A 72,089-nucleotide genomic window follows, 5' to 3' on the forward strand; every position below is an offset into this window, starting at 1 on the left:
GTTCGTCCTAGCCAATGATGTGGCACAGGTTATCTATGTGAAGGACATGTCTACCAAACCGAGAAAAAGAAAAAAATAAGGAAGCGAATACATCATACGATGAGCCAAAGAGCCACATAGTTCTTTCAGGAAAAAGGGACATCGTGGGAGTAGAGGGCAAGACAGACATGTCCGAAGATTATGAGAAGTTTCATGAAATTCCTCCCTTCAAAGTCAAGGCTGAACCAAGCATCCTGATAAATGATGAAGATTATCCATGGTTACGGCGCAATAAGGAAAGGACACAAGCGAAGAAAAAGTGAAGACTTTCTCCACAACTATTATGATGATACCATGCCAACTTTCAATCTTTTTGTAGTTCATTTGAAATGCATGTTGTAACAGACAAGTTTTCGTATGAAATCCTGATACTTCGAAAGAGATTGTCCGTTTTGTACACGAAGTGCATCCAGTTTTTGCCGTAACCCTCTCAACTTTCTTGCATATGCTATGTGAATCAACTAAAAAACTCTTTTACCGGTTCATGCCACGAACCGGTACTAAAAGGTGCTCGTGGGGCCCCAGCCTTAAAACCTGTACCAAATAAAATGCCTTTGTAACAGCCTTAGAACTGGTACTAAAGGAATCAACTAAAAAGCTTTTATAAACCTCTAGTATTATTGAAACTAAAATTATATAGAATTTTGTTACAAACTTTAATAGCAAAAATAATTATCATAAAAGAAAATAAATAAGTAATTAGAATTTTGTTCAAAACATTAAAAGCAAAAAAGAATTATCATAAAAAAATAAGTAATTAGAATTTTGTTACAAACTTTAATAACAAAAAGAATTATCGTAAAAGAAAATAAATAAGTAATCAGAAACAAAAAAGAAAGCAAAAAACAGGAAAAAAATTTAAAAAAAGTGCCACCTACACGGCCACCACGGCCTGCATACGACTAGAAACCCATTACTAGGGCCAGGATGCAGGCTCGCAGTAGGCCCAATAGGCCCACAAGCACAGAGAGTGATTTTAGGCCCGTAAGCCTGCAGTAGAGAGGAACTCGAAATGGTTGGTTCGGCAGGGCTTATAAACCACTCCCAACCCCTCTCGGCTAGCGAGGTGGGACTAAACATAGCACCGCACCGCGCCAGCACACGCCCTTTGGTCCCGGTTGGTGGCACCAACCGGGACTAAAGGGGTGCATTGGTACCGGTTGGTGGCACCAACCGGGACCAAAGGTCTCTGTTTCCCGCCCTTTGGGCTGCTGAAAAGAGGCCTTTGGTCCCGGTTGGTGCCATGAACCGGGACCAATGCTCTGCCTATATAAGCAGCACTCGCGAAAATTTGGTTCAGTTCGTTCTTCCCCGCCGCCCAACGCCGCCAGGCTGCCCGTCCGTCTCCGCCTCGGCGTCGCCGTCGTCGCCCCGCGCTGTCCCGCGCCGCCCCGACGCTGTCGCCGCCCCCCGCCCCGCGCCCCATGCCCCGCGACGCCGCCGGACCCTACCCATCGCCGCCCTTCCCCGGCCCGCGCCGCACCTCACCGTCGACCGTCGCCGCGCCGCCCCGCCCCACGCCGCACCTCGCCATCGCCGTCACCGTCGTCGTCCCCGACACCGTCGCCGTGAGCAAAGATTTTTTCCTGTTAAAAGATTTTTTTGGTGATATTATTGTTGAATATGCATGTTTGTATGTTCATATATATGCAAAGATCGAATATGTCAAATTATTATGATTTTTTTATGTTCATAGAATTTTTATGATTTTTTTCTGTTGTAATTTTGTTCATAGAATTTTAGTGTTTTTTTGTTCATAGTATTTTCTTTGTCAATTTATGTATATGTTCATATTGTGTATATATAGGAAAATTGTGCAACTATAGACTGTACATTCCTTTAGATAAAGCAAAGCCTGCGTCTATGAGCACAACTTCTAAATGCATGTTTACGGTCCAGTTTTTAGAAGCTTCACCAATACCTATACTTTATTGTTTCTATAACCAAGATCATTGTCTTATCCTTGACTTGCAAAGAGCATGAAAAATCCATGGCCTATAGGACCATGGTCCAATTTTTAGAAGCTTCACCAATAACTATACTTTATTGTTTCTATAACCAAGATCATTGTCTTATCCTTGACTTGCAGAGAGCATGAAAAATCCATGGCCTATAGGACCATAATTGTCTCATATAGTCAACACGCACTCTTTCTAAATACTGTGATGTGGTGATGTGGTAATTTGTTATTTATTTTTAGAAGCACACTGATATAAGAAGTAGTTTATTTTTAGCAAGAAAAATAATAGAACTAGTTTATTTTTTTAGTTCATTTTATTATGCCTATCCCGCATCCTCATCGTCGACTCGGCGGAGGACGACGCCTGCTTGATCAGAGGGGCCCTGTCCGGGACTGGGCTCCGCCGGACTGGTATTGGGAAGTGCTACCTTCTGGGGGCGTAGGTTGGTGAGGAGCCAGCCCGTTGTTGACTCGATCCTTGTTTGGTGGTGGTCGCGTGGGCGAGTGACGGTGTCGAGGCTTCCAGACACCGCGGAGGTGGTACGTCACCGTGTCAGAGAGGAGGACGAGCACGTCCGTCGCTACATGGTTGCGTTGGAGGGCAGGTTCAACAATACCTGGCAGGTTCTTCAGGGATCTCACTGGAGCTATGATCCTGTGATGGTTCCTTCTCTTTGGGTGTCCACCGCCCGCGACGATACCCGTCGGGCACTACGGTTCTAGCTGTATTAGTGATGATATATGTATGACAAGAGATGATGTAGTTTTTCTTATAATTGAATGCATGCTAATTTGAATACTACTTTATTTTACGAGTTGGTTTTGCTTATTGAATGCTCAAATTGGAAAAGTACTCCTACTTTGAATGCTAAAATTGGAGAGCACTATGCAGAAAAGTCCTACCTAATACTGATGATCATGTTGCTGTAAATGTTGTATGACAATGTTGTAAAGGGTAGTAATTGGTCTCTTCAGCTGCTTTTCAGAGATGGAGTTCTTCACGATTATACTTGAGAAATCCTCCAGCAGGCAGGTGCTGCCGGACAATTTTGTGAAGATGTTGGACGGCCATCGGCCACAGAACATGAAGCTGAGGCAGGCCGGCAACGGGCTTCGCAAGATGTGGGACGTGGAGGTGGTGTTCGACACCGATGGAAGCATGTACCTAGATCGTGGCTGGAAGCAGTTCGTCCGTGCCTACGACCTGCGGCACGGGTACTTCCTTGTCTTCAGGTACGACAACAACGCCACGTTCGCCGTGAAGGTGTTCGACACGACTATGTGTCGGAGGCGCTACCAGGATGACGACGATGCCAGTATGCTCTGACTCTTCTTCCTCTCCATTAGGCTATGTCTCAGACCCATTTTTAAAAAAACTTTTTTGCATTTGGCAAGGCAATGGGAGCAGGAGCAGCGAGTACTGACAATGTTGTAAAGGGCAGTAATTGGTCTCTTCTGCTGCTTTTCAGAGATGGAGTTCTTCACGATTATACTTGAGAAATCCTCCAGCAGGCAGGTGCTACCGGACAATTTTGTCAAGATGTTGGACGGTCATCGGCCACAGAACATGAAGCTAAGGCAGGCCGGCAACGGGCTTCGCAAGCTGTGGGACGTGGAGGTGGTGTTCGACACCGATGGAAGCATGTACCTAGATCGTGGCTGGAAGCAGTTCGTCCGTGCCTACGACCTGCGGCACGGGTACTTCCTTGTCTTCAGGTACGACGACAACGCCACGTTCGCCGTGAAGGTGTTCGACACGACTATGTGTCGGAGGCGCTACCAGGACGACGACGATGCCAGTACACTCTGTCTATTCTTCCTATCCATTAGGCTATGTCTCACACCCATTTAAAAAAAACTTTTTTGCATTTGGCAAGGCAATGGGAGCAGGAGCAGCGAGTACTGCGACAGGTGCTATGTCTACGGCAGCAGCGACTCTGACTATAGCAAAAGTAGCAGCGACTCTGGCTACAACAAAAGTAGCAGCGACGATGACCTCGCGATGGTGATCCCACAGCTGGGCGACAGGGCCATGCCAATTCTGGTAGAGGAGTACATCCCACAGCCTGGCCTGGGGTTTCGCGCTCTAAGCGCATGAGGATGATGAAGGAGAAGGTGAAGAAGCAGGAGTGAAGGTCTTAAGAACCTGATGAAGCTTTAATCTTTATAGCGTAAACCTTTTAAGTACGATAGTGTTGAACTGCTACTGCACTTTTAAGTATGATGGTGGTGTGCGTGATGAAAAATTGTGCATGCTCATGGATGCTCATTGATGAAAGATAAAATTATTTCTTTTTGTGCTTGCTCATGGATGCTCCTTGGTTGGTGTATATAACAACCTAAATTAACCCCTAAACCAGCCCTTTTCAAAAAAACTCAGCTTCAGCCAGGTGCTGACGCGTGGATGACTTTTGGTCCCGGTTGGTGTCACCAACCGGGACTAAAGGCCCCCCCTGCCTGGCCTGGCCGCAGCGGCCACGTGGAGGCCCATCTGTCCCGGTTGATGTAAGAACCGGGACTAAAGACCGAGGGCATTAGTAACGATCTTTTAGTCGGTTTCAAAACCGGGACAGAAGGCCCTTACGAATCGGGACAAAAAGCCCTTTTTCTACTAGTGCCGGTTGTCACTGTAATACGTCATATTTGTCTTTTTCTACCTTTTTCTAAATTGATATTTTTTTGAATCATTATCTGTCCTCCAAAACTCCTTCATTAATATGTAATTATACATTCCTATAGAGATATAAAATTCTTTAAGCTTCACTATTTTTTGTTTTGTTTTGAATCGTCTTTTATACTCCATGGTTCTTCTTAATATGTACTCCCACTGTACCATAATACTTGTTGTTGGAGAGAACTAGTCTAGTTCTCCCCACCAACCAAGTATTTAGGAACAGAGGGAGTATTCATGTAGAGATATCGAAGTCCTCAAGGTGACAGGCTTGTGCCCATTCATTCGTGGCAGCTCAGCTATAGGTTAATATATCGCTAAAGCATTGCAGCTCCCGGGCTCCAATGAGCTCTTTTTTTTACCAAAATACTATTTCCATACACTGAAAAAAAGTATATACACATATACGTATTAGTAATACACGCGTACAAATTTTCACTAGCATTTACGTAGTGTATACAAAAAAGACAAATACATAAATTAAAATGGGCCTTAACTTTGTCATTGTTTGGGACAGATATTTATCTTTTTTGTGTAGCACACAAACAGCCGTATTATTTCATGAAACTTTTTACACACTTGACTGCCATGTAGTATATGTATTTGTATAAAAGAATTGGTACTTTTTGAAGCTTTTAAGTATATATTATTTATTTATTTATTTGCTATACCGGGCTCACTGGAGCCCGGTCTCTGCAACGCCGTTCTCGTTAATATATTCCTTATATGGAGGTTTTTGTTCCTTAACCAAAAGTGGGGTTCATATTCCATACAGGTGAAAGTTCATAATTGCTAAGTCAATGTGAATGTTATGTTTTCCAAACTGCATATCTTGTTTACAATGTACAAAGGTCTACTATGATCCTCGGATGTTTTACACACTTTACATATGGAAATGTCTCGTGCCGATGTTGCGCCTAACATTGACATTCATAAGGATAACTGCCAATCGGCCAGGTTTCTAATCCTGGCGCACGTGCTAAGTACCGAGCGTTGGAGCTTTCCTAATTGGATGATCAAGGAGCACAACAAAGATGTAGCGGCATAGTTCATTAGATCTGCTGGTCTGATGGAGAAGGAAAAAAATCATATGTATCTTAAAGAGGTAAAAAAACACATGTATCTTAAAGAGGTGAGTCTGTAGAAAGAAACGTCTTGAAAACGGAAAAGGAAGAAGGCAAAAGTTCCCTCTAGATAGAAAACGGGAGAGTGGTGCTGGTGTTCTCTATATAGCAATAGTAAAACAATCGTTTAATCTCTGTGGTAATACAATTTTTCTGTTATCCAGTGGCAACATATGTACATTCAACTGATTTGATAAGGAAAATGTATGCACATCTTTTCTTAAAAATTAGGAGATTTTTTTATTCACATCGCCACCCGTAGCAACGCACGGGCGTTCTACTAGTTCTAGCATGTTTGGCAGTTACTTTGGAGGTTACAGAATGTACTGGAGTTCTTTGTGTTTTAAGATCAAACATGGTTCAAATCCTTCTCCCGGTGAACCTGCGAAAATCATAAGGACGATATCTGTAACTGAACTTCAATGATATATTTCTATAGATGAACACCGAAGATGGCGGAAACTAATTCAAGTACAGATTATGTGGCCAGTTGGAAGTAATCTGCCCCATAAGATTAACAGATTATGTGCAGCATTTCAAATAAACAAGATACTAGGGGGGAGTCATTAAGAACCTGCAGTCTTTGCAGATATTCAGACCATGTATTCAGTGTCACAATCACACCGACCAAAGGAAAAAGTTAACCACGAGTTCTAGCAAAACTAAAGAAGATGTGCACAGAAGGAAGAAACTCCAACTAACTGCTAGTGAACCTCCTGGTGGTGCTTGGCACAAAGAATTAACCACGGGACCGAAACACAATAATAAACTGAGAAACTAAAGCTACCCACAATAAACACATAATTTATGGCCATGGCGCAGAGCATGAAAATCCACAAACACATAATACAAAATTAATGTTTCTGTGTGTCAATAAAGTTACTAGTAGCAAGTGCTTCTCCATTGTATCAATAACATCATTTTTGCTTCGGTACAACCCCCTCCCCCATAAAACGTATAAAGGAGAATGTATATCCACCTCGTATGATACACTATAGGCCGCCGTACGTATATCCACCTCATATAGTATACGTATGACGGCCTATAGTGTACAATACGAGGTGGGTATACATTCTCCTTTATACGTTTTGTGGGGGAGGGGGGTTGTACCGAAGCACACCTCCAATAACATTAGTAGCATAAAAATGAACAGAGACACCTAAGTTTACTTGCCTAAACTAAAACGATGCCAAGTTGCCAAGCCTCCTCCAAGTGAGAATTCAATGTTTAGTTATGTCATCTCTCTTTACCAGATAATCTGTAAATATGTGAGCCCCCCACAATTCATCCTGCAGCCCAGTAGGTATTTCCAATATGACCAATGGCTCCAAATGGTTACCTCTGACCAACAAGAGGAGAACTCACTTACAGAGCCTTTCCATACTTGAATGAATACATATCTATTTTGTTAGTTGAAGAAAAGAGGGATCGATATGAATCTGCATATGAGCAAACCAAAATGACTTGTATTTTAAACCATAACTGAAAAAAGATTAAGGTAAAGCCAGGTGAATTGACCGTACCAAGAAGACCATTTACCTAAATTTGGGGCATGCATCAGATTGATCCTCCAATTATCCACTATGAATTGCAAATCAGTAGTACAACATCAGGAATGTTTACCCACATGAAGGAGACCTTACTGTGGCTCATTGTTTTAATGCAGCAGCAACTAACTTGAAAACTGAAATTCTAATGCATTGAAGAATGGCCTGATCTCAAACTTACTTAGTTGGTTCCAGTAAGTGTGTCTAAAACCTGAATGAGGGCGAAGAAGTTCATAACCAATCCATGGTTTCTTCTCTGCCGAGGTGATAGCATTACATACCAGTATTCAGGGATCAAATTATCAATTCCATCACACATTAGCAACGATCAACCCAGCATCTAACAGTCATACAACAGCGGACAACCAGCAGACAATGACATCATAGTCCGTTCTTGGCTCATGTGAATCTGAAGTTAGTCGGCAGTTCCCCTTTACAAGCAGCATCATAGTCTTGTTCGAGGTGTGGTGCAGCTTCCTTATGAGGGCATATGAACTTCTCCCTGAATTCCTTTTCTGTCTCACTAAAAACAGTGCTGTAGCTCGGGTTGCGCTTGAGCAATCCATTTTCCTTGAGAAACTCTACAGCATAGTACCGGGGCCTGAGCCGGCCCTCTAGGCTGTAACAGACAATTGCCGGCAGTTGAGCAATGTAAACCGGTTGCAAGCCCACCTCAGATATGAGGAACTCGGACCTGTGCTGCAGCGATTCCTCGGACCTCGTCAGCAGCTTCGGAGCCTTAGAAAGAGCAATGCCTACCTCGGCATCCGTCCACGTGAATGTTTTCTTCAAGAGCTCTACTTTGGCGGTGATTTTGTCCTCGCTGAGGAATGCAACAGCATGTAGGGCATGTCTGAACATCGGAGATCCACGGGGTACACCAAGAATACCTTCGACGCAGGCCACTGCTGTCCGGATGCGTTCCGTGCTGATGTTGAGTGGCGATGGTGAAAGCACGTAGAGCTTGGCAATATCGCAAGCACCTAGCACGCACTCCCGCAGGAAGGCGACATTGGGCTTGACCACCCGCTCGAGGTTGGAGGAGAGAACGGAGCCTCTCTCGAGGGCTCTAAAGAGACCCTCGGAGGAGCCGAAGAGGGGCAAGCAGTAGTGCAGCCCGGAGATGATGGATCTATTGCGGAATTTGGCACCGGCAACCGAGACGAGGCGCGCGATATCAGAAGGCGAGAGACCGAGGCCAGTGAGCTCCGCGACATTGGGGGCCAGGGTTTTCTCCACTTTCGCGCAGAGGAGCTGCGAGTCCTTGGCGACGACGGCGGCGACTTCGGCGGCGGAGAGGCCCAGGCCGGCAAGGAAGGCGAGGACGGCGTCGGGATTGGTGGGGGATTTGAGGTGGGAGAGCTTGGCGTAGGCCTTGAGAGCCTGAGCTCCGGTGAGGCCGCAGGTGGCGACGAGGTTGTTGGAAACGAGTGTTTTGACAATGCTTCACAATGTATTGATCCGTGCATAAACCATATATTCAACATCCCCCTCCTTACGGCAGTCGAAGCGTCGTCGGAAACGCAAAGATTGGACCTAAACTCCTCGAAAACAGAAGTAGGCTGTTCTTTTATCATATGACATCAGCAAATTGTTGCGTCGTCGGGACGTGAAGAACCCGAATGCGCCCAAGAGCCACCTGCTCGCGAACAAAGTGTATGTCGAGCTCAATATGCTTCGTTCGACGATGGTGGACCGGGTTGGCGGAGAGGTACACAACAGAGACGTTGTCGTAGTAGACGAGCGTCGCCTTGTGGACATCACAAAGCAACTCCTGAAGCAGCTGACGAAGCCAGGAGCATTTAGCAACGGCGTTAGCCACTGCCCGATACTCTGCCTCGGCACTCGAGCGGGAGACGGCGGGCTGTCGCTTGGAAGACCAAGAGATCAGAGACGGTCCAAGGTAGACACAGTACCCTGAAGTGGAGCGACGTGTGTCCTGGCATCCAGCCCAGTCCGCATCAGAGTAGGCGACGAGGTCGGTGGAGGCGGAGGCTGTCAGCGTCAGTCCCATGGACTGGATGCCGCGTAGGTAACAAAGGATACGCTTCATCAGGGTCCAGTGAGAGTCGCGCGTAGCATGCATGTGAAGACAAACCTGTTGAACAGCATACTGCAAGTCAGGGTGCATCAGGGTCAGGTACTGCAAAGCACCCACAATGGAGTGATAGAAAGCCGCATCGCATGCGGGAGAACCCTCCATAGCGGAAACCTTGGCCTTGGTGTCGACGGACTTGGGAGCAGTCTTGCCGTTAAGCATGCCGGCTCGATCGAGAAGCTCATGGGCGTAACACTGCTGGTGCAGGAAGAACCCATCTAGACGTCGAACCACCTCAATGCCAAGGAAGTAGTGCAGGGGCCCCAAGTCCTTCAGAGCAAACTCAGCGTGAAGACGAGCAGTGAGCCGCTGGAGGAGCGCGACAGTGGATGTCGTCTGGATGATGTCATCGACGTACAGTAGCAGGTAGGCTGTGTCAACTCCGTGATGGTACACGAAGAGGGACGCATCGGAGCGAGTCGATGTAAATCCGAGCAACTGCAGGAATGCAACGATGCGCTGGTACCAGGCCCGAGGCACCTGCTTCAACCCGTAAAGGGAACGGGAGAGAAAGCACACATGGTCTGGATGCGTGGCGTCGACGAAGCCGGTGGGCTGCTCACAGAACACCTGCTCAGCGAGGTGACCATGCAAGAAGGCGTTAGAAACATCCAACTGATGCACATGGCAAGCTCAGGAGACGGCAAGCTGAAGCACGGTGCGGATCGTGCCCGGTTTCACAACGGGGGCAAAGGTGTCGGTGAAGTCCACGCCCGCACGTTGCCGAAAGCCTCGAACCACCCAACGAGCTTTATAGCGCTTGAGAGTGCCATCCGGACAAGTCTTGTGCCGAAAGACCCACTTGCCCGTGATGATGTTAGCACGAGGCGGCCGAGGTACAAGCTGCCAGGTGCGGTTTCGCTGGAGTGCGTCGAACTCGTCTTGCATCACAGCGAGCCAGTGAGGTTCCCGAAGGGCGGCTCGAGCTGACGATGGGAGAGGGAAGCACCGAGAAGGTACTCGTCGCTGGTGTACCGCGTGCTCGGACGGAAGGTGCCAGCCCGAGCGAGTCATCGGGCGGGGCAGCGAGTCCGGGGTGATAGCGGGTGATGAAGAAGAAGAGCCCATGTGAGACACCGGGTGGGGTGCCACGGCCTCCGGGGAGGCCGACGACGGCATGGCCGCCGGAGGGGCCGACGGCATGGTCGGGGCCGGGGACGCCAAGGGCGTCGCGGGCGTCGGTGGAGGTGCAGCCCCGAAGGCAGTCAGTCGGGAAGAAACTCGACCCGTGGCACGGGGGGCACCCTCAAAGTCGGGAGGCGGCCAAAGAGAGGCACGTAGGCGGCCGTCACCGGGAGCGGGCAAAGCCGCAACATCCGAAGGTACCTGCTGAAAAGCAAAAACCATCTCATCAAAGTAAACGTGTCGGGAAGTGATAACCTGATGTGAGAGAGGATCATAGCAGCGGTAGCCTTTGGTGTTGGGGGATAGCCTAGAAAGATGCAGGTCACGGACCGCGGTGCGAGCTTATGAGGAGTAGTGGAAGCGGTGCTAGGGTAGCACAGGCAACCAAAAATGGGAGCTCAGCGTAGGAAGGTGGCGTGCCGAACAAAAGGTGATGAGGTGCAAAGTTGCCGCGAGGACGACGGGGACGAATGTTGATGAGAAGTGATGCGGTGGCATGCGCGTCAGGACAAAAACATGGTGGCACGTTGGCGTGAAAGAGAAGGGTGCGGACGCAGTCATTAAGAGTGTGAAGCACGCGCTCAGCGCGACCATTTTTTGCAAAGTGTACGGGCAAGTGAGACGAAAAATTGTGCCGTGGGTGGCGAGAAGGTTGCGGATCGCAAGGTTATCAAACTCCTTTCCGTTATCTGTTTGCAACGCATGGATGGGACGTCCAAACTGCGTGGAGACATAGGAGTAGAATGCGATGAGACTGGTAACAGCATCCGACTTTCGCCGCAACTGGAAGGTCCACACATAGTGCGAAAAATCGTCAAGGATGACAAGATAATAAAGATAGCACGTGTTACTTGCAACAGGAGAGGTCCAGACATCACTATGAGTTAACTCAAACGGGTATGAGGCAATGATGACCCACAAGTATAGGGGATCAATCGTAGTCCTTTTGATAAGTAAGAGTGTCGAACCCAACGAGGAGCAGAAGGATCTGACAAGTGGTTTTTAGCAAGGAAATATGTGCAAGCACTGAAATTATCGGTAACAAGTGATTGTGTGGTGAGATGATTCGTAGCAAGCAACAAGTAAAAAAAAGTAGCAACGGTGAACCAAAGTGGACCAATCCCTTTTGTAGCAAGGGACAAGCCTGGACAAAGTCTTATAGGAGGAAAAACGCTCCCGAGGACACACGGGAATTTCTGTCATGCTAGTTTCATCATGTTCATATGATTCGCGTTCGTTACTTTGATAGTTTGATATGTGGGTGGACCGGCGCTTGGGTACTGCCCTTACTTGGAAAAGAATCACACTTATGATTAACCCCTCTCGCAAGCATCCGCAACTACGAAAGAAGAATTAAGACAAAGTCTAACCATAGCATTAAACTAGTGGATCCAAATCAGCCCCTTACGAAGTAACGCATAAACTAGGGTTTAAGCTTTTGTCACTCTAGCAACCCATCATCTACTTACTAGTTCCCAATGCCTTCCTCTAGGCCCAAATAATAGTGAAGTGTTATGTAGGCGACGTTCACATAACACCACTAGAGGAAAAACAACATACAACATATCAAAATACCGAACGAATACCAAATTCACATGACTACTATTAGCATGACTTATCCCATGTCCTCAGGAACAAAAGTAACTACTCACAAAGCATAATCATATTAATGATCAGGGAGGTAATGAGTAGCATCAAGGATCTGAACATAAACTCTTCCACCAAATAATCCAACTAGCATCAACCACAAAGAGTAATCAAAAGTACTAGCAACCTTACAAGTACCAATCGGAGTCGCGAGACGGAGATTGGTTACAAGTGATGAACTAGGATTTGGAGATGAGATGGTGCTGATGAAGATGTTGATGGTGAAGAGTCCCCTCCGATGAGAGGAGTGTTGGTGATGACGATGGCGACGATTCCCCCCTCCGGAAGAGAAGTTTCCCCGGCACGATCGTCCTGCCGGAGCTCTACATTGGTTCTGCTCAAGTTCCGCCTCGTGGCGGCGGCGAAACCACGAAAAGCTCCTCCTTGATTTTTTTTTTCCTGGATGAAACCCTCCATATAGCAAAAGAGGGGGGCCAGTGGGCTACCCACAAGCCCCCATGGCGCGGCCTGGGGGGTGTCCGCGCCGTGCAAGCTTGTGGGCACCCCCTGGTGCCCCTCTGGCACTTCTTCGGTCCAGTATTTTTTATAAATTGGGAAAAAAAATCCCCGTTGATTTTCACGGCGTTTGGAGTTGCGCAGAATAGGTATCTCAACTTTGCTCCACTTTCAGGCCAGAATTCCAGTTGCCGGTATTCTCCCTCTTCATGTAAACCTTGCAAAATAAGAGAGAAAAGGCATAAGAATTGTACCGTGAAGTGAAATAACAACCAAAGAAGCGATAAATATCAACATGAAAACATGATGCAAAATGGACGTATCAACTCCCCCAAGCTTAGACCTCGCTTGTCCTCAAGCGAAAGCCGAGCTCAATAAATATGTCCACATGTTTAGGGAGAGAGGTGTCGACAAAACAAGATACGAACATGCGTGCATCATGATCAAGACAAGAACAGCAATACCAACATATAATCTCTCATGCTAAAGTGATAGTTCCCTCACAAAGTAAAGCATGGATCAAGAACCTTACCGAGAAGTAACAACCGATAGCCTTTAGTCATTGAAGCAATTGCAATTTATCACAACATCAGAAAGAGTCAAATAAGATCTTGTAAAGCAAATCCACATACTCAATCATTCTTTCGTTCTCTACAATTGCTACAACTCACGTGGTACTCATGAGATCGAAGTTTCAGCTGGACACTGAGAAAGGTAGGGGCTTATAGTTTTGCCTCCCAACTGCTTACTGATGTCAGCTGTGCTTCCCCTTGCAACGGCACCAGAAGAATGCTACTAGCACTCTCCGGCAATCGAAGCTAGAAGAATGTTGTTGACGGCCCACCAGCGCGTGGGATCGTAGCAGTTTTCGAGGGTAGAGTATTCAACCCAAATTTGTTGGTTCGCACGACGGGAGGTGAGAGAATACTCTCAAGTATTAGCAGCTGAATATGTCAGATTCAACCACACCTGAAAGATTAGTATCTGCAAGCAAAGTAGTAGTAGCAAAGTAGCAAGTAACGGCAGTGGCAAGGAACAGCAGTAGTGACAGCAGTAGCAAGTAGCAACAGTAGCAAGTGACAGTAGTAGCAACAGTAGCAGCAGAGCAAGGCAAGTAACAACAGTAGCAACAGTAGTAACAGCAGCAGAGCAAGACAAGTAACAACAGTAGCAACAGTAGTAACAACAGCAGAGCAAGACAAGTAACAACAGTAGCAACAGTAGTAACAGCAGCAGTAGGACAAACTCTTAGGCAATGGGTCGGTGGTTTGTTTGGATGATATTCATCATGCAACAGTTATAACACGGAGAGATATGCGGCTAGCTCCCGTTCGTCAATGTGATGTAGGCATGCATTCCGTGCGTCATCATACGTGCTTAGGGAAAAGAACTTGCATGACATCTATTGTCCATCCCTCCCGTGGCAGCGGGGTCCAAAAGGAAACTACAGGATATTAAGGTTCTCCTTTTAATAAAGAACCGGATCAACGCATTAGCACTTGGTGAACACATGAACTCCTCAAACTATGGTCATCACCAGGAGTGGTTCCGGTTATTGTCACTCCGGGGTTGCCGGATCATAACACATAGTAGGTAACTACAACTTGCAAGATCGGATCTAAAACACACATATATTGGTGACAACATAATAATTTCAGATCTGAAATCATGGCACTCGGGCCCTAGTGACAAGCATTAAGCATGGCAACGTAGTAGCAACATCAATCTCAGAACATAGTGGATACTAGGGATCAACCCCATCAAAACTAACTCGATTACATGATAGATCTCATCCTACTCATCACCGCCCAGCGAGCCTACGAATAGATTACTCACGAACGACGAAGAGCTTCATGGAATTGGAGAGGGAAGAAGGTTGATGATGACGATGGCGACGATTTCCCCTCTCCGGAGCCCAAGACGGACTCCAGATCTGCCCTCTAGATGAAGAACAGGTGGTGGCAGCGCCTCCGTATCGCAAACGCGACGAAAACTTCTCTTTTTATTTTTTCTGGGACGAAAGGGAACTGATAGACCTGAGATTGGGGGCGGCAGAGCCGTGTGGGCCCCACAAGCCTGCCCACCGCCACCAGGGGGGTGGCGGAGCCAGGGCTTGTGGCCCACTAGCCCACCTCCTCAGGTGGAACTTGGCGCAGATATTTTTCGTATTTTCCAAAAATGCTCCCCGTAAACTTTCAGGACGTTTGGAGAACTTTGATTTCCGCACAAAAATAACACCAAGGCAATTCTGCTAAAAACAACGTCAGTCCAGGTTAGTTCCATTCAAATCATGCAAATTCGAGTCCAAAACAAGGGCAAAAGAGTTTGGAAAAGTAGATACGATGGAGACGTATCAACTCCCGAAGCTTAAAACCTTGCTTGTCCTCAAGCAACTCGGTTGACAAACTGAGAGAGAAAGAAAAACTTTGACAAACTCTATTTGATCTTGTTGTTGCAACTATGTCTAACTCATAACCAGAATTTCAGCAAGATCACAAGTTAACCACATAAGCAAATGACACAAAGGTCTCACGGTAAACTAATATCAATGGCATAATCAGCTAACGAGCAAATAATAATGAGTTTCAAATACCAACACTTCAATCAAAACAAGCATGAAGCAATATGAATAGGTGCCATCTCGCTAGCTCTTTCTGAGACCGCAAAACATAAATGCAGAGCACTTTCAAAGATCAAGGGCTGACTAAACATTGTAATTCATAGCAACGAAGATCCAATCATAGTCATACTCAATATCAATCAAAAGCAAAGCATAAAAATGACAGAGGTGCTCTCTAATTGGTGCTTATAAAACAGGAGGATGACTCAACAGGACAATAAATAGACAGGCCCTTCGCAGAGGGAAGCATTGATTTGCAGAGGTGCCATAGCTCAAGCTTTGAAAACAGAGATAATAATTTTGGGTGGCATGCTTTCATTGTCAATGCAATGACCAAGAGTTCTCAATATCTTCCATGCTACTCATGCTATAGGCGGTTCCCAAACAGAAAAGTAAAGTTTTAACTCCCCCACCACCAATCAATCACACTCCACGGCTAGCCGAATCCTCGGGTACCGTCCATACTAATATCAATTGGGGGGGGAGTCTTGTTTTACAGTTATGTTTTCGATTTAAGCGTGGAACTGGGCATTCCAATTACCGGCCCCTTTCTCGTGAATGACAGTGAATAAACACATGTCGAGGATAACACTCCTAGCATGGAAGATACCAATAGCCCTCTGTCACCACATGAGCGGTTCGGGCATGCAACACAGATTATTTCTTGAAGGTTTAGAGAATGGCACATGCAAATTTACTTGGAACGGTAGGTAGATACCGTAAATAGGTAGGTATGGTGGACTCTCATGGAAAAACTTTTGGGTTTATGGGAGTGGATGCACAAGCAGTATTCCGCTTAGTACAAGTGAAGGCTAGCAAAAGACTGGGAAGCGACCAACTAGAGAGCAACAACAGTCATCAAGATGCAATGAGTTTGACTAACATTGAATGCAAGCATGAACATGATATAAATCACCATGAACACGAACATCATAGAGGCTATGTTGATTTTGTTTCAACTACATGCATGAACATGCGCCAAGTCAAGCCACTTGAAACATTCAAAGGAGAATACCATCCTATCATACTACATCATAGTCATCTCAAAATCTATGTTGGCATTCAAGACAAACCATTATAAGCTCTCAGCTAGATAAGCATGGCATCAGAAACTATGATCTCTAAGTTGTCATTGCAAAGATGGTTCTCTCACAACAAAGCTCAATCTAGGTCGACAAGCTAGTCATATTTAGAAAAACAAAATAGATAGAGTTCATACCAGCTTTTCAGTCTCAGTCACTTCATCATATATCATCATTATTGCCTTTCACTTGCACGATCGAACAATGTGAACAATAATAAGAGCGCTCGTGCATTGGACTAAGCTGAATCTGCAGGCAAACACAAAGGAGAAGACAAAGTAATATGGCTCCTTGAAAGCTAAACAGGTAAGCATGCAAGAACCACTAAACATTGAAACCAATATATTCTACCTTGACCCAAAGCTCCCAACAAGCAAAAGAAGAAAGAAAAATCTTTTTGGGTTTTCTCAAAAGGACACAAAACAAGAAAACAAGAAAACGAAAATAAACTAGCATGGATAATACAGTGGCAAAGTGTAAACACCGGCTAACAAAGGGAAAGCATAAGCATGAATGTAAAGTCGGTGAGAACACGTACTCCCCCAAGCTTAGGATTTTGGCCTAGCTTGGTCTACTCCCAAGGTGGGAAATAACCAGCTCCTCGATAATCCGGAGCAGACTGTGGATGCCACTGCTGTGTGAGCTCCTCTGGCTCCCACTGATAAACTCGTGTCTGGTACTCGACTGGCGGCTCGGGCACGGGCGCCTGTGGTTGGGCCAAGCCCCAATATGCGTAGATGTCCGAGGGCATAATAGTGTACCTGCGTGCATGAAGATCGAACAAAGAAGGAGCAGGCAAAGTAATAGTCTCTCGAGTACCCTGACTAAATACCAGGTTATAAATCATCCGTCTACTAGCATCTCTATCCAGAAAATCATGGCGAACCATGCTGTCATAATCCAGATATTTCTCAGGGAGAAGCATCTCTCCTTCCTCTCCGAGTCTAATGGGTATCTCAAAGTGTCTGGCAAGAGGGGAAGCATAGATACCTCCATAGACGATACCCTTGGAACGGTTGATATTCAACCGCTGGGCCACTATAGCACCTAGGCTGTAAGTCTTATCGCTATAAAGGCCCTCACGCAAAACCGCAAGGTCTGGAGAACTAAGTGATCCAGCCTCCCCACGGCCAATCAAACATTTTTCCACAAATAGTGAGAAGTACCGAAGCACAGGAAAATGTATGCTAGCAATTCTAGCGCGAGACACTCCTCTCTCCTCTCCAACAGCAATAGAACCAATGAAATCCTCCAAGTCCCATGGACGAGGGTCACGGATATCCCCAACATAAGGTAATTTGCATACATTGCAAAAATCCTGCAGCGTCATGCACTGGGGGACATCGTATATCATGAACTCAACCATGGGAGGATTCTTCCTCGGATAAAAGTTGAAGCTTTGAACAAAAATATTGGTGAGGAGGAGGTATTGTGAGCACTTATCTTCAATGAACGTAGTAAGACCTGCGTTCTCCACCAAGTAATAAAAGTCTTCATAAAGTCCGACGGCGCGCAAAAATTCATCACTTGGCCACTCGCACGGTCGAACTTCTGTGACTCGAGGAACTACGTACTTGGGGTGGTTCTTCTCATCCTCCTTGTGGTTACGGCTTGAAGAGACTCTCAAGAACCTCTTCATCTTTTCCTTTTTCTAGCTTTGAAAAATTCTGAAATTTTTAGAGACTTCGAGAGAAAAGTGAACAAAGATTAACCCAACTTGTAGCAACTACTCCTACTAGTGCCTAGAGACCGTATCACGCGCTAAAACTACTTGGGACCAGCTAAAATCAACATTTCTAGCTCAAGAACAGGGTCACCAAGGTAGCAAGAATACGCGAAGGATAAAGCACTAGAGCAAAAACTAATTGGACCAATGGAGGAGTCACTTACCAAGGAGTAATTTCCCCAAAACGGTTCGGAGAATGGTGCTTTGAGCAAGGAGATCGAAAATCACAGCCAAATGAGCAAGAACACGGGTTTGAGCTGCGGAACATTTTTTTCTAGAGGTGGAAGAAGAGGTTGGGAGCTGGAATGAGTGGAGGGGTTCCCTGTGGGCCCCACAAGCTTGCACTCCGCCACCAGAGGGTGGCGGTGGCAGGGCTTGTGGCCCACTGGTCTGGCCCCCAGGCCAGCTCTCAGGCCCAGTAATTTTCAAAAATTCCAAAAAAAATCATACTAGATTTTCAGGACCATCGGAGAACTTTTATTTTTGAGGTATTTTCTCTGGGACGCTAAAACAGAAAACAGGAAAAGCTAAACTAATTCTACCATTTTTCTTCTAAGGAAAAGAAAATGAAAGCTTAAAACAGAGGTATGTGACTCTTTGATTCATCTGTTTCATGGTCATCGAAAGAAATCCGTCAATGGGGTTGATCAAGTCCTCATGACAAACCTTCTCGAATCGCAAGAGAGAACGGAGAATTTTCGAATAGCCACTAAGTCACCTCAATGGGGATATGTATCTCCCCAACAAGCAAATCATACTTCATCTTGACACGAGGAATAGGGCATTCAAAGCTCCCAATGAGAATCGATGAAGTCTTTTCGATAGCATTGATGCAATGTACTTGATATTGTTTCTTCGGAAAGTGCACTGTGTGCTCGTTACCATTGACATGGAAAGTGACATTGCCTTTGTTGCAATCTATAACAGCCCCTGCAGTGTTTAAAAAGGGTCTTCCGAGGATAACAGCCATGGCATCATCCTCGGGAATATCCAAGATAACGAAGTCTGTTAAGATAGTGGTGTTAGCAACCACAACAGGCACATCCTCGCAAATACCGATAGGGAAAGCAGTTGATTTGTCGGCCATTTGCAGAGAAATTTCAGTGGGTGTCAACTTATCCAATTCAAGTCTACGATAAAGAGAGAGCGGCGTAACACTAACACCGGCTGCAAGGTCACATAAGGCAGTTCTTACGTAGTTTCCTTTAATGGAGCAAGGTATAGTGGGCACTCCGGGATCACCAAGTTTCTTAGGAGTTCCACCTTTGAAAGTGTAATTGGCAAGCATGGTGGAGATCTCAAGATCTTGTATCTTCCGTTTATTAGTCACGATATCTTTCATGTACTTGGCATACAGAGACATCTTGAGCATATCAGATAACCGCATGTGCAGAAAGATGGGTCTTATCATCTTAACGGAACACTCAAAATCCTCATCATCCTTTTTCTTGGATGGCTTAGGAGGGAAGGGCATAGATCTCTGAACCCATGGCTCCCTTTCTTTACCATGCTTCCTAGCAGCGAAGTCATTCTTATCATATTTCTTAGGTGGTGGGTTATCAGGATTAACCGTAGGTTCAATCTCCACATCCTCATCATTGCTAGGTTGAGCATTATTATGAACATCACTATCCATATTGTCACCAAGTTCATGTTCATCACCAGATTGTGTTTCTGCATCAGACGTATAAATATCATTAGGTTCTTCAGGTGTGACAGTATTTGGTGAACTGGCGTGTAGGTTTCTATCATCCTTCTTCTTCTCCTTAGGATGACTAGGTGTATCAGCATTGATTCCTTGAGAATCTTGATCAATTCTCTTAGGATGACCTTCAGGATACAAAGGTTCCTGAGTCATTTTTCCTCCTCTAGTAATGACTCTGACAGAGTTGTCATTTAATTCATTGAGCAAGTCATTCTGAGCTTTAAGTACTTGTTCTACCTGAGTAGTAATCATAGAGGCATGTTTACTCAGAAGCTTCAGATCATTGACATTTCTGTCTACACAAGCACTTAAATGGCTAAGCATACGGGTACTTTGTTCCAAGTGTGTGCTAACATAATCGTTGAAACTCTGTTGTTTGGCAACAAAGTTGTCAAATTCATCAAAGTATAGGCTAGCAGGTTTATCAAAAGGAATATCACTCTCATCAAACCTACGCAGAGAATTCACTTCTACTACCTGTATCGGGTTATCGAGACCATGGATCTCTTCGATAGGTGGTAGATTTTTGACATCTTCAGATCTAATGCCTTTCTCTTGCATAGATTTCTTGGCTTCTTGCATATCTTCGGGACTGAGGAATAGAATACCTCTTTTCTTCGGAGTTGGCTTAGGAGGTGGTTCGGGAATAGTCCAAGCATAATCGTTGATCAAGATGTTATTCAGTAGGGTCTCAACTTGTTCTACAGTTCGTTCCCTAAAAACACAACCGACACAACTATCTAGGTGGTCTCTAGAGGCATCGGTAAGTCCGTTGTAGAGGATATCAAGTATCTCGTTCTTCTTAAGAGGGTGATCAGGCAAAGCATTCTGTAGCTGGACGAGCCTCGCTCAAGCTTGTGGAAGACTCTCTTCTTGGAGTTGAGCAAAGTTGTATATTTCCTGCAAGGCAGCTTGCTTCTTATGGGCAGGGAAATATTTCTCACAGAAGTAATAGACCATATCCTGGGGACTACTCACACATCCAGGAGCAAGAGAGGTGAACCAGACTTTAGCATCATCCTTTAGAGAGAAAGGAAATAGCTTAAGGATATAATAGAGACTGATCTTCTCCTCATTAGTGAAAAGGGTGGCTATATCATGTAGTTTGGCAAGATGGGCTACGACCGTCTCAGACTCATAACCGTGAAAAGGATCAGATTCGACTAGAGAGATTATCTCAGGATCGACAGAGAATTCATAATCCTTATCGGTGATAAAGATAGGTGAAGTGGCAAACTTCGGGTCGTATTTCATCTTAGCTTTCAGAGATTTTTCCTTCCACTTGACAAGTAATTTCTCAGCGTCATAGGCATCCTTACACGCAAGAAAATCCTCAGCTATCTCTCCCTCCATAACGTAACCCTCAGGTATATCAGGCAATTCATATCTAGGAGAGCTAGATCTAGCAGGAGCAAAAGGAGGTTCTATCTCAATAGTATCGGCAGTATCAGAAGCATCACGAGCATTGGAAGTAATTCTAGCAATATGAGCATCAAGGAACACCCCTAGTGGAACATCAGGCAAACTAGTATCTCTAGCAGTATCAAGCATAGCATCATCAGGCATAGCATCTCTAGCAGTATCAAGCATAGCATCTCTAGCAATATCATGCAAAGCAGTATCAGGCATAATATCTCTAGTAGTATCAGGCAAAGCAGTATCAGGCATAGTATCAAGCATAGCATCTCTAGCAGTAGCATCATAAGCATCATCAAGCACATGCGACATATCAAGATTTCTAGCAGGAGGTGATGTCGCAAACTTACTCATAACTGAAGGTGAATCAAGTGCAGAGCTAGATGGCAATTCCTTACCTCCCCTCGTAGTTGAGGGAAAGACTTTGGTTTTCAGATCCTTCAGATTCTTCATAATGATCAGCAGATATAAATCCCAAGTGACTCAGAGAATATAGCAATACCTCCCCGGCAACGGCGCCAGAAAAATGCTTGATGTCAGTTGTGCTTCCCCTTACAACGGCACCAGAAGAATGCTGCTAGCACTCTCCGGCAATCGAAGCTAGAAGAATGTTGTTGACGGCCCACCAGCGCATGGGATCGTAGCAGTTTTCGAGGGTAGAGTATTCAACCCAAATTTGTTGGTTCGCACGGCGGGAGGTGAGAGAATACTCTCAAGTATTAGCAGCTGAATATGTCAGATTCAACCACACCTGAAAGATTAGTATCTGCAAGCAAAGTAGTAGTAGCAAAGTAGCGAGTAACGGCAGTGGCAAGGAACAACAGTAGTGACAGCAGTAGCAAGTAGCAACAGTAGCAAGCGACAGTAGTAGCAACAGTAGCAGCAGAGCAAGGCAAGTAACAGCAGTAGCAACAGTAGTAACAGCAGCAGAGCAAGACAAGTAACAGCAGTAGCAACAGTAGTAACAGCAGCAGAGCAAGACAAGTAAATATAGTAGCAACAGTAGTAACAGCAGCAGTAGGACAAACTCGTAGGCAATGGGTCGGTGATTTGTTTGGATAATATTCATCATGCAACAATTATAACACGGAGAGATATGTGGCTAGCTCCCGTTCGTCAATGTGATGTAGGCATGCATTCCATGTGTCGTTATACGTGCTTAGGGAAAAGAACTTGCATGACATCTATTGTCCATCCCTCCCGTGGCATCGGGGTCCAAAAGTAAACTACGGGATATTAAGGTTCTCCTTTTAATAAAGAACCGGACCAACGCATTAGCACTTGGTGAACACATGAACTCCTCAAACTATGGTCATCACCGGGAGTGGTTCCGGTTATTGTCACTCCGGGGTTGCCGGATCATAACACATAGTAGGTAACTACAACTTGCAAGATCGGATCTAAAACACAAATATATTGGTGACAACATAATAATTTCAGATCTGAAATCATGGCACTCGGGTCCTAGTGACAAGCATTAAGCATGGAAAAGTAATAGCAACATCAATCTCAGAACATAGTGGATACTAGGGATCAATCCCCATCAAAACTAACTCGATTACATGATAGATCTCATCCTACTCATCACCGCCCAGCGAGCCTACGAATAGATTACTCACGAACTACGAAGAGCTTCATGGAATTGGAGAGGGAAGAAGGTTGATGATGACGATGGCGACGATTTCCCCTCTCCAGAGCCCAAGATGGACTCCAGATCTGCCCTCCAGATGAAGAACAGGTGGTGGCGGCGCCTCCGTATCGCAAACGCGACGAAAACTTCTCTTTTTATTTTTTCTGGGACGAAAGGGAACTTATAGACCTGAGATTGGGGGGTTGCAGAGCCATGTGGGGCCCACAAGCGTGCCCACCGCCACCAGGTGGGTGGCGGAGCTAGGGCTTGTGGCCCACTGGCCCACCCCCTGAGGTGGAACTTGGCGCAGATATTTTTCATATTTTCCAAAAATGCTCCGCGTAAATTTTCAGGATGTTTGGAGAAGTTTGATTTCTGCACAATAATAACACCAAGGCAATTCTGCTGAAAACAACGTTAGTCGAGGTTAGTTCCATTCAAATCATGCAAATTAGAGTCCAAAACAAGGGCAAAAGAGTTTGGAAAAGTAGATACGATGGAGACGTATCACTTACCTCATGGGTAATGTCAACAATAATAATTCATGAATGGCTACCTCCAAGTTGGCATATGAATATAGATCTTTCCCAAGCATGTGACGGTAGCCAAGACAAAGGCAAAATAAGGAATTGGTGAAGATCACTATGACTCTTTCAAGGGCAAAAAGTAAAGGTACAAGATAGGCCCTTCGCAGAGGGAAGCAGAGGTTGTCATGCGCTTTTGGGGTTTGGATGCGTGTCCTCTTAGTGCGGAGGAACGTCACTTTTTATTGCTTCCTGTGATAAAGAACTTTATTATGTAGTCTGTCGCTTTTATGTCTTCCTCATCACAGGTTCGTATAAAGCTTATTTTCCACACACTAATAGATCATACATATTAGAGAGCAATTTTTATTGCTTGCACTGATGACAACTTACTTGAGGGATCTTATTCAATCCATAGGTAGGTATGGTGGGCACTCATGGCAAAACTGGTTTGAAGGTTTATGGATGCACAAGTAGTATCTCTACTTGGTGTGGGAGGTTTGGCTAATATGAGATGGAAGCAATCGTCACATGCTAAGGGATCTCTAATCATATAACATTGTTCAGAGCCAAGCAAACACAATTCATTATGCTGTCTTCCTTGTCCAACATCTACTTCTAGGCATGCAACAGTTTAGTGAGTGTTCACAATCATAGATGGTGTCAGAGATGATATATTTATATGTGAACCTCTCGTGCTTTATCACTTCCTATTAATTGCAACAATGACCAAGGTCTACGTTTGCCTACCCTAAATAACTTTCAATCCTCATTCTTTTTATATGTGAAGCTATCACTTCCCATAAGATCATTACATGATCTTTCATGCTTTTGTTCTATTCTCACTCTTTTGATCATGGCAAGAGACAAAGCCCTTCAACTAAGACACTCTTTATTATATGGCTCACGAGCAAGAATACATCGGGGGTGACACAAAGCAAAACTCAAGACTGAAACACTAAGACTTTTAAACTACTAGAGAAAAAGAAAACTGAAAAGGAAAACTAAAAAGGAAAACTAAAACAAAGGTAAAGGCAAAAGATGTGATGGTGATACGATACCGGGGCAACTCCCCCAAGCTTGGCAAAAGCCAAGGGGATTGCCCATACCAATGCTCAGTTGTCTCCCTTTGGTGGTGATGGTGATGAAGTTGTTGCAACCTTTGATTCCAAGAGGGCCATGTCACGCCCAAGATGCGACTCTATCCTCAATTTGGCACGAGGGCCTCGTCAGGGATGGAAGCGCATCTCGTCGTGTCGCAAGAATGGATATCGTTACAAGTACATGTACTGAAAAGAACAGATATATAATAGAATTGGCTTACACTCGCCACAAGCTACATCAGAGTCACATCAGTACATTACATATTCATCAAGAGTAAGGGCAGGGTCCGACTACGGACGAAAACAAACGAGAAAAATAAGAACGACGTCCATCCTTGCTATCCCAGGATGTCGTCCTGGAACCCATCCTAGATCGATGAAGAAGAAGAAGAAGAAGAAACTCGAAACGAACAATCAACGCACTCACATCAAGTAATCTTTACCTGTACCTGCAACTGGTGTTGTAGTAATCTGTGAGCCACAGGGGTCTCAGCAATCTCATTTCCAAAGGTATCAAGACTAGCAAATCTTAATGGGTGAGGCATGGTTAAGTGGTGAGGTTGCAGCAGCGACTAAGCATATATGTAAGGTGGCTAACTTACGAGTACAAGAAATAAGAGGGGGAAGATCTACACATAGCAGACGTGAACTACGGTTGATCAAATAAATGATCCTAAACACCTACCTACGTCAGACATAACCCCACCGTGTCCTCGATCGTAGAAAGAACTCACAAAGAGACGGTCACGGTTACGCACACAGTTGGCATATTTTAATTAAGTTAACTTCAAGTTATCTAGAACCAGTGTTAAACAAAGTTTCCACGTTGCCACATAACCGCGGACACGGCTTTCCGAAAAGATTTAACCCCGCAGGGGTGCTCGAACTAGTCCATCACAAATTACCACAAGCCACATACGAATCCTCAATCACGAAGCTCGCGATCTTGTCGGATTCCCTAGTGGAAAACCTCAACTCTGAGATTACCCAAAGCATCACCAGAATCCCGATGCACAAGATATTCCATCAAAGGTAAAACTAATCCAGCAAGGCCGCCCGACGTGTCGACGATCCCGATAGGAGTCGCATACCTCGTTCTCAGGACACGACGGATGGGTCACACTAGGAGAAACCAAACCTCGGGTTGCCCCGCGGTGGCCCCGTAGTCTGCCAATTTGGACCAACACTCATGAGGAGCACTGGCCCGGGGGTTGATTAAATTTCCTCGGGTTAATTACTCCCTATGCAGTTCATTAGTTATTAGGCAAATGTAGTACCAAAGTTGGGCCTTGCCAGACCAGCTTTAATCTAAAACAAATTATCAAGGGGGTCCCCATAACAACCCCCGATCATGTTAGGAGCGCTCGTTTATGGCACATAACACTGGTAACCGAAACTAAGGGGCAAAGGTGGAACAAAACACCAGGCTAGAAAGGCCGAGCCTTCCACCTTTTACCAAGTATATAGGTCCATTAAATTAAATAGCATTAATATATAGTGATATGACAAGGGACCCATGTTATCACATGGAAGCAACTACACCTGCTACTAGCAACGCTAACACAAGGTTAAGCAAGCGGTAACATTGCCAATCAGTGGTTCGCTAGGTCGAACAGGTTGAAGGTAATCATGGCATTGATGAGAGGCTGATATTTAACATGTGGTAGACAACGAGACATAATCGAAAGCATCGAAATAACTAGCATGGCAATGATAGTAATGGTGTCTAGGGAAATGGTCATCTTGCCTGAGATCCCGCTGAGAAGAAGAATGACTCCAAGAAGCAGTCGAGCCGACGTAGTCGAACGGGTCCTCACATTCCGACACGCTTGCGGAACTCTATCGAGATAGAACAAACCAGAAACAAACATCAACACAAATATTCACCACACGATGCACAACATGATGCATAACCTACTATGATGCATGATCAGTTCAAAATGCAGGGGATGGCATGGCAATTCATCTCACGCAAACACTACACTTTAGGTGAAGCTCGATATGCAACGAGTTGCATATCGACAAAACTCCACGATTAATTGTTTAATTCACTCCGGATTATTTACACGGCAATATTAAATCGTTGTTAACATGGCAAGGGGTGAAGCGGTGGTCCTACATGTCATCCTAGTCGGTTAACATGAGGGGCTTAGAATGGACGCTGCGACACAAGAGACATGAAACACAATATTATATGCCATGAATGCGTCATGCATGCAAGTTCAAACACCACGAGCAAGAAGAGAAAGAAACAAATGTCGCCACGGCGAGCGAAAGGGGTACTAAGGCGGCAAGACGGAAACGAAGCCACGACAACGTTCCTACCCCGATATCTCGTCCAGATATCATGCCAACGTATAGGAAGCGTGTGCGGGAATGCTAAATAAAGAATGGGGTGATCCCGGTACCGGGTTCCCATGTGTCGGGCACAACATACAGGGACAACGTGCAACGGTCAAACATACAGTGCAAACATACCTACAACTCATACATCACATTCGTTCGGTTCACGACAACATCCCATCGGTATACCTTTGAGGTGTGCAAATCGGAGGGGATCGGGTCGTTGAAGGAGAACAACGGTCGTCGTGGAAGTCGTGGTACTCGGTCTCGTCGACGGTAGTCGTTCGCTCAGCGTCGGTTCACGGGTCTTCGGCGTCGGTAGTCGAACATGTTCCCGGGGGTCGTCGCGGACGTCGTGGTACTCGCGGCGAACTTGTCGATTCCATGAAGGAGGGGGGTTGGTGCATGTGGCGACGGCAAGCGGCAGCAACACGGCTAGCGAAAGCGGACAAACCGCAAGCCACTAGCAACCTAGACTAGCATCTAACAACAAAAGCTTCAGCTAGCAAAGCAGCAGCATCTAGAGCATCCTAGAAGCTATCGGCATAAGCATCCTGCATGGCAACGACACCGCAAGCACAAGACAACAGCAGCAGCAACAACATCTACCTAGCGGCCGCAACCTACAACAACTATTAGCTAGCAAGCAGCAGCAAAAACTAATGGCTACAGACAGCAACTACAACAACACGAGCAACAGCAAAAGCAACCGCAGCAGCGGCAACAGGGATAGGCTCCATCGGGCTTGGCTTGGGCAACAACCAACAGCAGCTCACAGCATCAAATCAACAGCGGCAGCAGCAGGCAAAACGGGACATCAGCAAAACGCATCGCGACATGGATCAGCAAGCAAAGCAGCAGCAAACACAAGCAGCAAGAGCAATCAACAACCGGGCCAAGGCGGCGCGGCGCAGGCAGGGCACCGACAGGGAACAGCGGCACGCGGTGCTGCCGACGAGCGCAGGTGGGCGACGGAGAGGAAGGAGGAGGCCACGGGGCCCTAGAGCGGCGGCTCGGCAAGGCGTAGAGCAGCTCCTGCCGGTGGCACCTCGGTAGGGGCTGGCGAGCTCGAGGCCAGCCGAGGGGGCGCGGGGCGGCGGCGGAGAGTGCAGGCGGTGGGGAGCAAAGCGGCGCGGCGAGGGGACCAGCTGCTGGCGGCGGGGGCGCGCTGCTGGCAGGCCAGGCGGCGATGGAGGCACAGGGAGTTGAGGGAGGCGAGGCAAGGCTGTCATGGGAAGGGGCTGCTCGAAGGTGGGGCTGCGCTGGGTGCCTTCGGTGGCTGGGGAGGTCGAGGCTAGCACGAGGAAGCAGGGGCGGCTCGGGCAGCACGGGATGGCGGGGTATGCGACGGGAGAAAGGAGGAGGCAGAGTTGAGACGGGGAAGACGACGCACAGGGAGATGGGATCGAGCGCGCTAGGGTTTGGGGCCTGGTTGGCCTTAGGCCGGCTGGGCCTCTCTCCCTCACTCTACTTGCCCTTTAAAAAAACAGAAAACAACACAGAAGAAAGAAAAAAAGGTTTTTAACAAAATAAAAAAAATGCCTTTCACTCTTTTAAAAATATACCCCAACTTTAAAAATAGTTTGGGCATTTTTAAACGAATAAAACTAAAACCTTTTAGAATTAAAATAAAACGCTTTCACAAAAGAATAAATTTGAACCCCTTTTGACAAGAGAATAAAATAAAACCTCTTTTATTTAAAGAACAAAATAAACCTCTTTTAAGGAGAAAAGAAAAATGAGACGGTTTTAAAATAAAACAAGAGGAGAAAAAAAAAGATAAACCCAAGGGGTTGCCCCCACATTTAATAAAATGATTTTCTTTAAAAGAAGACGAACATTTTTTAAGTAGGGGTTAAAACGGAAACTTTAGCAAACCGCAAAAACAAATAAAGGAGGAGAGGAGGAGAGTGAAGGTTTTAGGTCCTCGGTGCAACAGGGTTTGAAGCGGCTCTGTTGCACCCACTCTCGTCACGCCAACGAACAACGCCACACTCACAAGCACTCACAAGCAACAACACGGAGCAACAAGCAACACCGACAAAACACAGTTGACATGATGCCATGCATGATGCAATGATGCAACAAATAAAACTAATCGCCCGACGGAAATGGAAATAAAGGGGAATCTTCTGGGGCGTCGGTCTCGGGCTGTGACAACTCTCCTACACTACAAGAGGATCTCGCCTCGAGATCCAAGAATGAAAAGGGGGGAGAGGATGAGAAAGAACAAGAGGTAAAAACTTAGTCGCTTTTTGACAAACGAGTGAAAACAACATTCCTTGAAGGTTTCAAAGCGATGAGGAATGATATGAGAGACAAACAAGAATTCACGGAAAATTTCGGCAGCACTTCGGTAGGAAAATGGGACAAAAAATTCGATAAGATGGAAGAAATAGACAATATTCATAACAAAAAACTAAATAGAACAAGGGAACACCATGATCTTGATAGAACAACACAATGGACCCAAAAGAGCAACATCACAATGCTTCCGGAACAAGAGAATATGAACTAGCTCAAGCGGAAGAAGAGAATGAAGAAAAAGAGTGACAACTATCATCACAATAGAATTGAAGAGCCTCCGGACAGAGAATTGACGTAGTAGTTGCAAAACCAACAACTAAAATAACAAGATAGTAGTGGGCTTATGAGAATCATCTCAACAAATGTGAGGTGACAACCAACCACTAAAAGAAACAAGGATAGATTGGGAGCAACAAGATATGAACACTTCTTACACCAAGAGGATACCTTGAGAACTTGGATTAATGACAAGCACCATGATAGCAACAATCCATAGGAAAAGCTTTAGGTGAAATCCAAACCAAGATAGGTCAAAGAAGAAATCATGGGTTGAAAATATCTCATGATCACAGAATCGGTGGATTTAATTATCTCACTCTTGAAAGGAAAACTCTTCGAGGCTCCTACACTAACAAGAATGCTATAATACCACCTCAAAGGATAAATGAAGAACACATGCACTGAAAATGCAAGAGAAAGAATATTTGAGGTATTCCAACAAGAATCTTGAAGAACACATGAGAATTAATCACATCCTTGAAGAACCAGCATGACGAGCCTCCGTATCAAAAGCATTAAGCAAGATAAGAAGGATGAAAGAATAAGATTGAAGCCTCACAACGAGTTACTTGATAGAACTTGGAACTCCAGAAAAGAAAGATAAGCACCTGAGAAAAGAATCGATATCATGAGCCACTCCGGAAGAAGAATTGAAACCATTTGATGAAGCAAGAATAAGAATTATTTTATGCTAATCCTTCATCAAGTTTAATTGATGACAAGCAACGGATTAGCGTACCACCTATTCTTCTAAAAATGAATCTTGAAGAGGCAGAGGGATAAGCACCACTTGAAGCACTCTTGAAGGAGACCCCGGTGAGAATTCACAATTGAATGGGAATACCAAGAAAGCATGGAGACACATGAGAATGAAGAGATCATGGTCCAGCTGGGAGAAAAATTTAAAAAAGACACCAGATAATCGAGAGATGACCGAAGAGACAACAATGGAGAAGAATTGAGGATGAAAGCTAAAAGCTGAGAACGAAGAATCTTCTAACATGATGGCCTTCGAAGGATCAAGAATAAAAACAACTCAAAGAAGCACCAGATAGCACGAAAAGGGATACTCATGATTGACAATAATTAAGATGATGGTACAAAGCTGAAATGATGAATCTTGTAGATAATGAACCAAGATTGAGAGAACACTCCTTCGAATTGCAAGCTGAGAATGACGGGGAGAACAACACCAAGAATAACTGAGACACTTCGGACTAACGAAGAATGAAAGGTTGAGCCAAATACGAGAAATAATTCAAATAGATCTTGGAGAATGGCTATGACTGATGAAATCCATACTTACGTCATAGCTGAAAAGAATTAATGATCTCCGGGAAAAGATTAAAAGAGCCAGGAAAGATCCTGGGAAGGAACCTGTGGGTTATGGGCTGACTCAAAGAAACCACCGTTGAAAGGATTTCTAGAAAGATTGATATTGCACCGGTACAAATGAAGACTAGATGAGGTAGAGAACCTCGAAATAATGAAAGATCTGAAACAAGAAACTCTGAGATATCTTCAACACACCGGATAGAAAAGAGATGAATGAATAACAGGATATGCTGATAAGAATCTCTAACATAGGAAAGAATTACAAGGATGAAAAGGATATGATGAATACAGACAACTGAATTAAATTCACCGGAAAAGATGACAAGAATGAACAAATATTACATGAATCTCCTGAGAATGTTCACAATGAATCACCGGTTAAGAGAGAAAAGAACAGACAGCGAAAGCATAATGAAAAGAAAACTCTTGGATGAAAATTGAATTACTGAAGAAAAGGGGTGGGAGGGCGGGGAAAAACAACGACAACTCGAGACAGATGAGATGAACTCCGGAAAGAAAAGAGAGCTTGATCTTTGCAAAATTGGAGAGGGTTGAATTCAGTTGCAGAGAAGCACACCGGTTGAAAAGAATTGATACGATGACTCCGGTTGAAAAGGAACTGACATGATAATTGATAGAGCAAAAGAATTAATACTCTCATAAAAATATGAGAACACCTCTTAGAAAAGATTTGAAATCACCACTTGACATCGAAGCAACACAAATTACCATGTCCAACAAAACAAAGGGATGAGGCTTACAATTAGCCAGAACAAACTCATGAGAAAGATTTCGTCCGATATGTTCGTGGACAGGATCACACGAGCTCGATTTTACAGTAGCCACCAAGTGCAAGGCAGTGCACCCGACATACGAAGCGTCCCCGAGTTGTAGCAAGCTACAAGGACTCTTTAAGACACAACGTGTACCGCTGTAAGTCGACCGTCAACAAACGAATCCACTAGATGTCGAACCCCAACCTAACATGATGGATTTGTTGGAAGATTGCCCTATAAGCAACTACTTGAATTCCCACCTAAGAATTCCCGAAATATCTGGTCATGCAATCTGGTACACGGATACAAGGAGTAATAATCACACAACTCGGGTACTAACCCGTCACCTGTATCACATCCCTCAACACACAACCAGAATCTCGGACGTTCATCTACAACAGACCCTCGTGATCACAACCATACAAAGTATGGCAGTACTCTCGAACAATCTGCACCGGTACTGGGGACATCGGGGTTATCTCGCCACTACTAGTATTGAAGAAATTACGAACATCCTTCATTCTGCGATATTAAGAAATCTGAATGATAACGATGTGCTCGAGAATCCCTTGGAGCTCAACTCCCTGGAAGAAAATCAAGTCAGATAGGAGGCACCAAGACAGAACTCCGTCACATCGGCATCATATAGATTCCAAAAATATCCGCGTGATCCTAAAAACAAATTTGAGTGAGAAGAGGAGTAGAATAAATTATTATGTCAAGATTCCTCACCAGAGCATAGAAGAGGATAAAAAAGAATCCTACTCTCCGATATATATCTAGACTCAAAGTAGTTTTTCACTAGACTCGACTCGGCCAAGTTCGATCAATCAAGGGGGCTCCTAGGTCGGTACTGCTCTGATACCAACTTGTCACGCCCAAGATGCAACCCTATCCTCAATTTGGCACGAGGGCCTCGCCAGGGATAGAAGCGCATTTCGTCATGTCGCAAGAATGGATATCGTTACAAGTACATGTACTGAAAAGAACAGATATATAATAGAATTGGCTTACCCTCTCCACAAGCTACATGAGAGTCACATCAGTACATTACATATTCATCAAGAGTAAGAGCAGGGTCCGACTACAGACGAAAACAAATGAGAAAAATAAGAACGACGTCCATCCTTGCTATCCCAGGCTGCCGGCGTAGAACCCATCCTAGATCGATGATGATGAAGAAGAAGAAGCAACTCCAAATGAACAATCAACGTGCTCGCGTCAAGTAACCTGTACCTGTACCTGCAACTAGTGTTGTAGTAATCTATGAGCCACGGGGGTCTCAACAATCTCATTTCCAAAGGTATCAAGACTAGCAAAGCTTAATGGGTGAGGCATGGTTAAGTGGTGAGGTTGCAGCAGCGGCTAAGCATATATGTAAGGTGGCTAACTTACGAGTACAAGAAATAAGAGGGGGAAGATCTACGCATAGCGGACGTGAACTATGATTGATCAAATAAATGATCCTGAACACCTACCTACGTCAGACATAACCCCACCGTGTCCTCGATCGGAGAAAGAACTCACGAAAGAGACGGTCACGGTTACGCACACAGTTGACATATTTTAATTAAGTTAACTTCAAGTTATCTAGAACCAGTGTTAAACAAAGTTTCCACGTTGCCACATAACTGCGGGCATGGCTTTCCGAAAAGATTTAACCCTGCAGTGGTGCTCCAACTAGTCCATCACAAATTACCACAAGCCACATAGGAATCCTCAGTCACGAAGCTCGCGATCTCGTCGGATTCCCTAGTGGAAAACCTCAACTCTGAGATTACCCAAAGCATCACCAGAATCCTGATGCACAAGATATTCCGTCAAAGGTAAAACTAATCCAGCAAGGCCGCCCGACGTGTCGACGATCCCGATAGGAGTCGCGTACCTCGTTCTCAGGACACGACGGATGGGTCACACTAGGAGAAACCAAACCTCGGGTTGCCCTGTGGTGGCCCCGTAGTCTGCCAATTTGGACCAACACTCATGAGGAGCACTGGCCCGGGGGTTGATTAAATTTCCTCGGGTTAATTACTCCCTATGCCGTTCATTAGTTATTAGGGAAATGTAGTACCAAAATTGGGCCTTGCCAGACCAGCTTTAATCTAAAACGAATTATCAAGGGGGTCCCCATAACAACCCCGATCGTGTTAGGACCGCTCGTTTATGGAACATAACACCGGTAGCCGAAACTAAGGGGGCAAAGGTGTAACAAAACACCAGGCTAAAAAGGTCGAGCCTTCCACGTTGTACCAAGTATATAGGTCCATTAAATTAAATAGCATTAATATATAGTGATATGACAAGGGACCCATGTTATCACATGGAAGCAACTACACCTGCAACTAGCAACGCTAACACAAGGTTAAGCAAGCGGTAACATAGTCAATCAGTGGTTTTCTAGGTCGAACAGGTTGAAGGTAATCATGGCATTAATGAGAGGCTGATATTTAACATGTGGTAGACAACGAGACATAATCGAAAGCATCGAAATAACTAGCATGGCAATGATAGTAATGGTATCTGGGGAATGGTCATCTTGCCTGAGATCTCGCTGAGAAGAAGAATGACTCCAAGAAGTAGTCGAGCCGACGTAGTCGAACGGGTCCTCACATTCCAACACGCTTGCTGAACTCTATCGAGACAGAACAAACCGGAAACAAACATCAACACAAATGATCACCACACGATGCACAGCATGATGCATAACCTACTATGATGCATGATCAGTTCAAAATGCAGGGGATGGCATGGCAATTCATCTCACGGAAACACTACACATTAAGTGAAGCTCGATATGCAACGAGTTGCATATCGACGAAACTCCACGATTAATTATTTAATTCACTCCCGATTATTTACACGACAATATTAAATCGTTGTTAACATGGCAAGGGGTGAAGTGGTGGTCCTACATGTCATCCTACTCGGTTAACACGAGGGGCTTAGAATGGACGCTACGACACAAGAGACATGCAACACAAGATTATATGCCATGAATGCGTCATGCATGCAAGTTCAAACACCACAGGCAAGAAGAGAAAGAAACAAATGTCGCCACGATGAACGAAAGGGGTACTAAGGCGGCAAGACCAAAATGAAGCCACGACAACGTTCCTATCCCGATATCTCATCGAGATATCGTGCCAACGTATAGGAAGCGTGCGCGGGAACGCTAAATAAAGAATGGGGTGATCCCGGTACTGGGTTCCCATGTGTCGGGCACAACATAGAGGGACAACGTGCAACGGTCAAACATACGGTGCAAACATACCTACAACTCATACATCACATTCGTTCGGTTCACGACAACGTCCCATCGGTATACCTTCGAGGCGTGAAAATCGGAGGGGGTCGGGTCGTTGAAGGAGAACAACGGTCGTCGTGGAAGTCGTGGTACACGGTCTCGTCGACGGTAGTCGTTCTCTCGGCGTCACTTCACGGGTCTTCGGCGTCGGTAGTCGAACACGTTCCTGGGGGTCATCGCGGACGTCGTGGTACTCGTGGCGAACTTGTCGATTCCATGAAGGGGGGGGGGGTGGTGCATGCCGCGACGATAAGCGGCAGCAACACGGCTAGAAAAAGCAGACAAACCGCAAACCACTAGCAACCTAGACTAGCATCTAACAGCAAAAGCTTCAGCTAGCAAAGCAGCAGCATCTACAGCATCCTAGCAGCTATCGGCACAAGCATCCTGCATGGCAATGACACCGCAAGCACAAGATAACAGTAGCAGTGGCAACATCTACCTAGCAGCCGCAACCTACAACAGCTATTAGCTAGCAAGCAACAACAAAAAATAATGGCTACACACAGCAACTATAGCAGCACGAGCAACAACAAAAGCAACCGCAACAGCGGCAGCAGGGACAGGCTCCACCGGGCTCGGCTTGGGCAACAACCAACAGCAGCTCGCAGCAGCAAATCAACAGCGGCAGCAACAGGCAAAATGGGACAACAGCAAAACGCATCGCGACATTGATTAGCAAGCAAAGCAGCAAACGCAAGCAGCAAGAGCAATCAGCAACGGGACCAAGGCGGCGCGTGATACGTCCATTTTGCATCATGCTTTCATGTTGATTTTTATTGCTTTTTGGGCTGTTATATTACTTGTGGTACCATATTTATGCCTTTTCTCTCTTATTTTGCAAGGATTATTTGAAGGGGGAGAATTCAGGCAGCTGGAATTCTGGACTGGAAAAGGAGAAAATCCTAGTCCACTATTCTGCACATCTCCAAATGCCCTGAAAATTTACGTGGATTTTTTCTGGAATATATTAAAAATACTGGGCGAAAGAACTACCGGAGGGGGGCCACCAGGGCCCCATAAGCCCCCACTCCGCCACCATCCCCCTGGTGGCGGTGGGCAAGCTTGTGGGCTGCCTGAAGGCCCACTAGCCCCCCTCTTTTGCTATATGAAGCGTCCTGGTCTGAAAAAAAAATCAATAGGGAGCTTTTTCATGGTTTCGCCGCCGCCACGAGGCGGAACTTGAGCAGATCCAATCTGGAGCTCCGGCGGGACGATCCTGCCGGGGAAACTTCCCTCCCGGAGGTTGAAATCGTCGCCATCGTCATCACGAACACTCCTCTCGTCGGAGGGGAGGCATCTTCATGAACATCTTCATCAGCACCATCTCCTCTCCAATCCCTAGTTCATGTCTTGTAACCAATCTTCGTCTCGCAACTCCGATTCGTACTTGTAAGGTTGCTAGTAGTGTTGATTACTCTTTGTAGTTGATGCTAGTTGGATTACTTGGTGGAAGAGTTTATGTTCAGGTCCTTGATGATATTCATTACACCTCTGGTCATGATTATGATTATGTCTTGCGAGTAGTTACTTTTGTTCCTGAGGACATGGGATAAGTCATGTTAATAATAGTCATGTGAGTTTGATATTCGTTCTGTATTTTGATATGTTGTATGTTGTCTTTTCCTCTAGTGGTGTTATGTGAACGTCGACTACATAACACTTCACCATATTTGGGCCTAGAGGAAGGCATTGGGAAGTAGTAAGTAGATGATGGGTTGCTGGAGTGACAGAAGCTTAAACCCCAGTCTATGATTTGCTTCGTGAGGGGCTGATTTGGATCCACTAGTTTAATGCTATGGTTAGACTTTGTCTTAATTCTTATTTTGTAGTTGCGGAGCTTACGAGAGAGGTTAATCATAAGTGGGATTCTTGTCCAAGTAAGGGCAGTACCCAAGCGCCGGTCCACCCACATATCAAACTATCAAAGTAACGAACGCGAATCATATCAACATGATGAAACTAGCATGATAGAAATTCCCGTGTGTCCTCGGGAGCGTTTTTCCTCCTATAAGACTTTGTTCAGGCTTGTCCCTTGCTACAAAAGGGATTGCACCACTTTCTGCACCGTTGATACTACTTGTTACTTGTTACTCTTTGCTTGCTACGTTTCACCTCGCTACACAATCACTTGTTACCGCTACTTTCAGTGCTTGCAGTTATTACCTTGCTGAAATCCGTTTATCAGAGCCTTCTGCTCCTCGTTGGGTTCGACACTCTTCCTTATCGAGAGGATTACGATTTATCCCCTATACTTGTGGGTCATCAAGACTCTTTTCTGGCGCCATTGCCGGGGAGTGAAGCGCCTTTGGTAAGTGGAAATTGGTAAGGAAACATTTATATACTCTACTGAAATTTATTGTCACTTGTCACTATGGAAACTCTTCCTTTGAGGAGTTTGTTCGGGGTATATTCACCACGAACAGAAGCATGAGGAGTTTCTCCTCAACCTGAGGTACCTACTGAAAATATCTTTTATGAAATTCCTTTGGGTATGCTTGAGAAACTGCTGGCTAATCCTTTTTACAGGAGATGGATCTTCACATTCAGACTTTCATCTAATCTATGTAGATGAAATTTGTGGTTTATTTAAGATTGCAGGTTAGCCTGAGGATGAGGTAAAGAAGAAAGTCTTTCCTTTATCTTTTAAGGATAAGGCGTTGACATGGTATAGGCTATGTGATGATGCTGGATCATGGGGCTACAATCGGTTGAAATTGGAATTTCACCAAAGGTTCTATCCTATGCATTTAGTACATCGTGATCGGAACTTTATTTATAACTTTTGGCCTCGTGACAGGGAAAGCATAGCTCAAGCTTGGGGGAGGCTTAAATCAATGCTATATTCATGCCCCAATCATGAGCTCTCGAGAGAAATCATCACTCAAAACTTTTATGCTCGGCTTTCTCATGAAGATCGTACCATGCTTGACACTTCTTGTGCCGGTTCTTTTATGAAGAAGGATATTGATCACAAGTGGAATTTATTGGAGAGAATCAAACGCAACTCTGAAGATTGGGAGCTGGAGGAAGGTAAGGACTCAGGTATGAATTTCTAGTTTGATTGCGTTAAATCTTTTCTTGAGACAAACACTTCTAGAGATTTTAGCGCTAAGTATGGACTTGACTCTGAGATAGTAGCTTCTCTATGTGAATCTTTTGCTGCTCATGTTGATCTTCCCAAGGAGAAGTGGTTTAAATATTATCCTTCTGTAGAAAGCAACATAGCCAAAACCAATCTAGTTGAGGAGAAAATTATAGCTTTTAGTGATCCTGTTGTTCCTTGTGCTTACACTGAGAAACCACCATACCCTGCTAGGATGAAGGATTATTCTAAAGCTCCAAATGTGATACGTAGGGGTACATTAGACCACTTGCAACCCCTAAGGAGATTAGAGTTGAACCTAGTGTTGCTATTATCAAAGATCTCTTAGCCGAAGACATAGATGGGCATGTTGTCAAATTCTATGAGGACTCCGCTAGAATTGCTAAACCTCACGTGAAAGACAAGCACGGACCTGTAGTTGGCCTGCCCGTTGTTTCTGTTAAGATAGGAGATCACTGTTACCATGGTTTATGTGATATGGGAGCTAGTGTTAGTGCAATACCCCGTTCTATATATGATGAAATCAAAGATGAGATTGCACCTTTTGAGTTAGAACCCATTGATGTCACTATTACGCTAGCTAATAGAGACACTATCTGCCCTCTGGGAATTGTGAGAGACGTAGAAGTCTTGTGTGGTAAGACGAAGTATCCTACTGATTTCCTCATCCTCGGTACTGCACAAGATAGCTTTTGTCCCATCATATTCGGTAGACCCTTTCTCAACACTGTCAATGCTCACATTGATTGCATTAAGCAGAGTGTCACAGTAAGTTTCGAGGGTGTGTCTCATGAATTTAACTTCTCCAAGTTTGGAAGACAACCCCATGAAAGAGAGTCGTCTGGTAGAGATGAAATCATTGCGCTTGCCTCTATTGCCATACCTCCTACGGACCCTTTAGAGCAATATCTGCTTGAGCATGAAAATGATATGCATATGGAGGAGAGAGATGAGATAGATAGAATTGTCTTAGAACAACATCCTGTTCTCAAGAATAATCTGCCTGTTGAACTGCTTGGGGATCCTCCCCCACCAAAGGGTGATCCTGTGTTCGAGCTTAAACAGTTGCCTGATACTCTTAAGTATGCCTATCTTGATGAGAAGGAGATATATCCTGTCATTATTAGTGCTCTCCTCTCAGAGCATGAAGAGAAGAAGTTACTAAAAACTCTGAGGAAGCACCCCACTGCTATTGGATATACTCTTGATGATCTTAAGGGTATTAGTCCTACTCTATGTCAGCACAAGATTAAAACCGATCCTGACTTTCAGTTGCTGATCATCAAAGGAGATTAAATCCTAAGATGAAAGAGGTCGTTAGAAAAGAAATATTAAAGCTTCTGGAAGCAGGAATCATTTATCCTGTTTCTCATAGTGATTGGGTAAGTCTAGTACATTGCATACCTAAGAAGGGAGGTATCACCGTCGTTCCTAATGATAAGGATGAACTAATCCCACAAAGGATTATTACCGGCTATAGAATGGTGATAGACTTCCGAAAACTGAACAAGGCAACCAGGAAAGATCATTATCCTTTGTCGTTCATCGACCAAATGCTAGAAAGGCTATTAAAACACACACACTTCGGCTTTCTAGACGGTTATTCAGGTTTCTCGCAAATACTGGTTGCACAATCTGATCAAGAGAAAACCACTTTCACCTGCCCTTTCGGTACCTTTGCCTATAGACGTATGCCTTTTGGCTTATGTAATGCACCTGCCACCTTCCAAAGATGTATGATGGCTATATTCTCTGACTTTTGTGAAAAGATTGTCGAGGTTTTCATGGATGACTTCTCCGTTTACGGGTCTTCCTTTGATGATTGCCTCAGCAACCTTGATCGAGTCTTACAGAGATGCGAAGAAACCAACCTCATCTTGAATTGGGAGAAGTGCCACTTTATGGTTAATGAAGGTATCGTCTTAGGACACAAAATTTCTGAGAGAGGCATTGAAGTTGATAAGGTTAAGGTTGATGCAATTGAGAAAATGCCTTGCCCCACAGATATTAGAGGTATACGAAGTTTCTTAGGTCATGCTGGTTTCTATAGAAGGTTCATTAAAGACTTCTCTAAGATTTCTAGGCCTCTTACCAACCTCTTGCAGAAGGATGTTCCTTTTGTTTTTGATGAGGATTGTGAGGAAGCCTTCGAAATACTTAAGAAGGCTTTGATAACCACACCTATTGTTCAACCACCTGATTGGAACTTGCCCTTTGAAATCATGTGCGATGCTAGTGATTATGTTGTTGGTGCAGTTCTAGGACAAAGAGTTGACAAGAAGCTGAATGTCATTCACTACGCTAGTAAAACTCTTGACAGTGCCCAAAGAAACTATGCCACTACGGAGAAGGAATTTTTAGCAGTCGTGTTTGCATGTGAAAAGTTCAGATCTTACATAGTTGACTCCAAAGTCACAATTCACTCTGATCATGCTGCTATTAAGTACCTTATGCAGAAAAAGGACGCTAAGCCTAGGCTGATCAGATTAGTTCTCCTGCTATAGGAATTTGATTTGCACGTCGTTGACCGAAAGGGTGCTAACAACCATGTAGCAGATAACTTGTCTAGGCTAGAGAATGTCCTTGATGACCAATTGATGACAGCTTTCTTGATGAGCAATTAAATGTCATCCGCACTTCACTTAGTGCATCGTGGTATGCCGATTATGCAAACTATATCGTAGCCAAATACATACCACCCAGTTTCACCTATCAACAAAAGAAGAAATTCTTCTTTGATTTGAGACACTACTTTTGGGATGATCCTCACCTTTATAAGGAAGGAGTAGATGGTGTTATGAGACGTCGTGTGCCTGAACATGAACAGGTACAGATCCTGCAGAAGTGTCATTCCGAAGCCTACGGAGGACACCATGCTGGAGATAGAACTGCCCATAAGGTATTGCAATCAGGTTTCTATTGGCCCACTCTCTTCAAGGATGCCCGTAAGTTTGTCTTGTCTTGTGACGAATGCCAAAGTATAGGGAACATCAGTAAGCGTCACGAGATGCCTATGAACTATTCACTTGTCACTGAACCATTTGATGTATGGGGCTTTGATTATATGGGACCCTTCCCGAGTTCCAATGGGTACACTCACATCTTAGTTGCTGTGGATTACGTTACTAAGTGGGTAGAACCTATCCCCACTAAAAATGCTGATCACCACACCTCTATTAAGATGCTTAAAGAAGTCATATTCCCAAGATTTGGAGTCCCTAGATACTTGATGACTGATGGCGGTTCACACTTCATTCATGGTGTTTTCCGCAAGATGCTAGCTAAGTATGATGTCAACCATAGAGTTGCATCTCCTTATCATCCTCAGTCCAGTGGTCAAGTTGAGTTGAGCAATAGGGAGATCAAGTTGATCCTACAAAAGACCGTCAATAGATCTCGAAAGAACTGGTCTAGCAAACTTGATGATGCACTATGGGCTTATAGGACTGCTTATAAGAATCCCATGGGCATGTCACCGTATAAAATGGTTTACGGTAAGGCCTCTCATTTACCTCTTGAGATGGAACACAAAGCTTATTGGGCAATCAAAGAGCTCAACTTTGATTTCAAACTTGCCGGTGAGAAGCGGTTGTTTGATATCAGCTCGTTAGATGAATGGAGAGCCCAGACATATGAGAATGCAAGGTTGTTCAAGGAAAAGGTTAAGAGATGGCACGGCAAACGAATACAAAAACGAGAGTTCAATGTAGGTGATTATGTCTTTCTATACAATTCTCGTTTGAGATTCTTTGCAGGCAAGCTTCTCTCTAAATGGGAAGGTCCATATGTTGTCAAGAAAGTATATCGTTCCGGTGCCATCAAAATCAATAGCACGGAAGGAAATTTTCCTAGAGTGGTAAATGGGCAAAGAATCAAGCATTACACCTCTGGTACTCCCATAAATGTTGAGACCAATATCATCAATGTCATAACTCCATAGGAGTACATAAGGGATGTTTATCAGCCTGTTACAGACCTTGAAAACGAAGATGTATCTGTCTCGGCAAGAAATTGGACTCCGATACTTTTCCAATAGGAAATTTCCTCAGTTTTGGAACTTTTGGAAAATTAGAAAAATAAAAAGTAGTCCGAAGAGCAAACGAGGAAGCCACAAGGGCCCACTCCACCACCACCCCCCTGGTGGTGGTGGGCAAGCTTGTGGGCACCTCGTGTGCCTCCCGGACTCCGTTTTCTTGCGGAGGACTCCTTCTGGCCCAGAAAAATCAATATATAGTTGCCCGAAGGTTTTGACCTCCGTATCGCGTAGTTTTCCTTTGTTTTCGTTTCGAGCTTGTTGTGTGCCGCAGATTTAGAGCAAAGATGTCTCAGGAATCTGTTGGGGAGAATGATCTTCACCAAGTTCATGAGGAAGTAGGTGCTGATCTGAAAAGAGTAGAAGTCACGGAAGCCAGGGACCAAGCTAAGGAGAAAACCCAAGCAAGGGAGGAAGTTCAACCTATGTTCAACATTGAAGACGTTGAAGGAGTAGATTTTCTCCAACCCTTCCTCCACATGTTGTCTCCATCCTTGATTGAACTCTTGAGGTTTTGCGAAACAAATCGTGCTCGCAATATTTCTCTTTCTCGTGAAGTTGTTTTGCTGGAAAACCATGTCACAGATCTCAAAGGTATAAATCAATGATTGATAGCTCTCTTGGAATAAAAGGCGACAACAACACCACCATCACCACCAAAGGAAGACAACTAAGCATTGGTATGGGCAATCCCCTTGGCTTCTGCCAAGCTTGGGGGAGTTGCCCTGGTATCGTATCACCTTTGTGTCTTTTGCTTTTACCTTCGTTTTAGTTCTTTCCTTTTCAGTTTTTATTTCTTCTCTTAGAGGAATAAGTCTTTAGTGTTTAGTTTGAGTCTTTTGCTTTTGTCTCCCCCCGTTGTATTAGAGCTTACAAGATATATAATAAAGAGTGTCTTAGTCAAGGGCTTTGCTTTGTGCCATGATCAAAATTATGAAAAGAACGATAGCATGAAAGATCATGAGACGATCTTATGGAAAGTGATAACTTCACTTATGACACGTATGATGATTGAAACTTGTTGGGAATAAATCAAAATAGACGTCAGTCATTGTTGCAATTTATAAGAAGTAATAAGGAAAGAGAGGTTCACATGTAAATATATCATCTTAGACACTTTTTACAATTGTGAGCACTCACCAAACTATTGCATGCTTAGGAGTAGATGTTGGACAAGGAAGACAACATAATGAATTGTGTTTGCTTGGTTCCAAAGAATGTTATATGATTAGAGATCCCTTAGCATGTGACGATTGCTTCCACCTCATATTAGCCAAAACTCCCGCACCAAGTAGAGATACTACTTGTGCATCCATAAACCTCCAAACCAGTTTTGCCATGAGAGTCCACCATACCTACCTATGGATTGAATAAGATCCTTCAAGTAAGTTGTCATCGGTGCAAGCAATAAAAATTGCTCTCTAATATGTATGATCTATTAGTGTGTGGAAAATAAGCTTTGTACGAACCTGTGATGAGGAAGACATAAAAGCGACAGACCGCATAATAAAGTTCTTTGTCACAGGAGGCAATATAAAGTGGCGTTCCTCCGCACTAATAGGACACACATTCAAACCTCAAAAGCGCATGACAACCTCTGCTTCCCTCTGTGAAGGGCCTATCTTGTACCTTTACTTTTTACCCTTGAAAGAGTCATGGTGATCATCACCAATTCCTTTTTTGCCTTTGTCTTGGTTACCGTCACATGCTTGGGAAAGATCTATATTCATATATCAACTTCGAGTTGAGTAATTATGCTTTATTATTGTTGACTTTACCCTTGAGGTAAACCGTTGGGAGGCAAAACTATAAGCCCCTATCTTCCTATGTGTCCAGCTAAAGCTTTGACACCATGAGTATCACGTGAGTTATAACAATTGTGGAAAACAAAAGAGATGATTGAGTATGTGGGTTTGCCTTACAAGCTCTTATTTGACTCTTTCTGATGTTGTGATAAATTGCAATTGCTTCAATGACTATGGACTATTGTTGGTTACTTCTAGGTAAAGTTTTTGCTTCATGCTTTGATTTGTGAAGGAATTGTTACTTTCCCATAAGAATCTTTATGATGTATTGCTGTTCTATGTGTGATCATGATGCCCTCATGTCCGTATTATGTTTTATTGACACCTTCGTCCCTCAACATGTGGACATGTTTATGGAACTTGGTTTTCGCTTGAGGACAAGTGAAGTCTAAGCTTGGGGGAGTTGATACATCCATTTTGCATCATGCTTTCATGTTGATATTTATTGCTTCTTGGGCTATTATATTACTTGTGGTACCATATTTATGCCTTTTCTCTCTTATTTTGCAAGGATTATTTGAAGGGGGAGAATTCAGGCAGCTGGAATTCTGGACTGGAAAAGGAGAAAATCCTAGTCCACTATTCTGCACATCTCCAAATGCCCTGAAAATTTACGTGGATTTTTTCTGGAATATATTAAAAATACTGGGCGAAAGAACTACCGGAGGGGGGCCACCAGGGCCCCATAAGCCCCCACTCCGCCACCATCCCCCTGGTGGCGGTGGGCAAGCTTGTGGGCTGCCTGAAGGCCCACTAGCCCCCCTCTTTTGCTATATGAAGCGTCCTGGTCTGAAAAAAAAAATCAATAGGGAGCTTTTTCATGGTTTCGCCGCCGCCACGAGGCGGAACTTGAGCAGATCCAATCTGGAGCTCCGGCGGGACGATCCTGCCGGGGAAACTTCCCTCCCGGAGGTTGAAATCGTCGCCATCGTCATCACGAACACTCCTCTCGTCGGAGGGGAGGCATCTTCATGAACATCTTCATCAGCACCATCTCCTCTCCAATCCCTAGTTCATGTCTTGTAACCAATCTTCGTCTCGCAACTCCGATTCGTACTTGTAAGGTTGCTAGTAGTGTTGATTACTCTTTGTAGTTGATGCTAGTTGGATTACTTGGTGGAAGAGTTTATGTTCAGATCCTTGATGCTATTCACTACACCTCTGGTCATGAATATGATTATGTCTTGTGAGTAGTTACTTTTGTTCCTCAGGACATGGGATAAGTCATGTTAATAATAGTCATGTGAATTTGATATGCGTTCGGTATTTTGATATGCCGTATGTTGTCTTTTCCTCTAGTGGTGTTATGTGAACATCGACTACATAACACTTCACCATATTTGGGCCTAGAGGAAGGCATTGGGAAGTAGTAAGTAGATGATGGGTTGCTGGAGTGACAGAAGCTTAAACCCCAGTCTATGCGTTGCTTCGTGAGGGGCTGATTTGGATCAACTAGTTTAATTCTATGGTTAGACTTTGTCTTAATTCTTATTTTGTAGTTGCAGATGCTTGCGAGAGAGGTTAATCATAAGTGGGATGCTTGTCCAAGTAAGGGTAGTTCCCAAGCGCCGGCCCACCCACATATCAAACTATCAAAGTAATGAACGCGAATCATATGAACATGATGAAACTAGCATGACAGAAATTCCCGTGTGTCCTCGGGAGCGTTTTTCCTCCTATAAGACTTTATTCAGGCTTGCCCCTTGCTACAAAAGGGATTAGGCCACTTGCTGCACCATTGCTACTACTTGTTACTTGTTACTCATTGCTTGCTATGTTTCACCTCGCTACACAATCACTTGTTACCACTACTTTCAGTGCTTGCAGTTATTACCTTGCTGAAATCCGTTTATCAGAGCCTTCCGCTCCTCGTTGGGTTTGACACTCTTACTTATTGAAAGGGCTATGATTGATCCCCTATACTTGTGGGTCATCAGCGCGGTGCAGGCAGGGCACCGGCAGGGAACGGCGGCGCGCGGGGCAGCCGAAGGGCGCAGGCGGGCGATGGGGAGGAAGGAGGAGGCCACGGGGCCTTGGAGAGGCGGCTCGGCAAGGCGCAGAGCAGCTCCTACCGGCGGCACCTCGGCAAGGGTTGGCGAGCTCGAGGCCAGCCGAGGTGAGACCAAGGGGGTGCGGCGCGGCGGCGGAGAGTGCAGGCGGCGGGGAGCGAAGCGGCGCGGAGAAGGGACCAGTTGCTGGCGGCGGGGGCGCGCTGCTGGCAGGCCAGGCAGCGACGGAGGCGCAGGGAGCCGAGGGAGGCGTGGCAAGGCTACCATGGGAAGGGGCTGCTCGGAGGTGGGGCTGTGCTGGGTGCCTTCGGCGGCTGGGGAGGTCGAGGCTAGCACGAGGAAGCAGGGGCGGCTCGGGCAGCACGGGATGGTGGGGCATGCGATGGGAGAAAGGAGGAGGCACAAGGGAGATGGGGAAGACGGCGCACGGGGAGATGGGATCGAGCGCGCTAGGGTTTGGGGCCTGGTTGGCCTTGGGCCGGCTGGGCCTCTCTCCCTCACTCTACTTGCCCTTTTTTTTAAAAAAACCAGAAAACAACACAAAAGAAAGAAAAAAGGTTTTTAACAAAATAAAAAAAATGCCTTTCACTCTTTTAAAAATAAACCCCTACTTTAAAAATAGTTTGGGCATTTTTAAACGAATAAAACTGAAACCTTTTAGAATTAAAATAAAACCCTTTCACAAAAGAATAAAATTTGAACCCCTTTTGACAAGAGAATAAAATAAAACCTCTTTTATTTAAAGAACAAAATAAACCTCTTTTAAGGAGAAACGAAAAATGAGACGGTTTTAAAATAAAACAAGAGGAGAAAAAAAAGATAAACCCAAGGGGTTGCCCCCACATTAATAAAATGATTTTCTTTAAAAGAAGACGAACCTTTTTTAAATTGGCGTTAAAACGGAAACTTTAGCAAACCGCAAAAACAAATAAAGGAGGAGAGGAGGGGAGTGAAGGTTTTAGGTCCTCGGTGCAACAGGGTTTGAAGCGGCTCTGTTGCACCCACTCTCATCACGCCAACGAACAACGCCACACTCACAAGCACTCACAAGCAACAACACGGAGCAACAAGCAACACCAACAAAACACAGTTGACATGATGCCATGCATGATGCGATGATGCAACAAATAAAACTAATTGCCCGACGGAAACGGAAATAAAGGGGAATCTTCTAGGGCGTCGGTCTCGGGCTGTCACAGGCCATCAGTCTTCGATTTATACTTTGGAGATCGTTGATATGTTTCTCCAGCAAAACAACTTCACGAGTGAGACAAGTATCGCGAGCACGAGTTGTTTCACAAAACCTCAAGAGTTCAATCAAAGATGGAGACAGTAGGTGGAGGTAAGGTTGGAGGAAATACACTTCTTCAACTTCTTCCTTGTTGAACACAGATTGCACTTCGTCCCATGCCTGATCCTTCTCCTTAGCCTTGCCCTTGATTTCTTTAGGTAGCCTCTCCTTAGCCTCCATGACCTCCATCCTTTTCAGATCAGCATGAACTTCTCCATAGATTTGACGGAGGTTGTTCTCCCCCACAGATTCCTAGGATGACATCTTGACCTAGATCTGCGACAGAAAACAGGCTCGAAACAAAAAACAGAGGAAATCTGCGTGATGTAGAGGTCGGGCCAAACGGAAGTATATATAATGATTTTTTCCAGACCAGAAGGAGTACCCTGCACGAAAACGGAGTCCGGGAGGCGCATGAGGTGTCCACAAGCCCTCACGGCGCGGCCAGGGGGTGGGCCCGCGCCGTGCAGGCTTGTCGCCTCCTCGCTCACTTTCCGGACTATTTCCAATTTTTGTATTTTTTTCAAATATTCCAAAACGGAGAAAATTTCTTACTGGAAAAGTTTTGGACTCTGTTTTCTTACCGAATCACATACCTCTTCGTTTTCGGAGTCTCAAACAGGCTGATAAATGTCCCTTAGGTATTCTTCCGGAGTTATGGTATTGATGATATTGCTTTCAACATTTATGGGAGTACCTGAGATATAATGCTTGATTCTCTGCCCATTTACCACTCTCGGACAATTACCTTCCGTGTTGTTGATCTTGATAGCACCGGAACGATATACTTCCTCAACAACATAGGGACCTTCCCATTTAGAGAGAAGCTTGCCTGCAAAGAATCTTAAACAAGAATTATATAGCAAGACATAATCACCTACATTGAACTCACGCTTTTGTATCCTCTTATCATGCCACCTCTTAACCTTCTCTTTGAACAGCTTGGCATTCTCATATGCCTGAGTTGTCCACTCATCAAGCGAGCTAATATAAAATAACCTCTTCTCACCGGCAAGTTTGAAATCAAAGTTGAGCTCTTTGATTGCCCAGTAAGCTTTATGCTCTATCTCAAGAGGTAAGTGACATGCTTTCCCATACACCATTTTGTACTGAGACATGCCCATGGGATTCTTATTGGCAGTTCTATAAGCCCACAGTGCATTATCGAGCTTCTTAGACCAATTCTTTATAGACCTGTTGACAGTCTTTTGCAGAATCAGTTTAATCTCTCTATTACTTAGCTCTACTTGACCACTGGACTGAGGGTGGTAGGGAGAAGCAATTATATGGTTGACATCGTACTTAGCAAGCGTTTTACGGAAAGCACCATGAATGAAGTGTGAACCACCGTCGGTCATTAGATATCTAGGGACTCCAAATCTAGGGAAGATAACTTCTTTCAGCATCTTGATAGAGGTGTTGTGATCAGCACTACTAGTGGGGGTAGCTTCTACCCACTTAGTGACGTAATCAACAACAACTAAGATGTGAGTATACCCATTGGATTTTGGAAAAGGTCCCATATAATCAAAGCCCCACACATCAGATGGTTCAATGACAAGTGAATAGTTCATAGGCATTTCCTGACGTTTACCAATATTACCTATTCTTTGACATTCGTCACAAGACAAGACAAACTTACGGGCATCCTTGAAGAGAGTGGGCCAATAGAAACCTGATTGCAATACCTTGTGTGCAGTTCTATCTCCCGCATGGTGTCCTCCGTAGGCCTCAGAGTGACACTTCTGTAGGATCTGTCCGTATTCATGTTCAGGTACACAACGTCTAATAACACCATCTACTCCTTCCTTATAAAGGTGAGGATCATCCCAAAAGTAATGTCTCAAGTCAAAGAAGAATTTCTTCTTTTGCTGGTACGTGAAACTAGGTGGTATGTATTTAGCAATGATATAGTTTGCATAATCAGCATACCACGGTGCACTACGTGAAGCATTGATGACATTCATTTGCTCATCGGGAAAGCTATCATCAATAGGTTGTGGGTCATCAAGAACGTTCTCCAACCTAGACAAGTTATCTGCTACTGGGTTATCAGCACCCTTTCTGTCGACAACGTGCAAATCAAATTCTTCTAGCAAGAGAACCCATCTGATAAGTCTAGGTTTAGCGTCCTTCTTCTCCATGAGGTACTTAATAGCAGCATGATCAGTGTGAATAGTGACTTTGGAATCAACTATGTAAGACCTGAACTTTTCACATGCAAACACGACTGCTAAAAATTCCTTCTCCGTAGTGGCATAGTTTCTCTCGGCACTGTCTAGAGTTTTACTAGCGTAGTGAATAACATTCAACTTCTTGTCAACTCTTTGCCCTAGAACAGCACGAACAACATAATCAGTAGCGTCACACATGATCTCAAAAGGCAAGTTCCAATCAGGTGGTTGAACAATAGGTGCAATTATCAAACCCCTCTTAAGTATTTCGAAGGCTTCCTCACAATCATCATCAAAGACAAAAGGAATATCCTTTTGCAAGAGATTGGTAAGAGGCCTAGAAATCTTAGAGAAGTCTTTAATGAACCTTCTATGGAAACCAACATGACCAAGGAAACTTCTTATCCCTTTGATATCTGTGGGGTATGGCATTTTCTCGATTGCATCAACCCTAGCCTTATCGACTTCAATACCTCTTTCAGAAATTTTATGTCCTAAGACGATGCCTTCATTAACCATAAAGTGGCACTTCTCCCAATTCAAGACAAGATTGGTTTCTTTACATCTTTGCAAGACTCGATCAAGGTTGCTGAGGAAATCATCAAAGGAAGACCCGTAAACGGAGAAGTCATCCATGAAAACCTCGACAATATTTTCACAAAAGTTAGAGAATATAGCCATCATACATCTTTGAAAGGTGGCAAGTGCATTACATAAGCCAAAAGGCATACGTCTATAGGCAAAGGTACCGAAAGGGCAGGTGAAAGTGGTTTTCTCTTGATCAGATTGTGCAACTGGTATTTGGGAGAAACCAGAATAACCGTCTAGAAAGCAGAAGTGTGTGTGTTTAGACAGTCTTTCTAGCATTTGGTCGATAAAAGGCAAAGGGTAATGATCTTTCCTAGTGGCTTTATTCAGTTTCCTAAAATCGATCACCATCCTTTAGCCAGTAATAATCCTCTGCGGGATCAATTCATCCTTATCATTAGGGACAACGGTAATGCCTCCCTTCTTAGGAACGCAATGCACCGGACTCACCCAATCGCTATGAGCAACAGGATAGATGATACTTGCTTTTCTTCATGCTCTCAAAGGATAACACTAATTTAACAGGATATTTCTCCTTTTCATCAAGATAGGCATACTTAAGAGTATCAGGCAACTGTTTAAGCTCGAACACAGGATCACCCTTTGATGGGGGTGGATCCCCAAGCAGTTCAACAGGCAGATTATTCTTAAGGATAGGATATTGTTCTAAGACAACTCTATCTATCTCATCCCTTTCATCCATATGCATATCATTTTCATGCTCAAGAAAGTATTGCTCTAAGGGATCAGTAGGAGGAACGACAATAGAGGCTAAGGCAATAGTTTCATCCCTACTAGGCAACTCCTTTTCATGAGGTTGTCTACCAAACTTGGAGAAATTGAACTCATGTGACACTCCTTCAAAGCCAATAGTGACAGTTTGCTTCTCACAATCAATATGAGCATTGGCAGTATTGAGAAAAGGTCTACCAAATATGATGGGACAAAAGCTATCTTGTGCGGTAGAAAGAACGAGGAAATCAGCAGGATACTTCGTTTTACCACACAAGACTTCAACATCCCTAACAATTCCCACAGGGCAGATAGTATCTCTATTGGCAAGCTGAATAGTGACATCAATGGGTTCTATCTCAACAGGTGCAATCTCATCTTTGATTTCATCATATAAGGATTGAGGTATTGCACTAACACTAGCACCCACGTCACATAAGCCATGATAACAATGATCTCCTATCTTAACAGAAACCACAGGCATGCCAACAACAGGCCTATGTTTGTCTCTAGCGTGAGGTTTAACAATTCTAGCAGCATCTTCATAGAAGTGAATATTATGTCCCTCAACTTCTTCAGACAGAAGATCTTTGATGATAGCAATGCTAGGTTCAACTCTAATTTGCTCAGGGGGTGTAGGTGTTCTAATATAGCCTCTACGTATCACAGTTGAAGCTTTAGAATGATCCTTTATCCTAATAGGGAAAGGTGGTTTCTCAATGTAAGCACTGGGAACAACAGGATCACTATAGGCAATGACTTTCTATTCAACTGGAGTGGGTTTGACTACATTGACTTCTAAAGGAGGATGATATTTAAACCACTTCTCTTTGGGGAGATCAATATGAGTAGCAAAGGATTCACACAATGAAGCTACTATCTCAGAGTCAAGTCCATACTTAGCGCTAAAATCACTAAAGGTATTTGTCTCAACAAAAGATTTAACGCAACCAAACGTGAAATTCATACTTGACTCCTTACCTTCTTCAAGCTCCCAATCTTCAGAGTTGCATTTAATTCTCTCCAATAAATTCCGTTTGAAGTCAATATCTCTCTTCATTAAAGAACCGGTACAAGAAGTGTCAAGCATGGTGCGATCATCATGAGAAAGCCGAGCATAGAAGTTCTGAATGATAATTTCTCTCGAGAGCTCATGATTGGGGCATGAATATAGCATTGATTTAAGCCTCCCCCAAGCTTGAGCGATGCTTTCTCTGTCACGAGGCCAAAAATTGTAAATATAATTTCGATCACGATGTACTAAATGCATAGGATAAAACTTTTGATGAAATTCCAATTTCAACCGATTGTAGTCCCATGATCCAGTATCATCAGATAGCCTATACCATGTCAACGCCTTATCCTTCAAATATAAAGGAAAGTCCTTCTTCTTGACCTCATCCTCGGGCACACCTGCAAGCTTAAATAAACCACAAACTTCATCTACATAGTTTAGATGTAAGTCTGGATGTGATGTTCCATCTCCTGTAAACGGATTAGCCAGCAGTTTCTCAAGCATACTCGAAGGAAATTCAAAGCAAATATTTTCAGTAAGTGCAGCAGGTCGAGGAGCAACTACTCGTGCTTCCGTTCGAGGTGAAGATACCCCGAACAAGCCCCTCAAAGGATTAGTATCCATAGTGACAAGTGACAATAAGTTTCAGCACACTATATGAATGTTTCCTTCCCAAGTTCCACTTACCAAAGGCGCTTCACTCCCCGGCAACGGCGCCAGAAAAGAGTCTTGATGACCCACAAGTATAAGGGATCAATCGTAGTCCTTTCAATAAGCAAGAGTGTCGAACCCAACGAATAAAAAAAAGTAGCAACGGTGAAGAAAAGTGGCCCAGTCCCTTTTGTAGCAAGGGGCAAGCCTGGACAAAGTCTTATAGGAGGAAAAACGCTCCCGAGGACACACGGGAATTTCTGTCATGCTAGTTTCATCATGTTCATATGATTCGCGTTCGTTACTTTGATAGTTTGATATGTGGGTGGACCGGCGCTTGGGTACTGCCCTTACTTGGACAAGCATCCCACTTATGATTAACCCCTCTCACAAGCATCCGCAACTACGAAAGAAGAATTAAGACAAAATCTAACCATAGCATTAAACTAGTGGATCCAAATCAGCCCCTTACGAAGTAACGCATAAACTAGGGTTTAAGCTTCTGTCACTCTAGCAACCCATCATCTACTTACTAATTCCCAATGCCTTCTTCTAGGCCCAAATAATGGTGAAGTGTTATGTAGTCGACGTTGACATAACACCACTAGAGGAAAAACAACATACAACATATCAAAATACGGAACGAATACCAAATTCACATGACTACTATTAGCATGACTTATCCCACGTCCTCAGGAACAAAAGTAACTACTCACAAAGAATAATCATATTCATGATCAGGGAGGTAAAGAGTAGCATCAAGGATCTGAACATAAACTCTTCCACCAAATAATCCAACTAGCATCAACTACAAAGAGTAATCAACACTACTAGCAACCTTACAAGTACCAATCGGAGTCGCGGGATGGAGATTGGTTACAAGTGATGAACTAGGGTTTGGAGATGAGATGGTGCTGATGAAGATGTTGATGGTGACGAGTCCCCTTCGATGAGAGGAGTGTTGGTGATGAAGATGGCAACGATTTTCCCCTCCGAGAGGGAAGTTTCCCCGGCAGGTTCGTCCTGCCGGAGCTCTACATTAGTTCTGCTCAAGTTCCGCATCGTGGCGGCGGCGAAACCATGAAAAAGCTCCTCCTTGATTTTTTTTCCTGGACGAAACCCTCCATATAGCAAAAGAGGGGGGCCAGTGGGCTGCCCACAAGCCCCCATGGCGCGGCTTGGGGGTGGCCGTGTCGTGCAGGCTTGTGGGCACCCCCTTGTGCCCCTTTGGCACTTCTTCGGCCCATTATTTTTTATAAATTGGAAAAAAAAATCCCCGTTGATTTTCACGGCGTTTGGAGTTGCGCAGAATAGGTATCTCAACTTTGCTCCACTTTTAGGCCAGAATTCCAGTTGCTGGTATTCTCCCTTTTCATGTAAAACTTGCAAATAAGAGAGAAAAGGCATAAGAATTGTACCGTGAAGTGAAATAACAGCCAAAGAAGCGATAAATATCAACATGAAAACATGATGCAAAATGGACGTATCAGGCAACATGGGAGGAAGTGCTAAAAGGAAGAAGAACATGTTTGCCGAGACGACAAGCATGACAAATGTGGTCGTCGATCTTATTACACGTGAATGAAAAGCTCCGAAAAATATGATGAAGGGTGGCGGTGTTGGGATGACCGAGACAAGCATGCCAAAGGTCCACTCCGATAGAAAGCGCCATGGTAGCAGCGATGGAGGAAGTGGGCGAGTGGACCGGGTAGAGCTCGTCGGGGCTGTCACGGTGGTAGAATACCATCCGGGTACGGGCATCCTTAACAGAAAAGCCAAACATGTCAAATTCAATGGTGACAGGATTGTGACGTGTAAGACAACGGACGGAAACAAGGTTTTTAATGATGTCAGGACAGTCAAGGACATTAGAAAGATATAATGGCATGGAGTTAGAAGGAAAGGCAGCATGACCGACATGAGTAATAGGCATTGAAGAACCGTCACCGATGGTAATGCGAGCAGTGGTGTGAACGGGGTGAGCGGTAAGGAGGTTACCGGGGTTGGCGACCATGTGAGCCCTGGCTCCGGTATCCATATACCAGTCGCCATCGCCAATGTACTGCTGCGGCGTGGGGGCGGTGTGGAGTGCCACAAGGAGCGCGGGGTCCCAAGGTGCCAACGGGAGGGTCGGGGCCGACGGCAGCGGCTGTGCTGGTGGCGCTACGAACCCGCCGGGGCCATAGGTTAGCGCGGGCGGGTACGGCTCAGGGGCGGCATGAAGCGCCTGATGAGAGGCCGTACAAGCACCGAAGAAACTGGGACGGGGGCGTGCGGGACAGGCATGGAGTACGCATGAACGACCCCCATCCAGGGGTTCTGGCCAGCCTGCCAGGGCGCCGGCGGGAGCTGCTGTTGCTGGTGACGCGGCGCCCCGCCATGGGCGGCCGGTTGCTGCTATTGCTGTTTGCGGCCCCCACGGCCACGACGGCCACCGCGACGCTGTGGCTGCTCGGCGGTGGCTGTGGGGGGGCCTGCGGCAGCACTGGGTGGGGAAACCCGGGCAACGGCGCCTGGAAGGCCCCCGAGGCGGGCCGCAGCAGGGGAGCCAGGGCGGTGGGCGGCACGGCGCTGCGGGTACCGACGGTGAAGGCCGTGTGGGTGGCCCTGGTGCGCGACATCCGCATCCTCCGCTCCTCCAGCTTCAGGTACGCGATGATCTTAGGAAAAGTCGGCTTGGTGATGAGAGGGATGTTGGAGGCGATGTTCCCAAAGTCATCGTTCAGGCCGGCGATGAGGGTGCTGAGAAGAAGCTCGTCGGAAAACGTCCTACCGAGGTCACGAAGCTCGTCAACAAGCTTCTTGAGGCGCATGCAAAAATTGTCAACAGGCGAGTCGAGTTGCTCGCACCCAAAGAACTCGCCGTACAGGAAGACCATGCGTTGGAGCGCGTTGTCGGTGAAGAGGTCGTTGAGCTTGGTCCAAACAGCATCAGCGTCATTGTTGGCGAAGACCACCGTGTGGAAGAGAACCTTCGAGATGGTGGTGCAGAACCAACGGATGAGAGTGGCATCAATGGACATCCACTCCTCATCGTCCTCCATGAAGCGGGAATCCACGGAGCCATCGGTGTGATCCTGGAGGGTGTACTCATGGAACACAAGGGAGAAGTACGTCTTCCAGGCATAGTAGGTGAAGGAGAGATGATCGAGAACGACGGGAACCCGAGCAAGGATGTTGAGATCGGGGATGACGACGGGGTCGGGTCCGTCGAACGGGCTGGTGTGGCGGCTGCGGGTGGTGCCGGAGGTGGCGGGGAGGCCATGATCCGAGAGGGGGATGGGGTGTGGCGGCGCGGCGAAGGGGTGGTGGCGAGGCTTGGGGCGGCGCGGCGTGAAGCGAGCGGAAGTGTGGGCGGCGGTGGAGGCTCACGGGGTCGGCGGCGCGGCGGCAGAGGAACGTGGCGGCGGCAGCGCGGGGTGGCGGCGGCAGCGATGAGATCGCGACGGCGGCGGCGGCGGCAGTAAGGGTTAGGGTTAGGATCGTAGGTATGATACCATGTTGGAAACGAGTGTTTTGGCAATGCTACACGATGTATTGATCGGTGCATAGCGTACGTATATATGGAGTACAAAGTGGGCCACAACCTCAACTATACAATGACTAGAAGGTGGGCCGGGCTATACAATATACATGCACAAACCATATATTTAACAGAGGTACTCCTCCACGGCGAAGCTGCTAGGGTTCCAGGAGACGGCGGGCGCGGCGGAGGAGATGAGGCAGCGTAGAGGTGATATGGTGGAGGTGGCTGGAGAGGAGAGGAGGTGGGTGAGGACGCGGATATGCAGCCTGAGCATGGCGACGTCGGCGGCGAGGGAGGAGATGGGAACGACGGCCGGCGGGACGGTGTGAGAGCGAGACAATTTGGGCGATGTGGTCTACTCTCTTCGACCTTTGATGATGACACAGTGACCCCGCACGTCAGTCTTTCTAAGGGCATGTACAATGGAGGCAGAGGTGCCGCGTCGTGTATCCAGCTACATAAAAACAAATGAGGCTACAGGTCATATTATTTTGTAGCCAATGCTCCTTTTTGAAGCCACCACAGCAGCAAGTGAATAAAACTGCAGCACAACTTCACACGAATGACAAACCTGTCCCAAGTCTCTCTTTCTTTTGCTTCTACTTTTGCCTTTCTCCTCCTTTTACCCATGGAGAACCAGCCTCCTCTGCAAGCAGCGGTTAGCCTGCCACCGTGGAGTCCGAGTCTAGTCGGCTCGTGGTGCGACCGTTCTAGGGCCATGCGATGGTCATGCCCTAAGAATGTAATCGGGCTGGGCTGGGCTGGGTTGGAGTGAGTAGAAAGATAGGATATGTGTTCCTCACAAAACAAATTATAAATGATAATGTCTCAAAAAAATGATAAGACAATATGCATGGTTAAGTGGTCAACAATATGCATGGTCAAGTCTTGATGTCGATTACGCCCACTTGATAACATTTAGTGTCACTCTAGATTTTGACATTTCACTTTTATCACTCTTAGGTTTTGACAATTATCACCATTGCCATTTAGTTGCAAAAGCTCTCTTTGTTGGATGCACACAACCTTCTCAAACACCCATTGTTGCTTGACCAGGCTCACCACTTGTAGATTATTTCCCCGAATGGCCCAACTTCTATTACGCTGTTGACACCCCTAAAAACAGAACACTTGACCATGTGTGCGTCAAAATTGCTTCAGTTTCGGTTTTGATCGTGCAACTTTGTGAGCGCATAGACACATAAAACCGGAAAGAGCCGATCATATTTTTTGATTAAAGAAATATATTAATATTATGATAATATCAATTACACCGAACCTTTACATAAACATATAATATCCAAAGCAAGTTTAAACATCACAAATGCATACAACCAAACAATAAAATAAAGGTCCCGTCAAAACAAAGAGAGGCTCGCAGTAGCAACAACACCAACGATGGTGGCAACACCTAGACTCCAAAAAGATTTTCCAAAAACGACACCTTTTGAAAGGTTCTTGTGCATGAACACCATGGTCATTTGATCCAGTCATCATAGTCAGGCCCTGGATTTTCACCCTCGCGAAGGTCCAATATCCAAACAATGCCTTTAATAAAGAAATGACTAGGAAGGTGCCATTGCTAGTTAAATTACCAATGGTTTTCATCCTTGAAACTGAGGTCAACGCCAACCGTTGACCCTAAACGGACATCCGTTTTGTATGGGTTTTGACAGTTTGGGATGTTAAAACGGAGGTCCGTGTCATGTTTTGTCCGTCCGCCATTCGGTGCACCCAACACGTAGCCACATCAAATTCTAACACTTTGAAAAAAAGGCGGCATAATTTTTAAAAGCACACATAAAACATAATTAAAGATTAACATAGGTTTAGAATTGTTCAAACTAGTACGAGACGTACATTTAAACATAACTTAAACTAAAAAACATAAATAAAATAAAAAGATAAATGTCGTCGTCATGGTCGTCTTGGATGCCGCCGTCGTCTTCACGCGTCGCCGTCATCGTCATCATCCATGATTGGGTCAACATCCGGTGGTGGCGTCAAGAGGTGGGCCAGTTGCGTGTGCACCACATTTTTCCATGGCGGGGACGGCTCAGGGGACTGTAGCAGCATGGGCACCCATGGCTTGACACCCAACTAGTCTGCCATCTCCACCACCGTGGACGACCATGTCCACCTCTGGCCAACCAAGCTCGGGTTCCACACAGCGATGGGGGTTCCTCCACCACCTTCTTATGCACCTCCTCCTTGACGGCCATGTCTAGCTCTCGGATGGCAATGTCATCGGCGCAGAGAGGGCCAACTGTGTTTCGAGGCCCTCCCATTGGTGTTCGTATTGGGTGTTTGATGTCTACTATGCAACTTTATTCTTGTAGACTATGTTGGGCCTTCAAGCGTAGAGTTTTGTAGGACAGTAGCAATTTTCCCTCAAGTGGATGATCTAAGGTTTATCAATCCTTGGGAGACGTAGGATGAAGATGGTCTATCTCAAACAACCCTACAATCAAATACAAAAAATCTCTTGTGTCGCCAACAGACCCAATACAATGGCAAATTGTATAGGTGCACTAGTTCGGCAAAGAGATGGTGATAAAAGTGCAATATGGATGATAGATATATGTTTTTGTAATTTGAAAATGTAAAAACAACAAGGTACCTAACGGGGATATATACCTAGGGTAGGGTCATAGGTCAGACCTATATGTCCTACCCAAGGGCACCTTATTATTAGCTTGAAGACTACAAGGAAAATTCCGACTGGATGACGACAACATCTAAACCATTCGGTATAGAATCACTCGGAGGATTCCTCATTCACTCGACGGTTAACTTCCACTAGGAGGGACCTTAAACCAGTGGACGCAGAAGACCAGAAGCCACTCCAGGGAGACTGACAGGCGAGCGTTCTACTGGTCGTAATAAACACCATTTATTATGTGCGTTATCAGTAACGTACACCTTTAAACCCCACTGATTGAACCCTTGGTTGCGAGGCATTGATGAGGGGCAGTGCACTCTATATAAGCCACCCCTCACCTCCGGCACAAGGGTTCACACCCCCTGTAACATTCATATTCCACTCGACACTAAGCTCCGAGAGCACTGAGACGTAGGGTTGTTACCTCCACGAAGAGGGGCCTCAACTCATACAAGCTTGCCGTAGCTAGGACTCTGCCCTCTCCTTTCGTACCATACACATCTACTGTCAGGCTTATACTCACAACAGTTGGTGCCCACCGTGGGGCAGGCGTCTAGGCGACTTCCGATAAGTTTTTGTTTTCTCATCTTCACCATGTATTCCGGCCGCGACCTGTTCTTGGGCCACGAGATCCGTTTCGGCGCACTCGTCTTCGTCGTCGATGATTCGGCATGGCTTCAGGAGGCACCTCTGGACATTGAGGCGCTCCCAATCTGCGGAGCGACGCATTTCCGTGCAAGTTCCTGCGGAGTTCTTCTTCGTCAATCGTCGACTCCGTTATCGACCACACCCCTCGCTGTTCGTCGCAAAAAGCGATCCGATCGCTCGTGGCTTCAGCGCTGGGTGCGCCACTCGTTGGCTCGTCAAGCGTCTTCACCACATGTTGTGGCCATCAAGCCTGCTGTTCCTCCTCATGGTGCTTCCGAGTCGGTGTCAGTCTAGTGTGACGTACCCTCCGAGTGCGATAGCTACAACCCTGTGGCAGAAGTTTTCATGCCCGGCTCACAGGAGAGCCCACCCAGATTCAGCCGTGGTGAACACAAGGCTGGAGGGGCGTCGGGTGATCACACTCGCTGACGTCCTCCAACTTCCAGTCGGTGTCAACAACAACTTTTCCCGGATGGACCTCAGAACAATGTTGAGGTATTCCGCACGCCCGTTCTGAACGTAGCTGCAGCCGCAAAGATACCAGATTCGATCCAGCCAACAAACTCAGAGGCAAGTAGAGGCTTGGAGCAGATTCACACTTTGCTGCAGGCGGCACAACAGCAGAATTCGGCTATCTCCCAGTTGTTAAACAGATTGCCAATCAATTCTCCCCGAGCAAAAACAGTTTGATCAGTTTACTGTCCAGGATCCCCTAAGTGTCACAGAGGCGGTCACCGAGAGGATCGGTATAGGGATCAAGGGCAGAATCCGCTTCCCCCCGGTATCACCACTATGATCGCCACCAAACGCGCTCTCCTCTGTGGAGTGGATCGTACGTGCCCCGGCACTATGACGAAAGGCGCTCGGACAGAGATGAATGCGATCCTGGGCATGATGCCAAGAACTACCTCACACAGAAGCGAGTTGACACGGGCCGAGCCCATAGAGACGGCTATGACAGAGACCGTCCGAGTGGAAGTGGCAGCGTCATCTCTGGTATCGAGTGTTTCAGTCGAGGAATTCGCTTCGCTCATATTCCCCCCAACTTCGGGTTGGCGGCCAGAATAAGAAGTTTACTGGAGAGTCTAAGACTGAAACATGGCTGGATGATTACCGAGTCACAGTACAGATTGGTGGTGGCAACGACAATGTTGCAATGAAGCATGTGCCCTTGATGTTGGATGGCTCGGCCCGCGCAAGGCTGAATCAGTTGGCTCCCTCTAGCATATAATGTTGGGGGGACCTGGCCCAAGTGTTTATCAAAACCTTTGAGGGAACCTGAAAGCGCCCTGCTGGTCTGTCTGAGTGGCAACACTGCATACAGAAACCGAGTGAGACTTTGCACGATTACATCCAATGCTGGACCACTCTCCACCACATGGTGGAAAATGTAACTGAACATCAAGCAGTCTGCGCCTTCAAGGCAGGCGTCAGGTACATAGACTTGTATCTGAAATTTGGTCGGACAGGTGACATGTCCATGACCAAGATGATGGAGATAGCAGCCTGTTATGCAAACATCAAAGAAGAAGACCGCCTCCGTAGTGGTAAGGGAAAGGCAGTCGGCAATGATGCCAGCGGCAACAATCCCAATCGAAAGGAGGCGCAGAAGGTTGAAGGCACTGCTCAGGCAGAGGCAGCCGCTCTGGCGGCAGGAAAATTCAAGGGAAAGGCCAAGGGGCAGTTTCCCTCGATGAAGTCAAAGAAGCACTCGGGGCCTGATGTCCTGGATTTACCGTGTGCGATTCACACGAAGACAGACGATGAGGGTAATGTGATATTGCCAAAACACACCACTCGACAATGCATGTTGCTGGTCTAGTCGTTCAAGGAGTTTGAAAGGAGTTTTTCAAAGGAAAACCTAGATAGAGCTACTTGAACATTGAGCATCGAGATCTATAGAGATAGATCAAAATCTTAATAGAACTTTCAATGAAATGCATGCCTTGCCAAGTTTTTGAAGAAGTTCAAAATAGATCAGCAAAGAAGAAGTTCTTAGTTGTGTTGTACGGTGTGAATTTGAGTAACACTCAAAGCCTGACCACGGCAGAAGAAAGAGAAAGGATGAAGGTCGTCCCCTATGCCTTAGTCGTAGGCTCTAAAGTATGCCATGCTATGTACCACACCTGATGTGTGTTGGAGAACGTTGCATGGGAAAAACATCCTACGCACACGAAGACCTATCATGGTGATGTCCATCTACGATAGGAAATTTGGATCTACATACCCTTGTAGATCGTACAATAGGAAGCGTTAGGAAACGCGGTTGATGTAGTGGAACATCTTCACGTCCCTCGAATCGTCCCATGAACCGTCCCACGATCCGTTCCGATCCAGTGCCGAACGGACGACACCTCCGCGTTTAGCACACGTACAACTCGACGATGATCTCGGCCTTCTTGATCTAGCAAGCAAGACGGAGAAGTAGATGAGTTCTCCAGCAGCGTGAAGGCGCTCCGGTGGTGGTGATGTTCTACTCCTGCAGGGCTCCACCCGAGCTCCGCAGAAATCCGATCTAGAGGTAGAACTATGTGGTCTAGGGTTGAGTTGCACGTGGCAAAAGTTGTCTCAAATCAGCCCTAAAACACCACTATATATAGGAGGGAGGGGGAGGGGCTTGCCTTGAGGGCCAAGCCCTCAAGGGGTGCGCCGGCTCTAGGGAGGAGGAGGACTCCTCCTCCAATTCGGTTTAGGGAAGGAGGAGGAGTCCTCTTCCTTCCCACCTCCCCTTTTCCCTTTTTCTTTTTCTTTTCTTTTGGAATTTCTTTATGTGGCGCCATGGGCCCCTTGGGCTGACTCCACCAGCCCACTAAGGACTTGTGGCGCCACCCTAGTGCCTTGGGCTCACTCCCGGGTGGGTGGGCCCCTCCCGGTGAACTTCGAGAACCCATTCCTTACTCTCGGTACACTGCCGACATTGCCCAAAACTTTCCGGTGACCAAATGAAACCATCTTATATATCAATCTTCGTTTCCGGACCATTCCGGAAACCCTCGCAACGTACATGATCTCATCCGGTACCCCGAACAACATTCGGTAACCACACATATAACTCAACTATACTAAAACATCATCGAACCTTAAGTGTGCAGACCCTGCTGGTTCAAGAACTATGTAGACATGCCCCGAGGCACTCCTCGTTCAATATCCAATAGCGGGACCTGGATGCCCATATTGGATCCTACATATTCTCCGAAGATCTTATCGGTTGAACCTCAGTGTCAAGGATTCATATAATCCCGTATGTCATTCCCTTTGTCCTTCGGTATGTTATTTGCCCGAGATTTGATCGTCGGTGTCCGCATACCTATTTCAATCTCGTTATCGGCAAGTCTCGTTACTCGTTCTGTAATACAAGATCCCGTGACTTACACTTAGTCACATTGCTCGCAAGGCTTGTGTGTGATGTTATATTACCGACTGGGCCCCGAGATACCTCTCCGTCACACGGAGTGACAAATCCCAGTCTTGATCCATACTAACTCAACGGACACCTTCGGAGATACCTGTAGAGCACCTTTATAGTCACCCAGTTACGTTGTGACGTTTGATGCACACAAGGTATTCCTCCGGTTCCAGTGAGTTATATGATCTCATGGTCATAGGAACAAATACTTGACATGCAGAAAACAATAGCAATAAAACGACTCGATCAATATGCTACATTCATAGTTTGGGTCTAGTCCATCACATGATTCTCCTAATGATGTGATCCAGTTATCAAGTGACAACACTTGCGTATAGCCAGAAAACCTTGACTATCATTGATCAACTGGCTAGCCAACTAGAGGCTTGCTAGGGACATTGTTTTGTCTATGTATCCACACATGTATCTATGTTTTCATTCAATACAATTATAGCATGGATAATAAACAATTATATTTAACTAGGAAATATAATAATAACTATTTATCATTGCCTCTAGGGCATATTTCCAACAGTCTCCCACTTGCACTAGAGTCAATAATCTAGTCCTCACATCACCATGCGATCTACATTGTAATAAATCAAACACCCATACAGTTCTGGTGTTGATCATGTTTTGCCCGTGGAAGAGGTTTAGTCACTGGGTCTACTACATTCAGATTCGTGTGCACTTTGCAAATATTCACGTCCTCTCCTTTGACGTAGTCACGGATGAGGTTGAAGCGTCATTTGATGTGTCTGGTCTTCTTGTGAAACCTCGGTTCCTTTGCTAAGGCAATGGCATGAGTGTTGTCACATAACAGAGTTATTGGATTTAGTGCACTCGGTGTTACGGCGACAAAAATCTTCTGTCGTCTCTTGAGCTTGCATTGGTTTTTCCCTTGAAGAGGAAAGGGCAATGCAGCACAGGAGCAGTAAGTACTTCTCTCAGTTTGAGAACCAAGGTATCAATCCAGTAGGAGAATCTCGTCAAGTCCAGAGTACCTGCACAACACAAAAGGGCTTGCACCCAACGCTATAAAGGGGTTGTCAATCCCTTCAAGATTGATTGCAAAGTGAGATCTGAAGGCGGAAAGTGCAACGAAGAAAAAGTGTAAGGCTGAAAATATGGTGTGAAGTAGACCTGTGGGCCATAGTGTTCACTAAAGGCTTCTCTCAAAATAGCAAATATTACGGTGGGTGAAAAAATTACTGTCGAGCAATTGATAGAACCGCGCAAAGTCATGACGATATATAAGGCAATGACCATACATATAGGCATCACGTCCGAGACAAGTAGACCGATACTTTCTGCATCTACTACTATTACCCCACACATCGACCGCTATCCAGCATGCATCTAGTGTATTGAGTTCATGACGAACAGAGTAACGCCTTAAGCAAGATGACATGATGTAGAGGGATAAACTCAAACCAATGATGAAAACCCCATCTTTTTACCCTTGATGGCAACAACACGATGCGTGCCTCGCTACCCCTTCTGTCACTGGGTGAGGTCACCGCACAGTATGAACCCAAAACCAAGCACTTCTCCCATTGCAAGAATCATAGATCAAGCTGGCCAAAGAAAACCCACAACTTGAAGAGAATTACAAGGATATGAAATCATGCATAAGAGAGATCAGAAGAAACTCAAATAAGATCCGTAGATAATCTGATCATAAATCCAGAATTCATTGGATCTCGACAAACACACCGCAAAAGAAGATTATATCGGATAGATCTCCATGAAGATCATGGAGAACTTTGTATTGAAGATCCAAGAGAGAGAAGAAGCCATCTAGCTACTAGCTATGGACCCGTAGGTCTATGGTGAACTACTCACGCATCATCGGAGAGGTCATGGTGTTGATGAAGAAGCCCTCCGTATCCGAATCCCCCCTCCAGCAGGGCACCAGAACATGCCCTAGATGGGATCTTGCGGAGACAGAAGCTTGCGGCGGCGGAAAAGTACTTTCGATGATCTCCTGATTTTTTCTAGAATTTTTGGGAATATATAGGAAAAAGACCTAGGGCAGAGGTGGCCCAGGGAGCCCACAAACCTGGGAGGCGCGGCCCCCCTCGCCGCGGCTAGGGGGCTTGTGGGGGTCCCTGGTGGCCCCCTGCCTTGGTTCTCAAGCTTCCCGATCTTCTTGTGTTTCGGAAAAAATCTTTTCGGAAGTTTTATTCCGTTTGGACTCCGTTTAAAATCCTCCTTCGAAAAGGGTCAAAAACACGGAAAAAACAGGAACTGGCACTTGGCACTGAGTTAATAGTTTAGTCCCAAAAAAGATAAAAAAGGCATACAGAACATCCAAAGTTTGACAGGATAATAGCATGAAACCATCAAAAATTATAGATACGTTGGAGACGTATCACTCGGCACAACTCCAAGGTCTGTCATGAACTGCTTCATCCAGACACCCTCCTTTGCTGCCTCCGAGGCAGCCGTGTATTCGCTTCACATGTAGAATCTGCTACGACACTCTGCTTGGAACTGCACCAGCTTACTGCACCCCCATTAAGAATAAATACGTATCTGGTTTGTGACTTAGAGTCACCCGGATCGGTGTCAAAACTTGCGTCGACATAACCTTTTACGACGAGCTCTTTGTCACCTCCATAAATGAGAAACATTTCCTTAGTCCTTTTCAGGTACTTCAGAATATTCTTGACCACCGTCCAGTGATCCACTCCTGGATTACTCTGAAACCTGCCTGCCATACTTATGGCCAAGCCGACGTCTGGTCTAGTGCACAACATTGCATACATGATAGAACCTACGGGTGAAGTGTAGGGGACGGAACTCATTTGTTCTCTATCTTCCGCAGTTGCTGGGCACTGAGTCTTACTCAATTTTATACCTTATAATACTGGGAAGAACCCTTTCTCGGACTGATCCATTTTGAACTTCTTCAAAACTTTATCAAGGTATGTGCTTTGTGAAAGTCCTATCAAGAGTCTCGATCTATCCCTATAGATCTTAACGCCTAGAATGTAAGCAGCTTCTCCTAGGTCCTTCATAGAGAAACGTTTATTCAAGTAATCCTTTATGCTCTCCAAAAGCTCCACGTTGTTTCTAATCAACAATATGTCATACACATATAATATTAGAAACGCCTTAGAGCTCTGGTACGGCAACACACAACAACGCTAGAGATTGACACGTTGACGGAGGTTGGGCTTGCGTTGGTTTTCCCTTGAAGAGGAAAGGGTGGTGCAACACAGGAGCAGTAAGTATTTCCCTCAGTTTGAGAACCAAGGTATCAATCCAGTAGGAGAATCTCGTCAAGTCTAGAGTACCTACGCAAACACAAAAGAGCTTGCACCCAATGCTATAAAGGGGTTGTCAATCCCTTCAAGATTGATTGCAAAGTGAGTTCTGAAGGCGGAAAGTTCAACGAAGTAAAAGTGTAAGGCTGAAAATATGGTGTGGAGTAGACCCCGGGGCCAAAGTGTTCACTAGAGCATTCTCTCAAAATAGCAAATATTACGATGGGTGAACAAATTACTGTCGAGCAATTGATAGAACCACGCAAAGTCATGACAATATCCAATGCAATGATCATACATATAGGCATCACGTCCGAGACAACTAGACCGGTACTTTCTGCATCTACTACTATTACTCCACACATCGACCGCTATCCAGCATGCATCTAGTGTATTGAGTTCATGACGAATAGAGTAACGCCTTAAGCAAGATGACATGATGTAGAGGGATAATCTCAAACCAATGATGAAAACCCCATCTTTTTACCCTTGATGGAAACAACACGATGCGTGCCTCGCTACCCCTTCTGTCACTGGGTGAGGTCACCGCACGATATGAACCCAAAACCAAGCACTTCTCCCATTGCAAGAATCATAGATCAAGCTGGCCAAACAAAACCCACAACTCGAAGAGTATTACAAGGATATGAAATCATCCATATAAGATATCAGAAGAAACTCAAATAAGATTCATAGATAATCCGATCATAAATCCACAATTTATCGGATCTCGAAAAACACACCGCAAAAGAAGATTACATCGGATAGATCTCCATGAAGATCATGGAGAACTTTGTATTGAAGATCCAAGAGAGAGAAGAATCCACCTAGCTACTAGCTATGGACCCGTAGGTCTATGGTGAAATACTCACGCATCATCAGAGAGGTCATGGTGTTGATGAAGAAGCCCTCCGTATCTGAATCCCCCTCCGGCAGGGCACTAGAACGTGCCCGAGATGGGATCTTGCGGAGACAGAAGCTTGCGGTGGCGGAAAAGTACTTTCAATGATCTCCTGATTTTTCTGGAATTTTTGGGAATATATAGCTGAAAGACCTAGGGCAGAGGTGGCCCAGGGAGCCCACAAGCCTGGGAGGCGCGGACCCCCTGGCCGCGACTAGGGGGCTTGTGGGGTCCCTGGTGGCCCCCTGCCCTGATTCTCACGTTCCCCGATCTTCTTCTGTTTCGGAAAAAATCTTTTTGGAAGTTTCGTTCCGTTTGGACTCCGTGTAAAATCCTCCTCTGAAAAGGGTCAAAAATACGAAAAAACAGGAACTGGCAATTGGCACTGAGTTAATAAGTTAGTCCCAAAAAAGATATAAAAGGCATACAAAACATCCAAAGTTCTACAAGATAATAGCATGAAACCATAAAAAAGTATAGATACGTTGGAGACGTATCAAGCATCCCCAAGCTTAACTCCTGCTCGTCCTCGAGTAGGGAAGTGATAAAGACTGAATTCTTGATGTGGAATGCTACCTCGCATAGTTGTCCTTTGTAACTTCTTTCATGAAACATGAATGTTCAGATCCATAAGATTCAAAACAATAGTTTGCTATTGACATGAAAACAATAATACTTCAAGCAAACTAGCAAGGCAATCATGAACTTTCAAAATAACAAGGCCAAGGAAAGTTATCCTGTCGGGACCCCGATCCTAAGTCATAGGAATCCAGCCTGTAACACATCGCATCTCTTTGCGGTCTCACGCACGGTTAACTCCACGGCTGCAGCCTTACCTTAGCCGGGACCGTTTGCGTCTTTTGACTCACGTATGCAATAGTGTCGCTAGCATTCCAATGTCAAAGAACCCGGATCGACAAGTCTAGTCACAAACCGAAGTGGCAGTACCGCACAAGGACAGTCATACATGACCCAACAAAGCAGGTGTCGGTCACCAGCAAGTGTAGACGAGTCGTAGCAAGCTACAAGGACTCCATTACATCGCGTGACATTTCCCCAAAGGGGACAGACACATCAGCTAAGAAGGACACATGCCGGTCAACCAATGTGTCCGGAGCAGTAGCGAACTACCAAGGCTCGTTGGATCACAAAGGGGCATTTCCTTGTAAGGAGTGCTACTAAAGTTCACGACTAGGTAATGGAACCCCATACATATCAAATACGACACACGTACGCATGGCATACCGATATGTATAGATACATCGATGGCATCACAACATAACCATAAACATACAAGCTTTATTTAAGAGGCTCGGAAGAGCCACACACATAATATTACACATTAAGGGTCTCACGACCCATAATAGCAGTCATTCACTTACAAGCCAGCGGAAGAGTTTAAAACTGTCTGAGTACACACACGTGCAACTAGAAGGCACATGGCCTGACTATACTACAGACCCAACGTAGGGCCAGATCGTAGCTGGGACACCAACTACTCGTCGTCGTCGATGTCTACGAAGAACCCTCCATTAGGGTCATTAGCAACCTCTGCAACATTTATTAAGCAAACATGAGTATGGAGGTACTCAACAAGACTTTAGGATAACTATCTACTCATGCAGTGTATCAATAAGGTATTGTAGGGTTTCATGCGGAAAGCCAGCATTTGACTCGTGGCTAGACAACTTGCATTTTTAAATAATTTTGACAACTTGATTTCTCGCACACGAGTCCACTAACACCACAACAATACACCATCGGGGAATCATTCCGTCCCCATACAGAAATGTCGTCCACGACACTCACGCTTATCTTGACAATTTTATGAGTAGCCATTGAAGTTATCTATGAACAACATATGTCTCCAAGTAGTCCATATCCACGGACGCGGCTATTCGAATAGATCATAACCCTGCAGGGGTGTACTTCTTCACACACGCTCTTGCCACTTATCGCCATGTGCACGTCATGCACCTCGGCAACCTTCAAGCGGAAGCCTAGCGAGGGAGTCGGCCACGACCGTTAACCACACTAGTACCTAGTCCAGGTTTATCGCCTATCTGAGAGTAACCCGTACGGAAGTCCGGCCGAGGTTTCCGCCACGGCCTCAAACGATGTGCGCAGGGTTCCTAGCCCACCATCCGGGTGCCACTTGGTACACCGTGCCACTGCCTATCGCATCACAGCCCACCTCTCAGGTCAGCACCATGCACGGCCTCCAGCATGACTATAAACACTAGAAACTACTTGCAACTCCTGGACCGAGTACTAAGCGATTAATAAGTCGAGAGGGTCAATTAAGTATCCCAATGTGTGGTAGTATCTAGTCTTGGATTACATACACGGAACTCAGTTCCTAAGGACGGTTCCAATGAAACAACCCGCCATGTACTCCTACACAGCCTTTCACCGGTACCTTTACCAAATCAGGTTCAACACACAACCTTTGCTTACCGAACACATTCTCACAATTCTGTTCATCTCCCAGATGACAGACCATACACAACTCTAAGCATAGCATGCATAGCAGGATAAGACACATCATGGCTCAAGCAACTACCAGGTATGCTAGGTTGCAAGGTTCGGCTATTTACTGTGACAAGGATAGGTCATGCAAAGGAAGTGGGTTCAACTAACGTGGCAAAAGCATTGGAAGCATTTGATCCTAATGCAATAAGTAAGTGCAGGAGCAAGAACATGGGATTTATCGGAATGATCAAAATGGTTGCTTGCCTTGTTGCTCAGAGGAGTGACAATATCCGTCAGACGGATATTCGGTGGAATCCGGGGGGCGGAGCCTACCGAAAGGAATGACAGCAATCAATAACAAACATATGCAATCAAGATGATGCATGAGCATGGCATGAGAATGCAAGGTGATATACTAAGATAACTAACATGTATTAGGTTTGAAGTTGATTTGAATCAAATTCAAATATCACTTCAAACGAGGTATTCTCAAATACCATTTTAATTGATTCGACCTCATGCTCAGATCAACTTGCTTTTAACATGCATGGGATGACATGTTAGGTTGCTGGTTTGTAATTAGAACAGTGTTTGATCATGTCATTCATAGTGAAATTTAAATATTTTCCATATTCCATTTATAAAGTATTTATAAGAATTGACTTATTCATTAATCTACATGTTTGGATTCTGTAACATTTTCAAACATGTTTGAAAATGACATATTCAGATTCCTTGAATTTTTCTGATACTTTTTCATATATAAATTATTTTCATTGGAGTTACAAATTAATTTCTATGAATTTTTGAAGTTTTAAACATTTCTAGAATTATTTTTATACTGGAAAATCCTTTTACTGCATTAGCATGACATCAGCAGGTCCAACTCGCCGTTGAAAGTCAAACCTGACCAGTGGGACCCACTGGTCAGTGTCTCTAGTGAGTTTTAGATTAAAATTAAACTTAATTAGCTGATTAATCTCACTGGACCCACATGTTAGTGTCTTATTAACTTATTTGATTTAATTTTTATTAATCCAGATTATCCAGAGGCTGGCCCCATACGTCAGTGGCTCACGCCAGCTGAGTTCCACCGGCGGCGAGGTCGTCCTTGCCGGCGGGGAGCCTGCGGCGACCACCAGTACGGTGGAGGGCATCGGAAACTCGCCTCCGACGGCCAAACTCACGGTAGGGACTACGGGGAGAACGGCCACTCGACGACGCGCACGATGGGACAAACCCCAGGGGCTGGGGTGGCCGGAATCAACGCCGGCGACGAGCTTGGCGGCGACCAAGTTCGGCCATCGTCGAAGCCATCGAATACAGGGTCAAAACGCGCGGGGCTGGGCACCTAAAGCATCTACGTGACGTCCTGAGGCTGCTGGTGGCCTCAGACGGACCAACCCTTCACCGGAGGGCTACCGGCGACGAGCTGCAGCGGCGGTCCTCGTCGGGCTCCGATGGAACTAAGCCTAGAGGAGGGGATCGACGGGGAGAGCTTAGGGGAAAGATGCGCCAGCTCACGAGGAGTGCAGAGAAGGGCTTAGACGGCTCGGGGAAGCATTAAGGGCGACGAATCGAGCAGAGCTCGCCGGCGGCCGAAGGTTGAAGACGACGGTGCCGTGGGCGTTGCAGGGCTCGAGGAGGCTTCGGCTTCTGCAGGGAGGACCAGATCGACGAGGCGGAGCTAACGACACACTCAGAATGAGGATCCTATGGCTAGGGGCCCGGGCAGCTCGAGCTCGAGCTCCTGTCAATGGCGGCAGAGGGGATCGGGAGAACCGAGAGGAGAGGGGGAGGAATGAGCACGGGAATGGATAGGGACAGACTCGGGGAGCTTATCCCCATGCTTGCCAGCGCGAAGCAGCGGCCAGGCAGCCAGGGAGCTGCGTGGAGGCGTGCGGTGACGCGGCGGCCACCTCCTGCTCCTACTGGCGAGGAGGAAGACGACAGGGGGAGCTGGACTGGGCCAGGTAAGCGTCACGTAAGAGTTTTCCCATTTTTTCTGATTTGTTTCTGTTTTGCTATTTCATTAACTTGCTATTTATTTCAGCTCCCAAATAGTTTGTAAAAGCTATTTTAAACACACCAGAATATTTGTCAGAATATTTCCAACCATTCCCAAAGTTTTCAATATTTTTGAAAGTTTAAAGTTTCTGATTTCAAATTTAAAACTTGAAACCAGTAGCTTTTTGCATTTATTTAAAATGCTTAAAGTGTCAAGAAAATGGTTTCCTTCTTTGCTTATTTACTTTCATGATTTATGAGAAAGATTGAACTTTTATTGAGGCCATTTTGGGTTCATTGATTTTAATTAGTTTGGAATTTCCTTTAATTTGAGAAGTGGCTAGGGTTTGTTGAATTTTCCTTCACCACTTACTTTGTCCTTGTTGATAGTTTCCTAGATGCAATGCAAAGAAAACATGAGCACAAAGCTAACTTGCTTAAGGGTCAGGGATGTGACTACTCACCCCCACTCAAAAGAATCTCGTCCCGAGATTTAGAAGTCGTCGGGAATAATGCAGGATACTCAAGTCGGAGATGATCCTCTCTTTCCCAAGTTGCCTCCTTTTCAGAATGATTTGACCATTGAACTTTAAGAAACTTGAGGTTTCGACGTCGCGTGGTACGCTCAGCTTGATCAAGAATACGCACGGGGTATTCTCGGTATGAAAGGTTATCTTGGAGATCAAGCGTTTCGTGGTCCACTTCACGGATAGGATCCGAAAAGCAACGCCTGAGTTGCGAGACATGGAAGACATCATGAACCTTGGAAAGATGCGGAGGAAGTTCCGACTGGTAGGCAACTTCTCCTCGTTTGGCAAGAATGCGAAAAGGACCAATGTAACGAGGAGCCAACTTGCCCTTGATACCGAATCGATGGGTACCCTTCAAAGGTGTAACCCGAAGGTAAGCCTTCTCGTCAACTTCAAAGGTCACAGCCTTATGATGACGATCATATTGGCTCTTTTGACGAGACT

The sequence above is a fragment of the Hordeum vulgare genome, chromosome 5H (genome assembly GCF_904849725.1).
Source record: "Hordeum vulgare subsp. vulgare chromosome 5H, MorexV3_pseudomolecules_assembly, whole genome shotgun sequence".
NCBI classification, from domain to species: domain Eukaryota; kingdom Viridiplantae; phylum Streptophyta; class Magnoliopsida; order Poales; family Poaceae; genus Hordeum; species Hordeum vulgare.